The sequence below is a fragment of the Gastrolobium bilobum genome, unplaced genomic scaffold, assembly GCF_033153095.1.
Source record: "Gastrolobium bilobum isolate Gb01-03AN ecotype WA unplaced genomic scaffold, APGP_CSIRO_Gbil_v1 utg3588, whole genome shotgun sequence".
NCBI lineage: Eukaryota > Viridiplantae > Streptophyta > Magnoliopsida > Fabales > Fabaceae > Gastrolobium > Gastrolobium bilobum.
Window position 1 is genome coordinate 503,444 of NW_026899729.1, and position 72,089 is coordinate 575,532.

Here is a 72,089-nt window from a genome sequence, read left to right on the forward strand (position 1 = left end):
GGTTATAGCAATTGTTATATAATACCTTAACTAATGCCTTTTGTTTTGTGGAATGCTTTCATCTGTGTTTTGTAGAAGAGAGAGTAAAAACTCTAGTGCACGTATGATGAGACCTTGGGATGCACCACCCCAAAAGCTAGCTCAAAGGGTGGGAGTGCCCCAAGGCCTTATAAAGACCACATTAGTTGCCCATTCAACCAATGTGGGACTCCAAGTTCCATACCTTGCAAATGGAACCCAACATTCCACCACGCTTCCCCAGTGTGTGCCCCCACGCACACTCCACGTGATGGTTGCTCTTATACCATTTGATGAAACCTTGAGATGCACCACCCCAAAAGCTGGCTCAAAGAGTGGGAATGCCTAAGGCCTTATAAATCCCACATTAGTTGTCCTTACAACCAATATGGGACTCTAAGTCCCATACCTTGCAAATGGAACCTAACAATGTATATTCATATTTTTCTCTATATACTTGTGTTCTCCTAGTAATTTCATTATATATGGTATACTGATGTAGGAAAGATGTGTAGTACATGAGATTGGTTCATCAACTGATTATCGCAAAATGACTTCGGTATGACATATGTACTTTTATATCTGTAGAAGTTTCTAATAAATCTTTCCAGTTTTAATCTCAAATTATTGATTTTTCTATTTTTATTTTCTACCAATTTGGACCGCAGGGTCAGCAAGGATTCTATTTGGTTGGCAGAGATTTATCTGGCCTTCTTAAGCAAAAGTTTCAACAGTTGATTGGAGAAGGCACAGCTACTCCTCAAGAAGTGGAAGTAGTAATGGGAAGGACACTGCATGTATGTGTCAAATTTTATCTCGCAGAGACACATGCAGAGCACAATCACTAGTATTATCAATCTTAGCTATTTTCATTCTCTTCATCAGGTTCCACTGGGAGCCAATGGATGTGCCTTTTTTCCATTTGAGGAACTTTGTGACAAACCTCTTGGGGCTGCGGACTATTTTGGATTATTCAGTAAGATATATATGTTTGAGTGAATTTTCTCGTGTATCTTTTATTTCTATCCAAAAGACAGGATTCGTTTTTGTTGTTTGTTGGGAATTGCAGATGAGGATGATAAAAGTGACTTTAAGTTTTGAGCATGATAAAAGTCAGATAATGATTTTCTTTTTTGTGGAAACTTTGTTTATTTTCTCCGGTTGTCGTAGTTTGGTTTCCTCTTTAAATATTTGTTGTCCTTCATACTTTTGGAGAACTGCCAATATAAAAAGATCCAAAAATCAGTGTTACACAGAATATCTTGTTTTTTGTTTTCACAGAGAACTTTCATACTTTAGCATTGGAAGGCATCCCAGTTTTTGGGCTTCATAATAAATCAGCTGCACATAGATTTGTCACTTTGGTTGATGTAAGTCCCTTTCCATGTTTTAAATGGGTTGCTCGTGTTTAAATTTTCTCTGCTGTAAGTTTAACTAATAAAATTTATCAAGTTTTTTGTATTTCAATAGTAGCAAAAAGGAAGTTGACTTTGACTAGAAAAGCTGAAGATTGAAATAAATATTCAACTTTCAAGAATTCTTGTGATTGAAAGTCTCATACCTGAAGTTGAAATTTTAAAGATTTTCTAAGAACGTGAAGCTTATAGGCCACTCTGATGAATCGTTGGGATGGATAAAATCATATGTATTTTTGTCACCCTCTATATTTTTTTTTCCTGTAGTGAGAAAGAAGAATAAGAATGATGCTTTGTTTCATTGTGATTACAGGTGATATATGAGAACAGGGCCAGACTATTGTGTACAGCTGATGGGAGCCCTCATGATCTCTTTGGAAAAATAGTAACAATATCTGAGGCTAAACAAATGGCACCCAGGACCTCTTCGAGATCGAGGAAAAATGATGATTCTGACCTTTGCGTAGACAATGAACTGGGGTTTACTAAAGACCGCACCATTAGTAGGTATGATATATCTCCATGAAACACTTATTATATAATTATTTTTGGTAACAATATGATTTGGTATAACCATCTCAAGTGATACGAGTTGGAAACTCTCATCTTAATATGGTTTGTGTTGTCAACTTATCAAGATCCTGCAACAAACTTAAAGGTTGAGGTACTACCAGTGCATTTGAAATTGACCCCTTGGTTGTTTTTTATCTCATGAAATAGAAAAGAAAACTTGGATGTTGTTTGATATACAATGCTGGGAGCAGATGACCGCTACTGTTTATTCTTAAAAAGATATCCTTTTTTAACGGAGTTAAAAAGTTTACCTTTGCTCTTTTTTATTGAATCTGTTCTGTTAAAATGAGATCACTATAAAGCAATGTAAGTGTTAAAAGAACCATCTCACCTAAAAGCTCAAGCCCTTAGTTAAGGGCCATTTTAATAGTTTTATACTAGACTTCTCTAACATACCTCCTCGTGCAAGAGTCCTTTGGACTTGAAGCGTGAATATTGCACCGGCCTATTTTTTTTTTGTTCTATCTCGTACTAACTTAATTTCACTAGAAAGTTAGGAGTGGTGAGAATTGAACTTGTGACTCTGTAGTCACGGAGGCTTTTATATAAGTTAAAGAATTATCTCACCTAAAAGCTCAAGCCCTTAAGTGAGGGCCATTTTAATGGTTTTATACTAGACTAATCTAACAGTAAGCAAGGAAATATAATTTAGAATACACCACTGAGAACCACCACTATTACTGTATAAATGTGCATATTTGTTGCAATTACTGATTTGTGTATAAGGATTGTTCTCTTACGCTCACTAGTCGGGTTTAATGGAGAATTTTTTTTTTTTTTTAACTGATTGTGTGACATAAATTTCATGCAGACTGACAGAGATTAACAGCAGGGAATACTTAGAGCATCATGCTGCCATGTTAGCAGAAAAGAAAGAAAGGGATCAAAATGTCCTTGAAGCTTGAATAGAGGATCCGAAACCTCCAACAGTGGTTCCTCTACTATTGTTGTAGTATATACGGAGTGAAAATGGGGTAAAATGAGTATTGATTGTTACACAACCAATAATTTCCAAAAAAAAGAAAAAGCCCATCTGCAAACCGTTAGATTTGGTACCTGCATAGGGAGAGGTGTGTTTGTTACTATCAATGAGTTACCAGCATTACCCATAAAATTGTATAATTGAGTGATGTAGTATAAATAATTCGAACAAGTTAAATGGAATGTTGGTCTTTCTAACTATATTGTTGATTGGTGTTTTGCCAGAAAAGATATGAACTAAGAATCTTAATCCTGATAACTACAGAGGCTTAGTAAATATATTCCTCCGGCCAAAATAGTGTCTTGAACTGTACAAGATGGAACCTTTCATACACATACACGGATGGATAGCTTCGTTTTCTTTGACTGCTTAGATCATTCAAGTGCAGGAGGAGGTGACTAGACAAGCTGATAGGATTGGGTCCAATTGAGAACAGAAGGAGAGTTTGGGAACAAGAAAGGGAAGGAGGAACAGGAAGAATACTAGATGAGAGAAAATTCGTGAGATTCTTATGTGAGTTCAACAACCCTTTCATTATACAATACAATAAAATTCAATCAATAGACTTCCTATAACAAAATTACTAACAACAATACTATGATACTACTTCTAACACTTACAGTACATATTCGTTTTCATTCAAGTACATATTCGTTTTCATTCAATATATGTGTCCATCTCTCTACCCTCTTGGGTCTTCCTTCTATCAAAGGTGCAGCCTCTCCTTGTTCTCCTTGGCCTAACTCCAATCCGACCCTTGCTTTTTTCATCTCTGTTGATTCTGTTTGGACTTTAATCTTCGCAAACTTGTGCTCAACTCAAACAGATCAACCCATAATTGGCTTAGGAAAATGGTGTCTCGATGCGAGGCTATGAACTTTGGTAAGCCATGTAATCTGTAGATCATTTGGGTGAAGAGTCCCACCTCCTTGTTATCGAGAACCTCTTAGGTAAAGAACCAAAATTGGTTTGTTTCGACTATCTGTGTACCACCACTAATATAGTGGAAAAGCCATGAGATATTGGCAATCCAACTATAAAATACATGGAGAGGCTTTCCTAAATACGTTCAAGTATATGCAGGGACTGTAATAACCTGGAGGGTAAGACTGGCAGATGTTCTATCTATTGTCTTTTGAATTCCACCACACTAGCTACGGTGGCATGGTTCTCTTGCAGCACCTGTTTAATCAAGGGTGAAGAAACAATTATAGCAAACTTCTGCTTAAATGCGAGATAGGACCCTTGGACATCTAAATAAGGAATTTTTCTTTGGTACCGCGGGAATCGATACTTCCCTTCTTTAAAAAAGGAAAAAAGGATGTAGTATTAGAAGGATGTATGATACTACAGGAGTACCAAAGATTTGTTCCTAAATATGAAATCCGCTACTCGATCTTTTTACCCAATTTATACACTATAGAATGTTGGAATCCCAATAATTTGGCAAGGTAGTATTGTTGTTATGGGGTCTGAACCACTTATCTAGCATTGCTTTTAGGCTTTTATGATACTTTCGAATTAAGAATTTCTTTCCCAACAAGTGTTGCCTCCATTTTTCAACAGCTTCAGTAATAGAGCACACAATTCCCTTAATAAGCAGAATCCTTCTACATCCATAATGTCATATTCTTGCTGAAATGGGAAATGGGATGCTCATTTTGGAGTAGAACAACACCAATGGAAGGAATCATTCTTGAGAAATTAGGCAGTGCTACAAAATCTTGTGAGAAGTTAGGTAGTCTTAAACAAGGGCCGAAGACTTGGTTGTTTTAAGATGCTCAAATGCTTGTTGAGCTACATTATTCTAATGGAAGGAATCATTCTTGAGAAAATCTGTAAGTGGATTTGGGGCATAATGACACACAAACCTCCTATAGTAGCTAGCTCGTGAGACCTAAAAATCCACGCAGTTTTTTGAAATTTTTAGGCATAGGTCACTCGAACACTACTTTCACCTTGTTACTATCCATATTGACTCTTGAGACTGAAGCTACGTGCCCCAAATACTCAACTTTATTTTGAACAAATGAACAATTACTCCTTTTGACATAGGAGGGTTTGCAGATTCAGCTCCAAATGTTCCAAGTGAAGCTCCATTGAGGGGTTGTATATGAGGATATCATCAAAGAAAATTGCAATGAATTTTCTAACGTATGGTTGTAGGATCAAGTTCATAGTGGATTAAAAGGTGGAGGGTGCATTAATTAATCCAAAGGATATTATTAGGAATTCGTAATGGTGTTAGTGTTCTATATGTAGTTTTATGTATATTCAAGGGATGGACTTCAATTTGGTGGTAGCCAGTCCTTAAATTTAGAAAAGAATTGAGAACCTCCTAATTCACCAGTAGTTCAACTACAATGGGAATTAAAAATTTATCCCGTATGGTAATTGCTATTAAAGGCTCTATAGCCAATACAAAACTAATAAAACAGGGAACAAAAAATGATTTACATAGTTTCATAATAGTAGAAATAGTTTATCATTTGTTTTTCATTTGAAACAAGCATGGTGATTCTTTGTCATATTGGTCATAATCTTAAAACTATTCATAATTAAATGACTCAAACTTAAAAATTATAAGCTCGTGCGTGAAGATGCATATTTAAAAAAACTATTTATGTGATTTCATGCTTAAATAAAATCTTAGAACAATTTAACGTGTTTGTTAAGAAAGTCCTAATGTGTGTTTTTATCCAAGTGTTAGGTTGGAAATTTTAATGAAGTAATTAACTTGTAAATATTTTCTTTGGGTGGAACGAAGATTTGCGTCAAACATTGGCGCGCAATGGCAGATGAACAAGCATCCGACTGACGGGGAACTTAATTGAAATATGATTATATTCTATCAAATATTTACAAAAATGTGTTAAGAGTAAAAGAGCATCATTTTAAGCAAAATCACGCATCAAAAAGAATCATTTATAACATAAGTAAATATATTGATCTACCCGATTAAGTAATCTAAGCGAAGAAGGTGAAGGTGGATAATCCCAAGCTAAAAGAAAAAACAACAGAGCAAAAGAATGAGAGGCATTCAACCATAAGAGTATTAGAACCAAGAAAAAGTTAAATCAATGAACTATCTAAATGATTTGAAGCAGAAGAATGAGAGGCATTGAACTAAGGTTTGAGCCTTGAGCAATCAAACAAAACAAAGAATTGCAATTGAGAAATAATCAAAATATGCAAGCTTACCTCTTCTTCAGAATATTATATTGCTATCTTCGACCTATAAACAAAGTTAAAGTTCTTTTATATCTTTTCCAGATTTTTTTTTTTCTTCCATAGAAAAAAATGCCAAAGCATAAAAAGAGGAATTAAGGTTCATACCACGTTCGCAATCTCTCAAGAACAAGAAGTATAGAAGTGGAAGCAAAAGCAACAATTTCAATAACGAAAGGGATCATTAAGCATATGCTGATCGGTTTCGGTAGATGTTCACTGTTACTTGTATCAATGATGGAACTGTTACTTTATAGCTGAAAAACCGTATTAAAAAATAATATATATTTTTAATATATAAAAATAAATTTACTTAATAAAAATTACTCTCACTCCATCATCACTAATAAGGATTTATAAAAAGTGATCTGGTTCAATTTTGTAGTTAAAATTATTTTTTTAAAGACCTAAATGATTTTCATTCTCTAGAATAAAAAATATGAATCAGGCCAAATTTAAATTTATTTATTTATTTACTTCAAAATAGAAAATAAGGTAAATTTTTTAAAAATTATTAAATTTACATAATGTAATCACCTTAGGACGAGTTGATCAAGACTACAATAAAATCAAGTTCCTACTCTTCACAGCGAATCCAGTTTTATTTCGTAGGCCATTCTTTAAAAGAATTTAATTGTTCTTAAATTAAATAAAATTAGGATGATTCTTTATTTCTATTTTCGATTGTCGCACCCAATGTTGTCAAAATCAAATTTTTACATATAAACGGAAAGAAATAGTAAAAACGTAAATCGTATAAATGATACGAAATATAAAATTTCTACTACTTAAGGTCAAGATACAACACAATCTAATATCACATATACATGTGTTTTTTCCATACCGTAAACTAATTAATCGTGTCTTAGATTCAATCGGATTCGATAATTCTTCTTTGAAATCTATAAAAAAGAAACAAACAAAGATTTCCCTTATATCGATTAGATTATATACAATCCAGCCCCCTCTAGGGTTATATATATTCTCATCATGAGAAGGGGTCGTTCGAGCGTATCTAAATAGATACTATGTTTACATATATATCCGCGCGCCATTCCATTCCATTTAGGATTAAAATCCAAACATCTCAGAAATAGATAGAGAGGTAGGAATTTATCGAACGAGCCACACTCCTTCGTATACGTCAGGAGTCCATTGATGAGAAGGGGCTGGGGAAAGCTTGAACCCAATTCACTACTCAAAAATCAACAAACAACTTCGTATTTAAAATATATAAGTCACCTAACTATATAAGACACAAGTCTAAAAACACAAAAAAATTTAATAACTCATAACCAAGTTCCACAATATCAAAAAAAATAAAATTTAACAACTCTTAAATAAAAATACAACGGCCTTGCATGAGGGTTGTTTTTTCAAATAACTAAAAGAAGATATGATTTGGGGGAAATGAAAATAGGATTTTTTATTTTATTTAAAAAAATAAAAATAAAATTAAGTAATGGGTTAAAAATTGACTTAGTTTGATTTTTTGATTTAAGTAAAAAAACATAAAAACTTGTGTTTATATTATTATTACGCTTTTATATGTAATTTTTATTAGTTTTTACTAAGGAAAATTTTTACTTATATTTTAATGTAAAAACATAAAATTTTATCTTTTTACACTAATTTTTGGCAACCATGGTTGCACGTGTCTGCAATTTCGGGTCATAACACGAAGCATAAGCGTATTTGACGATACCATGTTAGCAATGCCAATGTGGAATGGGGAAATACAGAAAATAGAACAAAATTGAATGCACGACATTGCCGGCTTGCCGCAACAAGTGTCTTCCAGCTGCACCTCTCTGTGCTAACTGGAATCGCCACATCATTATTCCGCTAAAAGTTAGACACAGAATGCTGCTAATAGTTTGAATGATTTCAAGGACTGTTCATCCAGTTCTAAACAAACTTGATGGAACCTGAAAAGAGAAAAGGATAAACGACCAAGGAGTTATAGAAAGGAAATGCAGAAGGAAACAGGAAATATGTACGATTAGTCTATTACTGTTCATCTATTACATGCACATCCATCAGCATCCTGCGAACTGTCAAACCGCAAAGGTATCAATCAAACTAAAATACGCTAAAACTTGAATTCACTCCCTCATTAGAGTTGACCAGTAAATCCTTACATGATGTTTTCAGCAACTATTCCCCTACTTTATAATGGCAGCCAGTGTCTATAATAATTTCTTTGAACAACCAACAAGTTGACAGAACTTAGTCCCCAACAAAGTGTAATATAAGTAAAAATACGTTGGGTGTAAGTTAAATTAAATTTTTTTGAAACAAATAGGTAATTCTACATTCATTCATAAATACTAAATCACAGGGAATGCATTGTGTTTTTGAATAGTCAAAGTTAAGAGACAATTAAGTTTATACCTCAACAAATTTATTATTCTTCAGAAGGAAACTAAGTTTTACAATAACAAACTCAAAAACCGGTAGCGTGGGATAACAAGAAGTGGATTTATTTTTTTAAGAGAAAATAGCATGCTGTTTAGTGACGTATATAACGTTTATGAAGAAGAAATGGATTACCTTCACATGATGAGGCATGATTTTGACATCAAATGGAACATGAAGCCATGCTTCAGGTGAATGGAGAAGAAAATTCTCTGGCTTACTAGTATAAACATCTGCATACTGATGAATGTTATAAGCAAAAGCAGATTCTTGACCTGTGCTAGTCAGGAATGTTGCTCCAAAAGATCTATTAAACATCATCTTCATCATGCTTCGTGCTTTTTGCCTCTCCTCATTAAGTTCTTCCAGAAGTGAATTCCAAGCTGCAGTTTTCAGACTATTTGCTGCAGTCGCATGCAACTTACCTAGTAGTTCCTGTATTATATGAAACTTTGCCTGCATCGTTCAACAAGATACAATGCATAAAATGTGACAGCTTTACGATTAAGATGAAGAAAGTAATTATACTGTTTAAAAATGAGAATTATGGACCATTCTATAATAACTATAAAACTGTTTGTTTAAACCTTTTAAAAAAAATCACTCCTCATTAAATCTCAACTAATGAGAGTGGGGTGAGGATACACAACCTTATCGTTGCATATTTGCGAATAAATTATTTTCCGAATTCGAACACATAACCTTTCAGTCATAAAAGAACAGTTGTATCATTGTTCCAGGCTTGCCCTCTCATTTGAACTTTTTACTGAACAATATTAGACATATGATGCAAATCCAAAGAATTACTCGTATGGTTGTACTAATAATTCCCATAACGTCCATAGGTTTGTAATTTAGCAAGACAAAACAATCTGGACTTTAAGTGGAAGGCAGGGTTATGTTATCATTTTGTTACAAGCAAGCTTACATAATAGAAAAAACTATATCCAGCACCACTTTGATTTTACTTCTTTTTCTTTTTAATTTCTAGTTCAAGCATTTCAACATGTGAGCTCATGTGCATTTGCAGTTTATCTGTCACCTTTTCAATTAATATCATGCATGTAGATCATTTAGTAAGGTATGAAATGGATTCATAATAATGAAGTTGGCTCAATTTTATAACAAATCGTTAACATATTATTACTATTCACGAATTAATTTAGGAGGAATATGAGAAAAACAAAAATTTGCTCGCTAAGAAAAGGCAACAACTAGATGCGTATTTGACTCTTAGGAAATAATATTTGTACTCTATTAATTGATAAATCTCTATATGCAAGATAAATAACACCAATTTCCATAAACTATTGTTCCCAAAATTATCATGAATCATTTTCTCGTCAGGCTCATAACACAATCATAAAGTAATTTTTAGTTGGCGAGTTTTCAATACAACCACTTAGGGAAAGTAACAGGAAACCATCTACCGTATATATGCTAAGAAAGTATGAAATTGCAAAGTAATAATGTCAACAATATTCGAAGGGTACCTGCTCAGAACGGTAGGTATCTTCATTTTGTATTTGTATTTCGCTCTACATTGTTAAAGAAACACTTCATATAAATATGTCTATGTTTCTGATGTTAACTATGCCAAAAGTTCTACATGCACCAGTACCTCAAGAAGAAAGATATAAATTCAAAAAAGCATTCTGCAAGCATAATTTAAAAAAAATAAAATTGCCAAACATAATTATATACATCTTTTAGCAACTGCATAACTAACAGGAACTATGAAGATTCATATTTATCTTTTAGCAACTGCATAACCAACAGGCAATTTGAAGATTCAACTACTACGGTTCTAAATTTGCCACCATCATCACACAGAGAGAGAGCTATAAGTTACTTTTCTTAAGGATAGCTTTGGTATCAATAACAGAAAAAAATTCTTTTCAATTGTAATTAGAACCAACTATCACATTCAGCATACCACTCCACAGTACCACATGACAGCAAAAGAAACCAGGAAAGGAAAGCAGCTTGGTCAGTTAATACATAATCGAATCACACACACTGATTGATTAGTAGGATATTATGCCAAAGTAAACGATGGTTGTTTATTAAAAAATGTTAGATATAAAGCCGATCACGAGACTTCACCTAATAGCTTAAACTTTTAAGAGAATAACCACAATGACAAAATAAAGTGAAGAAACTAAATTCATGAGAGATGGAAGGTACAATAACTTAATTAGAAGGAAATTCTAATTATTTAAATTAAATCACTTTTCAGTAAAAAGTGTGGATACTGCGTGTTTCGCAATGAAAATGCGATAGGCAAAATTATCCGGTAACTCAATAATTATTTAGCGATTATTATTCCATTAATTTTATGAGGTTAAAATGACAAGAAAAATGCATAGGTTAAATAGTCCATGTGTTGGATTAAGGTGAGTTAAGTATTATAGGAAAAAAAGGTCTTTACTTACTTAGGTGTTTTAACCTTAGTTAAAATAACTTAAAAACACAACCTTTCACCTCATTATTTCTTTTCTTCACTATGCACAACCCTAGGGGAGCAGCCATGTTCTCCTCCTTCCCTTGTTAGCGTGCTCCTCATCAAGACATTAAAGGAACCATCTTTCTTCCTCTCTTCCTTTAAGCTTCACCATAGAACTAAAGCCCAAACATCCACCAACCCTTCTACCTTCATCAAACACCGTGGAAACAATCTTGAAGCTAGGGTTTTTGAGAGAAAAACACCATCTTGAAGCATTTTCGTTTCTTTTTGTGAGCTTAAAATTGGGATCTTTCTATTGTTGAAGGCTTGGATCATCTTGTTCTTCTTGTGAGGCTTTAAAGGTGAAAAAGCTTAACCGTTTCTTTGTTTTTCATGATGGATTGTGTGATTTAAGTTAAAGATTGAGTCTTGAAGTTGTTTATGTGTTTAGAACGTGTTGATATGCTGATTAAATGACTAAACAAGTTTGAGAGATCATTGGAGGTCAATTATACCTTAAAAACCCAGTTTTCTGCATTCTGTTGAAGAAGTAATCGATTACTTTTCGAGTAGTAATCGATTACTTTCCTGGAAAAAAGTAGTAATCGATTACTCCTTGAGACAGCAGCAAACTAGTTTAGTAAAATTGCGATATCTCGAGATACAGAACTCCAAATTGAGTGTGGTTTGGACCTATGTGAAGCTAACACATGGGGCTACAACCCTGTAAAATTTCAGATCCATTGGATAAGTGGATTGATCGTAGTTTGAGTTTGAAGCCACTACCTTGCTCCTAAAAATCCAGTTTGCAACAGTCACTTTGCGAAAGACATAACCGAAGTTATACAACTCCAATTGAGACATATAATATGTCGTTAGAAAGCTTGAGATATTTAGTTTAACATAGTAAAATCTTAGAATTTTTGGTAAAGAGTTACAATATCAGTTTTAAAAATGGTAAACAAGGTTTGATGTCATATTCGCAAATAGAGTTAGTTTCTTTGGACTGTTCTTCAAGGAAATGATTTATAGAATCTATTGTGCTTTTGATGGAACCTAGAAAATTAATATTGAAATTGCTGAAATGATGGAGGCATATCTCCTTTTACATAAACTAATACAAGGATAAAATGCAAAAAGTAAACTCAGAAAACCCCAACTCCACCTTAAGGCCAATACACCTAGACTCAAGAGTTCTCTAGAGGTCCCCAAATTTCCCCTCTAAACCAATACTGAATTCATGCATACCTCACTACACACACATACTCCTTTTATCCTATACTTTAGGAATATTCTAGAATAGTTTCCATAACAAACTAAATAATTTACTAACTTTCACGCCCACTGCCTATCAATACTCCCCCTCCAAAACTCACCTTGTCCTCAAGGTGAAGGAAGAGGAGTGATAATGTGAGAAAACATCCACCAGGGTCCCACTGCTTGAAACATATTGACCAAGTAATTCTTGAAACCAAAAAACTATCACTTTCTTCCATTCCTGCAGTGCTAAAATAGTGGGTTGCTCACTCCTTGAAAACTGCATCTCTGCCACAGACACACTATCATTTGGGATAAACAAATCCTTCAAGTGGCTATTGACCTTAGGATAACCGTGGACACTAGCACCAACATCATCCACTAGCTTGACTATTATTTTAGTATTTGTGTATGTTGCAATTGTTGTTCCTTCAAACATCCAAGTGCACAGAGTTGAATCTTTCCATCCCTTCAAACTCTGGTTCGCGTTGCTCATTGTCCCCTGCTGTTCTCCTAGGTCCCTCATCGCCAGCCCTTGATTTGGCGAGTTTGGAGCGTCACACAAGAAGCATAAGTTGTGTCGTCGTCGCTCCGCCGTCTCCTTCGACGACAGTTGTTGGAAACGCGCGTCGCACCTATTGCCGCCATTGACATTTCCCACGGAAGCTACCTGCGTCGACTCTTGCCCTTCTATATCTTCAGCTGCCACTTGCACAGGTGTAAGGTTTGTTTCATTGGGCCGAATGTAAGGCCCAACAGCCCTATTATTCACACCTTGAGAATTATTAGAATCTGAGTCTTTGTTGTTCGGGCTTGTGGCTGTTGGCCCATTAGTGATTTCCATAATATGTATATTGGGCCTATTATTTTCAAACTTCACCCTACGACCCAAGTAAGTCATCATCTTCTCTGCTAGCTTTTCTTTTTCCTTGATCCCTTGCACAGACGTAACTTCCACCATTTGAGCTAAAGCCATCTTCTGATCTATAGAGACATAATCCAGATTAATCTAGCCATGGAGATGCAGCTTCTCCTATTCTCCATCTTCTTTCTCTTCTCCTCTATCATCAACTATTTCTTTTATTTTTTCTGCTTCTTCTTCGCTCATTTCTTCTTCGTCATTTTCTGCTGCATCTTTTTTTCTTTCCTTTTCTGCAACTTCATCTCCATCCACTTCTTGTTCTACATCTTCTGCATTTTTATTATTTTTCCCTTCCTTTTTCTCTGATCCTGCTACATCTTATTTGTCTCTTTCTTCTTCCTGAACTTGTTTGACTCTTGTTTCTTCTTTTGCTTCTTCTGCTGCTACTGCGTCCTTTTCTTTTTCTTCTTCTGCACCGTTGTCATCTTCTTCTGTTTTCTGATCTGCGCCTTCTTCGTCGTTCGCTTCTTCAGCCGGTGCTGCTTCTCGGATACTTTTAAAGCTCTCAGACTTCATCTTCTCTTATTCAAGCTTCTGTCTGTCCATGTTCTTCATTGCCTCCTCGAAGACCTTCAAGATTTTTTTCAAATTTTCCCTACACTCTAAATCACTAATTCCTCCTTTTTTTATAGATCTGGATCAAAAAGCACTCCTGGGATTGTAGTGCTTTGATACCAAATTGATGGAACCCAGAAAATTAATACTGTAGTTGCTGAAATAATGGAGGCATATCTCCTTTTACATACACTAATACAAGGATAAAATGAAAAAAATAAACCCAGAAAAACTCAACTCCCCCTTAAGGCCAACACACTTAGGCTCAAGAGTTCCCTAGAGGTCCTCCAATTTTCCCTCTAAACCAATACTGAATTCATGTATACCTTACTACACACACACTCTCCTTTTATCCAATATTTTAAGAATATTCTAAATAGTTTCCATAACGAACTAACTAATTCACTAACTTTCAGGCCCATGGCCTATCAGCTTTTAAGTGATATTTTAAGGTTATAGAATCTTAGGGAGTTGACTTAGTTCCTCCCACCTTGAGTTGGTGTCCCTACGTAAAGAATGACTACGTAAAAGACAATATTGAAATGAATGTCGTAAACTAGTATATTTGCTAATTGCCTTTACATCTTTGAAATAGGTTGTGATTTTGTGAGAGCCTATGGTTGTGGTCCTTTGGATACTAAGAGTACATTGGAGTATGTTGCTAATAAAGGTAAGCTTTCGGTTCTCAGGGTTAATTCCCTGTTTGTTCCACCAAACTCCATGGGGGGTTAGTTTGTGTATGGTATGTTTTTAGAAAATGGTTTATACGCACTAATATATATATGATATTGGAAAATGGTTTGTGGCATAATGTGTTGATATATATGTGGTGGTGATAGTGTATACCTACATGAGATGGTGATGCCTGAGTGTAGGGTATGAGAGGAATCCTTATACATTTGGTATATTGCAGACGTGCGTAATGCATACATTGTTCTCTGGCTAGTAGAATTTGATATTGCTCATATTATATACTCTATATATCCAGCATTATGCATTTGATTATTCTGTTGAGACTTATTATACCTTTAAGTGAACTCAGAGTGGAGGAATCCTTCGAGAACCCCTAGTTTACTGAGATTGTCATCTCGAGATTGTCATCTCACCCGGTTTGGGGAACATTTTTCAAGTGTTGAGATTCATGAGATGGGTGCATCTCGAGGCAAGAGGCCGATCTAGAGATATTGGCATGATACATTGCTTGCATTTGATATTTGTATCTTCATCCGAGACATAATTATGATTCATCATATTGTGTATGTTTATATTTGATGTGAACATAGAGGTTGTCTATACTTTTGTAAATAAACTCGTTTACTTTATTTAGATTATGTGTAAGCTTATGAGTTTGATTATTTGCTAAGACAATGGCATGAATATGATAGTTATTGCAATGAGGTTCTAAGCAATATCATATATACATGTATGACTTATATAAATCATTTGAGATGTGATGATGTGAGTATTAAGGAATGTATGAATATGCATAAGTGAAGTACCTAGAATTCACATGTTTAACTTAAGGGCTAGGTAATGCAAGAAATGGGAAATAGTTGTATGAAATGTATAATATAAGTAATGAAGAGCTAAGTATGGTCAAATATGACAAGTATGGATGTAAATTGATAATATAGATATCAAGACTTGTATGTTTTAAAAGAGGACATTAAGTTTAAGGACATCCTCTCGTAAGATAAAGTTCAGGAAATGTGTAAATAATTAGGTATGTAAATTGTAAATAAGATAATTGGAAGAACAAGTAATATAAAATGAAATTAACTTGACACGCAAGTAATTATTATAACTTGATGTAGAATGGAAAAAGTTTAGTCACGTTCTTATACGAGATTAATTAGAATTAATATGATTAACTTGCGCATTTATTTGAATAGTTAGTTGCGCTTAATACTATTATGATGTTAACAAACCAGGTCGACACGGGATGTTACAGTTCAGTTCACCAATATTATTTTTGTACGAACCAGTTTTGGTTCCAAACTAGTTTAGAATCATTTTTTAGGCAAAAAATGAAATAAAAAAATGATAGTATTTAAGAAAAAAGAACCAGTTCAGTTCTTTTGATTCTCGAACCGGTTCGAACAAAGTGAAATTTTGGTTCTTGAACCGGTTCCAAAAAAATGTGATTCCTTGGTGTGGTTCAGTTCGGTTTACAATTCGGTTTGATTCTTTTGGATTTTTTGCACATCATTGTCTTCAATATAAATGGGAGTACATATCCCACACTGCAGGCAAGCATCAACGAGCGATCATAAATTTTGTTAAAGGAACCAACCTCACTGACTACAAGGTTGATCCTACAGCGGGTGATATTGTTAGTCACGAGCCAACTCTTAAAAAGGAGAATAAGGTTTGGAGGGTATATTCCAGAGGAATAAACAGTAGGTTAGTGAGTTACCTAACACAATTGGTTACGGCAATAGTTAGATGGGAGTTTAAATAGCGAGAGTTGTACCTAATATAGGAGGCGGAAATAATAGTTTGTTCACTGCGGTTTCTCAGTTGTAAGGGTGTTGCCTGGTAATGGTAAGGGAGATATTATGCTTGTTCAATCTATCTCTATCTCTCCCTAACAGAATTCTCCTTCTCCATCTCTTTGGTTTCTTTCTTTCCCTACCATTCTTCCTGCAATTCTAGTCTATTTTCGTAAGGGTTCCTATCAAGGCCTGACCGTACGAAATGTCTAACCATGTGTATATTTTGCAGACAGGAAACAAGACATAGTACACCATTCTCTTGCCGGTTTTCCGGGGAATTATATGAAATCCATAAAACGAGGAATGCCTACTCTTATCTAATTATATTAATGTTCCGCTGCACGTTGACAAGTTGGATGGCTCCAATTATGATTCTTGGGCTTCTGATCTCCGACTTTGGCTTGATGGACAGGACTACACTGACCATCTCATTACTAAGGCTGAGTCCATCTCGGTAGATGTACGCCCTCATTGGAAAAAGGTTGATGCTCAGTTATGTAGCATCATCAAGTCTACCATCCACTCGTCCTTGAAGCAGATTTTTCGTGCTCACGTCACTTGTGAGTCTGTTTGGCGTCAGGCCAAGTCACTTTATACCAATGACACTCAGCGACTCTATAGGGTTTGTCAAAATTTGGTCACTACTATTGCTGCTCAACAACTTGATGTCTCTATGTCTGCTTATTTGGGAAAAGTTCAGGGCCTCCTTCATGATTTCAATGAACTGTTGCCGCCTGCTGCAGATCCTGCTCAAGAACTTGAGCAACGCAGCACGTTCTTCATGCTCATGGCACTTTATGGTTTGCCCCCGGCATATTCTGTCAACCGGGATCAGATCTTGGGCTCTACTACTGTTCCATCGCTGGACTCTGTTTGGTCTACGTTGCTTCGCATTCCACCTAAGACTTCTATGGAGCCTGCAATATCTGCTCCCTCTTCAATTGACCCATCTGCCCTTGTCTCCAAGGGTTTTGCACGTGGACGCAAACCCTCTACGAGACGCTTTCTCTGCACTCATTGCAAAAAGCCGGGCCATACTATTGATCGTTGCTGGGATCTTCACGGTCGCCCTCCTCGCTCCGCTCATTTTGCTCAGACTACTGTTCTTGCCTCGGACTCTGCCTTGATTGCTGGATCACAGCCACCTCCTGGTACCACTGCCTCTAGTGCACACACGGGTAATTCCTTTGCTGGTGTTTCTCACTCGCCCTCTCTTGGTCCATGGATTCTCGATTCTGGTGCATTTGACCATATTTCTGGTAATAAGTCTTTATTTACCTCTCTCTGTACATCTGGTCCCCTGCCCAGTATCACTATGGCTAATGGGTCACTGGTTCAGTCCCAAGGGATTGACACTGTTCTCCTTTTTCCTTCTATTCCCATTGAGAATGTGTTTAATGTTCCTTATTCTCCTTTCAACCTTATTTCCATTAGTCGCTTGACTCAATCCCTTGACTGTATTATTTCTTTCACTAAAGAGTCTGTCATTTTGCAGGATCGGAGCTCGAGGAGGACACTTGGCGTCGGATTTGAGTCCAATGGCCTTTATCAGCTTTCAACTTTTGTTCCAGTGTGCTCTGTTGTGGATTCTCCGCTTACTATCCACGCTCAGTTGGGTCATCCAAATCTTGCTAAGCTCCAGAAGATGGTCCCACGTTTCTCAAATTTATCTAGTTTGTCTTGTGAGTCGTGTCAGTTAGGGAAGCACACTCGTAGTTCGTTTCCCGATCGTGTCAGTAGTCGGTCTTCGTCTCCTTTTGCTTTAGTTCATTCAGATATTTGGGGTCCTAGTCGTACCATTTCCACTATGGGGTACAGATATTTTGTAACTTTCATTGATGATTATTCTCGATGTACTTGGTTATTTTTAATGAAAAATCGGTCTGAATTGTTTTCTATTTTTAACAAGTTCTTTAATGAAATCCTTACTCAATTTGGTGTTTCGATTCGCATTTTTCGAAGTGATAATGCTCGTGAATATTTGTCTCATCAGTTTCAAACCTTCTTTGCATCTCACGGCATCCTTCATCAGACATCATGTTCACACACCCCTCAACAGAATGGGGTTGCTGAACGCAAGAACCGTCACCTAATTGAGACTACTCGGACACTCTTGTTACATGGTCATATCTCATTCCAGTATTGGGGCGATGTTGTCCTCACAGCTTGTTATCTCATTAATCGGATGCCTTCCTCCGTACTTCATAATCAGGTACCACATTCTGTGTTGTTTCCCCATCAACCTTTGTACCCACTCACTCCTCACATCTTTGGTTCTACTTGTTTTGTCCACAATCTCAGTCCTGGTCTTGACAAGTTATCTGCTAAGTCACATAAATGTATTTTCCTGGGTTACCCTCGCTCACAAAAGGGTTATCGTTGTTATTCTCCTAGTCTTCGTCGTTACTTTGTCTCGGCGGATGTTACATTCTTTGAGTCTATTCCATTCTTTGACTCCTCCTCCCATCCCAATGATTCTGTTGCTATTCAGCTACATTTACCACCTGTTTCAGTTCACTATATACCTTCACCATCTCCTTCTTTAGATGTCCCCGTCCCTGTTCCCACCCCTGTTCCCCCCCTCCAGGTCTATCATCGTCGGCAACGTCCCCCTGTTCCCCAAGACCCTGCCCCCCCCCCCCCCCCCGAGTCTTCCCCTATTGTTACTGAGGCTCCTGTGGACTCACTTTCGTCATCATCTCCTCCGGCAGCTCCGATCCTTCCATCTGACATTGATGTGCCCATTGCACTCTGGAAAGGTACTCGTGATTCTCGTCCCCCTCCCAGGTATTTAATAAATTTGAGTTATCATCGTCTTCCACCATCCCATTTTGCTTGCCTCTCTTCTCTTTCTTCTGTATCTGTTCCTAAGACTACAGGTGAGGCGTTATCACATTCTGGTTGGCGACAGGCCATGATTGATGAGATGAGTGCACTTCAGAGTAGTGGTACCTGGGATCTGGTTCCCCTCCCCTCTAGGAAGTCTGTTGTGGGCTGTCGATGGATATACACGGTTAAAGTTGGTCCGGATGGTCAAGTGGACCGTCTTAAGGCCCGCTTGGTGGCTAAAGGTTATACTCAGATATTTGGCCTTGACTATGGTGACACATTTTCTCCCGTGGCGAAAATGACTTCTGTTCGCCTCTTTATTACTATGGCAGCCATTCATCACTGGCCTATGTATCAGCTGGACATAAAGAATGCTTTCCTCCATGGTGATCTGCGGGAAGAGGTTTATATGGAGCAACCTCCTGGGTTTGTTGCTCAGGGGGAGTCTAACCTAGTTTGTCGTCTCCGAAGATCCTTGTATGGTCTAAAGCAATCTCCCCGGGCTTGGTTTGGAAGGTTTAGCAGTGTTGTACAGCAGTTTGGCATGACTCGAAGTGAGGCTGATCACTCAGTCTTTTACAGACACTCTGATTCAGGTTCTATTTATTTGGTAGTATATGTTGATGATATCGTCATTACAGGTAATGATACTCATGGCATAACTCAGATAAAACAACATTTGTGCCATCATTTTCAAACAAAGGACCTTGGAAGACTCCAATATTTCTTAGGGATAGAAGTGGCCCAATCCAAAGATGGCATTGTACTATCACAGAGAAAATATACTATGGATATTCTTGAGGAAACAACATTGTTAAATGCTAAGCCCGTTGATACTCCTATGGATCCAAATGTCAAGCTTTTACCAAATCAGGGGGAGCTATTTTCTGATCCAGAAAGATATAGAAGATTGGTTGGGAAACTGAACTATCTCACAGTTACTCGACCAGACATTTCCTTTGCAGTCAGTGTAGTAAGTCAGTTCTTGAATTCTCCCTGTGAAGATCACTGGAATGCAGTAATCCGTATCCTCAAGTACATCAAGACTGCTCCTGGCAAAGGTCTTCTCTATGAAAACAAAGGTCATACCAGAGTTGTAGGATACTCAGATGCTGATTGGGCAGGTTCTCCTATTGATAGAAGATCCACTTCTGGGTATTGTGTATTCGTTGGAGATAACTTGATTTCCTGGAGAAGTAAGAAGCAAAGTGTAGTTGCTAGATCAAGTGCTGAAGCAGAATATCGCTCCATGGCCCTAGCTACCTGTGAACTCATCTGGTTAAAACAGCTACTGAAGGAACTCAAGTTTGGAGACACTGGCCCAACATCTCTCATTTGTGATAATCAAGCTGCTTTGCATATTGCTTCAAATCCAGTGTTTCATGAAAGGACTAAGCACATTGAGATAGATTGTCATTTCCTTAGGGAAAAGGTTCTCTCAGGAGATATAGTCACTCGTTTTGTCAACTCAAATGATCAATTAGCTGATGTATTTACTAAGTCTTTGAGAGGACCTAGGATAGACCAGATATGTAACAAGCTTGGTGCATACGATCTATATGCTCCAGCTTGAGGGGGAGTGTTGCTGTACATAGTATAGAAGTCCCACATTGAGTGTGTCTCTTTGTATTCTTCAATTGGTTTGCTATATAATAGCACCAATGTTGTGTAGTTTAATATAACAAGGATTACAATGAATACCTCTTGTCTCTTGGTAATTAACATTATCTATAAGAAGTCATGGCAGATAAAGACAAGCAAGTTGAGAATTCTACATGAAAAGGAATTAGATAGCAGCATACCTCTAGTTCATGGATGATTGCGGCTGTGCGCCAACCTGCCTTTGAGGGTCCTCTCAAGTCGCTAAATAGGTGATCTCCAAAATATATCACCTGATTAAAAGTGTGAATTTTAGCATTCTAGGGGCTCCATGTGAAAGAACCTTTATGTCAAATTATGTATTTGCTTTACAATTAAAACTTAATGTAAAATTTAAGTAAATAGAAATATTACGCAGCTTGGCTTATCAAACATCAAATAAAATACCTCTGGGCCTTTCCACTTGGTTATTTGGAGAAAGGATTTGAGGCATCCATGATAATAAATTTTATCAGGAAGAAATTCATCAACCTTGGTAAAAGTTAATGTGTCTTTCTGTGTGTCATAACAACTGCGTGAAAGAGCCAATGGTATTCAGAACCTTTCCAAAGAATTCAAGATACAAGAATATAAACTCAAATGTCAAGGAGATGAGAAAAGAAAGTAATGATGGAGAAAAAACGCTTGGCAAAAGAAAATGATCCATTAGCTTCCTGTCAGGGTGAGAAGAATTTGCAAACAGCCACACTATGCTCAATTGCTTGTAGGACAAAAATTTATTTTTTACTAGATCGTATTCTTCATTTCCCCTTTGATTACTGTAATTCTAAAGAGAGTAACATCCAAATGATCCCAGTCCTTAAGTGAGTTTAATTTTTTTCATAGTGATAAAATAATAAAAGGAGTATAACACAATGTGATCCCAATTATACTTATTAAAATAAATCAGAATAAGAAGAATTAAGTTAGAAAATAGAAAACGAGCACTTTATCATCTAGGATAAAATTAGAAATATAGGATACAAACCGGAATGGATGCTCAGATGTATAAAACTGTGGTTTCTTGGCCTTAGCAATCACAACATTAAACAGTTCCGTCCAGGAGTCTCTACAATCCATAGAATCCTAATCAACATTCAAGAATAAACTCAAGGAAATTACGGCCAGATATGAAAAGTGCAATACAATAATGAACAACAAAAATTACATTTAAACCAAGAAAATAAAAGACACCTGACTGCTAATGTCAGTATTAACCATCCAAGTGATATGTGTACTTCACATAAGTCCAGTATACAGCTGTCCCTCCCTTTTAAAATTTTATTTTTAGGCTTAGTTTAATAGAAATTTCATCTTCACATCAATAAGAAAAAGTGGAAAAGATGCTAATAGAAGATAATTTTACTCCAAATACAAAATGATTACAATTGAAACACTTGAAATTAAGTCATATAGAGAAACCAGGCTATGGTCAATGGCTAGAAGTAACGGCATCATGGACAAGTAGAGAGCTGATGTATGTGGCCTTCACAACTACTTATAAACATGAACGTAGTAATTTGTTAAAAGACAGAACAGCAGATATGAAGAGGATGCGGGATCCTTCTGAAACAAACAGAAGCACATGCACTTATATATTTTTCAAAACATGCGTGCACTATTCTAAGGTCTGTGAATATTTTTGTTTTACAGTAAAGAACAAAACCATAACTTCCCTATTCTCCAAAATTTTCCAAAAATGTTAGATATTCATCTTTACAAGTTGCTAAAATGATATAGTCCATGTAATCGGCAAGAAAAGTGAAAGTTATGTAAAATTGAATCTCCATTCTAGACTCTTATATCATCTGAATTACACTCGTCATATTAGACATAACTGATTGCATTTATTTTTCCACCAACATTGTCTGGAACTTTTTAAAGAATTTAGAGTTGGAACTCTGAAGCTGTTGAATCAATTGATATGCAATGTAGACAATTATTGGGTAATACCACTTTCCAAATTAAGAAAAAACTAATAAACTCCAACTGGCACAGTGAATGCTAAAGAACATTCCATGATACATACAAAATATATGATATGATTTCCTGTTAATCAAATACCTCCAACATAAAACGCATCCCTCCATCCACAAAGTAATAAGGAGAATTAGTCAACAAGAAAAGCTTCTTCCCCTTCTCCCTTAGCATCTTGAGAAAACGAAACATCTTTCCCTGAAATATTGACCCATAAATTAACAATTACAAACTGTCAACCTGAGAATAAAACAATTCAATCTGATAATAAACCACATGAATAAACAATGTCTACTTTGATAATAAAATAATAATAATAATAAAAAATGTAAGTTCATTAATGATAGACAAAAAAAAATTTAAAAAAAACTTAAGATGCAATCCTGAAATAGATTTTCATTCATATTCTAGACCACTTATTGCAGCATCTGTTGAACACATTCATGGAAAACAGTTAATGGAAATTTGTAAACTGGTTTGAACTTACATTTTTCACTAAGTATCTATGTGGATCAGAGAGAACTCCTCTATGAACCATGCCACTTCGGTGGACGTGCTCAATTGCACGAACAACATCTTCATAAATGTAGGAAGCATCAAATTCTAGCTTAGCATCAACGAAATATTGCACTATATCTGCAAGGAGGCATGCCTACGGAGTAATGATATAAACAATTAGTTCTCAACCTAAGATTTCATGGTGGAAAGAGACTTCATAAGTCAATAGACTGCCCAGGATGAGCCAAATGAAATTGGCAAGGGAGTTATAACTTTCAACAGAACTTCAAAATTTTAAAGTGATCAACTCTATATTATAAGAGTTTGGCCTTAAAACTAAGTTTTATAATTTCAAAAATTGGGAACATCAACATACTCCTCCCCTGTGGCCTAGCTTAACCCTTAACAATCTGAGAGACCTGCTTAGCTATGCAAAGCAGATCTTGTACACAGATTTTAACCTGAAGGAAACCAACATTTTTGTCAGCTTTTTATCAGTAACAGAAATTTAAAAGGAACAGAAACTTTGAGTGTAACTGTCAACAACAAAGCAAATGGCCAATTGAAGAAGCAAGAGTAACTGAAGTATTATATTCTTGGGCAAGTCCCGTCAGAAGGAATAAAATTTATCAAATTACTTCCAGCTAATTTTTATTTCTATTCTCTTTATCATAGTTATCAAATGCGGATTGCGGCATATCGCAGCCAACCCCGAAAAATGCTATAGCGTTATACCAGGTTGCGGTTGCAGAAATAGCGGAATAGATATATGACAGAAATAATGACAAAAAGAAACACTTTTTAAAGGCATAGGTAGCAGAAGTGACAGAAAGAAATGCGGATAGACTAAAAAACCTTAAATTTTTTCTGTTACACATTTAAATTTAGGATAAAATTGACATTTTTCCTTATGACAGCAATATGGCCGCAAATGCAATCGCAATGTCCGCTATTGCGTTCCGGTGTGGCGCGGCGCAGTTTCTTGAGGCGAGGCACCGCAACGCCCATACGGCGCAGCTCGCGGCGCTATTGCGGCACAATTAACTACTATGCTCTTTACATGTTATATAAACAATGCTCTTCATTAACTATGATGATGCAATCATGACTCCTGGTGCTATTCCTTATCTCTAACAAGATAATAATAAACAGGAGATCTAATCATCCTCCACATCCTATGTCCATTTCTTCTGATATACTGGGCTCAAAACACAAAAAAATACGGCAGCAGGGCCATTCTGGATGAACAATGGAGGTGGTATGTGGATGGCAGTAAAATATTTGTCTATATAAATTTATGATATACATACTCCGGAGAATGATAATCTACTTTGACATATGAAGAAAAGTACAAGACTCATTGCATACAAGTTCACTGAGGCAAAGCTCCAAAACTCCACAGTACCAAAGGTTCTCTAGCCATTCACCAGATAATTATTATTGAATGACAGGATAACAAGGAACTAACCTCACTAAAGCAGAAGAAATCCATCAAACCAACAAGTGATCGAGCTTGATCACGACCAATATGTCGCGTGCCATATATATCACGTATTTCCTTTCGGCTTAGCTGTAAAATTATTTGGAAAAAAAGAACTTTACATAAAAGCTATTTTTCTTGTAACAATTCATTTCTGTTACAACAGACAAACCATGCTATGTAAAGATTGTTAAACAGAACTAGTAACCTCGTTTCTTCAATACAAGCATTTAATATGTCCATTATGCAATCTATAAAACTATTACACAGTTCCAATTGTGCATGGATTTTCAGAACAATGGACACAATTCAAAAAAGCTTAAAACCAAATCAAAATAACAATAGAAGCTAACATGATGCATATATATGCCAAATGAAACAAAAGAATCAGTGCCAAATACCCTGCGTCTACCAAAGTAGCATCCATCCGGCTCAATCGAACCAAAGAAATCCAGCTTCATGAGGCACCCTTTTGACTTATCATAGTATAGCCCTCTAATGGGGAAAGTTGGGTCATATTTAAAATCCATGCAAATCTCAGGATACCTAAGCTGAAGGAAGCAACGAGAAGAGTAAGGAAAGGAACCACAGTTAGCAAAAACAAACAGCACGAGTGAGTTGGTCCAAGCTAACCTCATTAACCATGAACTCCTTGGCAAGGTCATATATCAAAGTCTGCAAATGCGACGAGTAATGAGCCAATGTGTAATCATAGTCGAAACCATAAACTTCCAATTTGTCCAATCTCAAGCTTTTATTCACGTATATGCCTAATCCAACACATGAAAGGAAGAAAATAGATCAATATTCACAAGAAAAAAAAACGCATGCATTCATTCTAGTTCAAAAACAAATGTTGAAGCAACCAAACAAGTGACGCACCTTTAGGATTCATTTTGGGCATTTTTCTGAGCGCATCGGGAATATTGAGAAAACTCTGTTTTGCAGCTACGAATTCGCGACGGAGCGCGGCTATCTCATCATCATCAGGTCTCAATACACACTGTTTCGACGATTCAACAATGCTATAGCTTCGAGAGCTTCCAGAAAACCCTAAACCATATAAGGCGCAGCTCAGTGGTTTCGCACACAATCAAAAAACTCAAGTTTTTCTAGCGCAATTTTATATAAGAAAATGAAACAAACAAGTCGAAAGCATTATTAATTATTATAAAGGATTTTTAAAATTTTGATGATGAGAAAAAGACCTTGTAGAAGTGCAGAAGATGAAAGCGGCGCACCCTGCGATAAAGGAAATAGAAGAATGAGTATTCAGCAACATAACATCGGAGAACAATAATGAATAATAGAGAGAGAGAGAGAGAGAGGAGTACGTGTATGGAGAAACCGAAGGGAAGAAGAGTATGAATACGACGAGAGGCCATTGGATTTGGATTCAGCCTTTCATTCCAAGTTGGAGTTAAAAGGCTTTTGAAAATTGAGAAGACGAGTTGTTGTGAAGCGAGTGTTGTGTTTGCGTTGGGTCAGTCAAGTGTGAAAATTATGTATGGCCTGAAACTGTGGGGATAGTATCCTTCATTTTACGCGCCCATTGGTTGCTCTATTCCAAAACGAATTTCAGTTTTCGTATCACAGAAAAGAAAACTATAGGGTGGAAAGAGAAAGATCCTAACGATACTTTCTTCTTGCATCATATGCCCCGCCCGTCTCATTTATGCAACTTTTCCCATACTTTTTGTACCGATTTATGGATAATCCTTTTCTCTTTTTCTTTTTCCAACTTTTTTGTTTTTAGAGTAAATATTATTTTTGGTCTCCAGCAACTTTTATGATGTCTGTTTTAGTTCCTAGCAAATAAAAAGGTCCACCGTGGTTCCTAAGAAATTTAAAATGGACCCATTTTAGTCTTTTTAGAGACTAATATGACTCTTTTTTGAATTTGTAAGGGACCACGATTTCAACTAAATGAGTTTATTTTAAATTTCTTAGGGACCATAATGGGCCTTTTTATTTGCCAAGAACTAAATCGGGCATCGTAAAATTTGCTGAGGACCAAAAAGGATATTTACTCTTTTTTTATTATTTTCAACTAAATTTTGTTATGACCTGTTAATGGACACAGGACATATATGACACAATAGATACGTTAATTCTAAAAGATATTAAATTTTAATATATTAAGACATATTTTAATATTAAATATATTTTTAATTTATGTAGTGTATATTATATTTAATATTCAATAGTTTATCCTAAAAATAGAGTTAAACCTGTTATCAAAAAAAAAAATAGAGTTAAACTTATAATACCCTTAAATTTTACAAAAAAATATAAAATATCACAAATATTTAGGTTAAACTAATAAAATTGTAATTATAATCCAACAAATTTAGTAATTGTAACTAAAAACGCAACGTAATATAACTTTGAACCCCCTTTTTAAATGTTTGCAATGCGTGTTAGAGTGCCGAAGTATCAAGAAATGTCAAAAAAATTCGAACACGTCAAATTCTTTGAAGTGAGAATACATCATATAACCTACTAGTGTGTTCGAAAACTTCTCTACCTTCATTTAATAGTATTCTTATAAAGTTATTTTGGCAAGTCACTTATTAGCTTTTGTGAAATACTAGATCTATTTCGAAATAATTATGATCTAAAGTTTTTTTACAAGAATTTACAAAGTCATTAAATGATTTTTATTTTATAAAATTATAATTATACTCAACTAAATTATCTTTTCTCTTCATTAATTTTGTCTCTTATTTTATTTAATATAAATTTTAAGAGATAAGAAATATGTTGAAAAAACAACTAACGTCTAAATTTTAAAATGAAAAATAATTTAAAGTAACAAATATTTTAAAATGAAAAAGTATAGCATGAGGTGTTTGAAATTGGGAAGAAAGGTATTGAAAAGATTAAAAAAAGGGAGTAGCAAAAGGAAGAAAATGATTAAAAAAAGAGAGTAGTAATAGTTTTCCTTTTTATTTGAATATTTAAAATTAAAAAATGGAGAGTTTTAAAAGAAATAGATAATCGATTAAGGGATCATTCTATAAACAAGTCACATTCTTAAAAGAAAATTACTAGTATAATCTAGATCGTCTAATAATTATTATTAATATATTTTTTATTGAATTATTTATATAGTATAAATTATACTATGCTAGTAATTTGGCACGCACCTTGAACTTCTAGAATTGTAAAATAGCATTAATTATGATATCTTATAATTTTTAATGAATAAATCATTATATTGTAATTATACCTTAACAATGACACGTTGATGACAGCTATAATTATTTTCGTGGGTATAATTTAAAATTACTTAGTTTCTCCTCTAAATTCTTTAAATAAAAAGAAATACAAAAATATGCATGTTTGGAAGTTTGATTTGTCTATATAAAATAAATTCATATTTATAGATATTAAAAATAAATAGTTAATTTAAGTTTTTAAAAGCTTTGTTTTGAAACTTTTTTATAACACTTTTTAAAAAATTAAAATGAATTAATTCAAATACCGATTAAGTGTTATTTTTTTTTTAAGAAATACAGCTATTCTTCTATATTTTATATTAAATCAAACAAAAACTGTTTCATTTAAGTATTAGGTTTCCTCTTCATTTCTTTTCTTCCAACCGTACGTGTTGCCACTAGCAGCAGCGAGTTCGCAAGCATTGGATTTGCCTTAGAATTAATGTTATTCAATTGGAAGGAATTTGCAAAATACAAATAATTACATTTCTTTTTCTACTCTATGGACTCTAGTTATTTTTTTGAGATAATTCTGAGAGTTAATCGCAGCTAAGTTGCCCCTCCCAAATGCTCCTCTTTTGGAGCATTTAACGAGTTTACTCAAGTTGGTCACGCCACCATTCGGACTAGCACTTACTGATATATTACAGTCAATGATATCTAATTATCTACGAACCTCATTGCGACCATGCCAATGGACCAGGACTATGTGTCCATGCCGATGAACCAGGACTATGTGATATGCAGGAACCCAGATAGGCATGTGCGTCATCGACGATTCCCATGTTGTCATACTGGATCTCAGGGTTCGTGCCCGATATATGATCACAGTGACGAAACATAATGAGCTATTTTGGGATTATAATGACAAAATAACCCATTAAGTCTCATCATTGTGATCATGTATCGGGCACAAACCCTGAGATCCAGTATGACAACATAGGAATCGTCGATGACGCATATACCTATCTGGGTTCCTACATATCGCATAGTCCTGGTTTATCGGAATTAACACAGTCCTGGTCCATTGTAACATCTCGAGCGCTGACAAGGGCGGTGAGTGATCGCCGGTGCGAAAGGGCATGGACAAAGAGCGGCTCCTGACAGGCTTCCGGCGGGGGGTTACATGAACGGATGAATCGAATCGACACCCGAAAGAGAGAGATTCCAAAGACTGTGCAGGTATGAGGCTGCACAGTTTGGGATAGCTTATAAGAATTAATTGGTACTACCTATACTAACAAGATGATCTGCTTTTCGGTAGCCCGGAACAGAAGAACTCCATAGTTAAGCGTGCTTGACTTGGAGCAATTCTGGAATGGGTGACCTCCTGGGAAGTTTTCCCGAGATATGTGCGAGTGAGGAAAAAACACACTAAAAAGTCTCGTGTTAGTATGTGGGGATAGCCGTTGATTCTTGAAGCGGCCAGGCGTTACATCCATCGGCATCATCGCAATAGGGTTCGTAGATATTGCTGACTGTAATATATCAGTGAGTGCTAGTTCGAATGACGGTGTGACAAACTGAGTAAACTCGTTAAATGCTCCAAAAAAGGAGGTCGGTGGTGCTTGTTCCATCAAGGATCCACGCCATGGAATCACGTGGTCAGGTGAAGAAACAAAATCGGGCCGATAAACATCTGCAATAGAGAATAATGATGGCGAATGATGATGTGTTGTTGAATGATTCTGGACTTGTGACTAATGATAAGAAGGTGGCCAATGGTGGGAAGGTGGCTCCTGCTGGGATGTATATGTCTCTAATGGATAAAACTAAGATTGTGATGGTCCTGCAGCATCAGCATTATGTGTTGTTGAATGATTCTGGACTTGTGACTAATGATAAGAAGGTGGCCAATGGTGGGAAGGTGGCTCCTGCTGGGATGTATATGTCTCTAATGGATAAAAGTAAGATTGTGATGGTCCTGCAGCATCAGCATAAAACATACCAGCCCCCCTAGGAGCAAGAAGGGGCAACTCCTATGTATCATGCTCAACTTGTCGTCTACGACGCGCTAACCCTTATCATTCCCTCTAAGTGTGAGGTATCTGATCACCTACATCAATGGGTTGTGATAACTACATAGATGCAGATGTTGGCTCACCATGACATGATACCCGATCATACCTTGTCTATATGTTGATCATATGCTCAACAACTCTACTAATGTCATTGTGTGGCTGACGTGTCCGACACATGTAATGAACACATTGAAGCAATCCGTCTACATATACAAAAGGGTAATATGATTTAACATTTGTAATAAATCCCGTGACAAATAATAAATGTACGAAATAAAATCACTCAACTCACCAATAAACCCGAGTGACATGCCTTCTTGGTGATCGATCATCTAGTTATTCCTTTATACCACACCATGTAATCTGAGTTAGGCCCTAAGATGCCATCATGTGGATGCGGTGGAGTATTCTGAATCCAAGTATCTCTATGAGTCCAGTGCTCAATGAATTGCTCCAATTGATGAGGCCAGGGCACCTCAGTCTCTCCCCTCAAGGTGAGATGACGGACCTCCTGTGGTTGTAAATATGGTTGTAAATATGGTTGGGGTATATCTTGACCATCTAAAATTGTCTCAAAACACAGTTTGGATGGAATTCTACAATCTGAAAACAAATCATTGGTTTGATTGCTCTCTAACGATCACTAATTTCTTGAATATGATCATGCAAAACCATGCCTGCGTATGGAGTCCGTATAATCTGCACAAAACAATTATCAAAATTAAAATCGTAATTAAAATAAATAAATAAAAGATAAAAGTGGTAAGCATTTTGCAAGTACCTGACGCTCGGTCATCCTGTCAAACCTCTCTCTCAATACCAAGATAGATCATGAAAGGTTGTCTTATGTCCGATCCATCTACAAAAAATTTCATATGTACAATAAATATCACATAATAGACATATCGTCGAAATCTGGGAGAGGTGGAATAATCTCCGGAGCAATGGTCAAAAATCTAGCCCAAGCCCACATCTGCAACACTACCATTGCACTAGATATTTCAATACGATTAGGTGTTCAATACAATCAAGTGTGGTGGAAATGCACAACTCCTGACAAAGGAAGGCCAACATTGTCGATCCCTAACTATATTGTCGACATGCATCCAAGTTACTAAGAAATGGTAGATATCATAGATGCACCCAACTACCATTGTCATCTACAAGTAAGAAGCCTCTAATAATACGTAATATGTACGCTTGCATGAAGCCACACATAGTAGAATTTCTGTGGAATACAAAAGGTGAAAAGGCAGTCATGGATGCCCATCCATGCTACAATAACCAAAAGAATTGAGTTCAAGTGAAGACCCGCATCACCAGACCAAATCAGAATGACTAGGGGATGTAGTTATTATTTCTTCTTCTTTATACTATCTCTGATGCCCAAGCTTTGCCAGTTTCAGTTTGGAACTTCCCTGCAAAAGGGTAAAAATTTCCCTAGTACATTACCGACACTAACTAATCATAAAAAGCAAATAATTGACACTTTGTTAACGAGTGAAATATCCATCCATCTTCCAATACATGGTTTACTCATCTTGTCTTAATTGCTCAACTATTACCGGCTGAATAAAATATGTGGAAGATCAAATCCATAGGATCAATCTCAAAATCAAGCAAGCAACTCTGAAAGTTATATTTCAGACCGTCATATGACATTCTATCTCCTGATAGGAAGGGGGCACTACTGACGCATAATTACCAGCAATGTTATCCCACAGAAAAAAACCAGGTTAAAAAAATCATTAAAATGGAATTTCTTTTTAATAAAAAAAACCACGGTATTTTGTCTAGGTTCCGATATTCCATTATTCAATTTCAGATCATAAACTACTAAATCACACTTTGAAGTGCAGATTTGCTTTAACACTGGGTTAATTTTGCCACAGTAGTACCTGGCTCCTATCATGAGATGGTTAATTATGCCTCATTAGTATTAAAATTGCTCTATAGGTATTCAGCGTATACCTAACCAATCAAGAAAAATCTAAATGAACAGGTTGAAATACGAACAGAAGATGAGGTGGAAAATCATACCAGCAGTTGACAGGAAAAATTCATCCAAATCCTTCCCCTGCTCTGCAAAAAACCATGAGAGAACAAATTTTAGAACTTACAAAAATTCTAAACCATATGGATTATTACATGGTAAGAAATCCACAGACAAAGATGGCAATCACCAAAATAAAGACTCATGCCAATGTTTGTAGCATACAAGTATAAATCTTAAAACTCTACACGCATCATGTTATGCGTTGTTTGTTATTATTTGTAACTCCATCAGAAAGGCATAAAATACACAAAACAACTGATTTAGCAGTTTTAAGACATAGTCAAAAATATGAATAATTCAAGTCTTTTATTATCATCATTATAAGTATAATATGATTTACCACTAATGGTAGCCTATAGATAACAAACTCCTCAAAGCTCCAAGCTAATTAGATATAATTGTCAAGTTGTTGTTGAAGAAGATAAAGCTCATCGTGCCCTCCATCAACCTCGCCTTAACTATGCATTATGCAAGCTACCTAATCCAGTACCATGATGCCAAAGGTTTAACATGTCCTTAATTCAACATCCTTTGCATAAGTTCCTTACTAAAATATATATTAATATTTTAGATAAATAATGTTTGAAGATTGACAAACAATTCATATGATTTAGCAAGGGCCACATATTATAATAATAAAGTGAAAAGGTGTTAGAAAAAAATAAAATTAAAGAATCCTCTGACCATCTTCATATTCCAAAGCTTTTGTACGGAACAAAATTTATAGAACCAAGGTAACTAGTGGAGTAGTGGTGTACACGACAAGAACCAAAGGTATTTTTGTTCCAGACCGAAATGTGGCATAATCATTACTAAATGAATTAAAATCAGCTTCCTGATAGAATATTGACCATGAATTAGCTACTTCTTGTCTTTGTTCCTTCCTTCTAGTCATAAGTTTAAATCTGCAATTGGCCCAAATGCAACCTATCCCAACCCCTTTGGGGGAAAAAGGCATATCAAGTAACTGAGTTTAAATGAAAAATGAGGACAAAGAGATACAGAGCAAAGGAAAATAATGTCGTAATAGCATCGTCATATTATAAATTTAAGTCGATTCCATGATTATAAGTCCATTCCATACCGTACCAGATCACATCTTCCTCCATTTTCTTTAATATAGCCTAGCCTTATCAATCAGATACATTAATCTGTATAAACCAATATACTATTCTTAGAAAGGCTGAAAAGTAGAAGAAGAAAATATCACAAAAATCCTAAACAAAAGTCCATAAATTCGTGAACCTTAATACCTTAAAATTAAAATCGGTTATAAAGGTCCTATAAGACTAGCTCACTTAGTTCGGACATTTGCACGTTAGTTCCCAGTAAGTAATTCAACACTCCCTGATGGAACATCCCTTTCCCATTCTCCTTCCCCCTCCCTGGCCCACTGGTGGAGATCCCTTAGACAAACCAAAATCTAGTGGTGGGGCCTCCCCTAGGCCCAAGCAGGATCTAGTATCCCAAAAAATAAAAAAAGTATAAAATTAGTCAAAAGTTACACTCAAATCCCAAAGGTGAATCACTGAAAGACAGAATAGCAGAAAAGCCACAAACCTTGTCAAGGTCTTGAGTCCGACCTAACTTATTAATGTAGTGTAAGTTAAATTATAGACCTGGTGTAATCTATATTACAAAATTAAAATGTCTGACCTAGATTGTTAATCTATTTAAGCCTATCAAATATCAAGCCTTAATCTCTTTAAGAATTAAAAAAATATCAAATAATATTATTTTATTAATTAAATTCATTGAAATAAAATAAATTTTAATTAAAATAAATAATACGATATAAACTACCTATTAAACTTGTAGGCCCAATGTGATGTAGAGATAGGTCCTTTGGCTCATTTACACCCATAAACCTTGACAAATTTAGCTTGGAGAGAAGAATTTGCTTCATACATACTCCATCCACAACTCAGTTATTTCCTTCGCTTCAGTATGACAATTGAGTTAAAAACTAAGAGACGTGAGTTTTCTTTATTCTCGCATTAACATACTCATTTAAATAGTGAAAAGGAAGCACCTCTGGATCCTCCTCCAAGTAGTTTACACATATGATCTAGTGCTGCTTGTTCTCGTTCACACTTTTCTGTTTCTGAAATTCCATCCAACGGGGTTATGTCCCCAACAATTGCTATTTTACAAATTGCCAAAGTAAGCAAATCAATTAATAGGTCCAAAGAGAAAGCATGGGGGAGATTTATGATGATATTATAACACTCTCATGTTAAAGCTTCTAATAATTTGAAAACCAGAAAAAATGCATTTTCAATAAAACAAAATAGAGGTATCAAAAGCATTGTGATTTTGTGGACTTCTACTCTTTTTACTCTTTTAGGCACTTCACAAGTTCACACCTAGTGTAACATGAGAACAATAGAATGCTGGGAGAAATGTGTATGGACGTGCATATGTTAGTTTCTAGGTCGATTTGCACCATAAAAACTTGGGACTTATAATTTTTCTGCTGCTGTAAACTTATAAATCTTCTGCTACAGACACATTTCACAAGTATGGTCCGCAGATAATAGAAAGAGAAAATTAAACACAGGTGGAGCCCATTGCTTTTTGTGTTTGCGGGAAAAACATTGATTTGCTGTCACATGAGAGATATATTACCCTAAAAACTTTTTTTTTGTTTTTGGTAAGCATATTACCCTAAAAACTTATTGCTGCCAAGGTTTCCATCTGCAACACAGCATTACTCTTAAGTCATAACCTACCTATATTCTACCTTAGCTTGCCCTTGTATTCACTCGGTCACTTTCACAGTTTCAGTTGATTTAAACTTCCAAAAATTATTACTTTGATGCTGAATTCAACAAAACTTGTCTGGATCATGAAGAACACTTTAGGCATATAGAGATAGACAAATAATACAAAGCAAGCGGCAAAATCAGCATACCTTCTGAAATGTCATGAACAATAGCCATTTTTATACACCTGAATATTAACAGGCAAACAAGTTTCAGAAAACCTACCCTCCCATAATTGTATTGTTATCAGGTGCATTACAAAATAAAATAAAATAAAAATAGTCATTAATAAACATATATACAGCTTAGAAAAAAAAATGAAGGTGGATTAACTTGTTTCGGTCTAACCAGGGACATCTGATGCAATCAGAGCCATCAAACCCATTCGATACATATGACCGGCTACAGATTCTGGATTCTTAACATCTCTTCGTACCCATCATGTTCTCTTTGTTGTCTATTTCAGATCAAGCACAAACATAAAATCCAAACAAGTTAAAGGACTAAAAAGTTAAGTAGCACAAATGCAATCGAGCTTTCATTAGACTCGCAAATAGCTGATCAAGTAAAACCATACATTTTGAAACCATGAAAAGTTTGAAACAAGCAAAATTAAATTATCATCATCGCTGTTGACATTATTGGAATTTTGATATACAGGGAGAAAAAAGTATGAAGACTGAATAATAATCTATAATGATCGATCGTGATATGATGTCACAAAATATTAATTCCTATTTATATTATTAGATAGGGTATACCGGAATGGGGAAAGATATTTTAACAACTAACTAGTGTTATTATCAATGTTACTACCAATCAATTTCACTGTTAGATCGTTATGTTGATTCAACGGTTATATTTATTTCCATCTTTGTATAGTTATGATTCTCTATATTTAATATTTTATATTTATTTTCACCTTTGCATAGTTATGATTCTTCATATTTAATGTTTTTCACATTAAAAAAACATTAAATATGGGGAATCATAATCATATAAAGATGAAAATAAATATAATCGTTGAATCAATATAAATATAATTGATCTAACGGTGAAATTGATTGATAGTAACATTGGTAATAACACTAGTTGGTTGTTACAGTATTCTATCCCTATTGAAATAAGAAAATAAATCATGAAATATAAAAAAAAAAAAAAAATCCCAATAAATTCTCAATAATAATTTAAAATATTTTAAAACGTAATTTTAAGGAAAAAGTGTTTGTCATTTTAAATGACATAAAATTATGTTATTTTGATAGGGATAGACACAAAAAAATATTTTTATTTAAAATTTAAAATAAAAAAAAATCACTCATTTTCTCTCCCACGATTTCCATTCCTTGTGTCTATCTCTCAAGACATAATTTTAAGATGAGAAACAACGAACCGTAATTTTAATATTCTACAGTGTTTTTTAGATATTGTAACTTTTTGTCATACTTTAACTCCAAAATTATGGAATCACAATCACAACATCCCATAATTACATGATAATATACAGCTCAGTCCCACAGTCGCAACGTCCAACTTTTACACCGAATTCCTGTGACTCATTTCTTTGATTTCACCAGCATTTCTGAGAAACTAAGAAGTACATTACAAATCGCATTTATGTGAAAGTACCTTGAGGCGGTGACAGATAGAGAGGAAATCAATGGCAGAGGAAGCAGAAGGGGCACCGTCGAAACCCACCGAAGAAGGCGGTGGAACGGCGTTGGCGCCGATGGTGGTAACCGACGACGGCGATGTGATAAAGAGCGCCCAAATAGCATTCGGTACAGTTTGGGACATATACAATTATTGAAGCTGATAAAAGAATACCTCTTGGGTTAGAATAATATAAAGGCGCAGGTGTTTCTGATTTTAAATGAAATAAATTTGTATAATTTTTAATAAGTAAGTTTTTGTTATTTTAGTAAAATTATATCATTTTTAATGATAAATATTTTTTTCTAATATAAAATAGGGGAAGATTTAAAAACCCCGTATAATATTCATTTGAATCACTTATAGTTATATGTTTTTTTTTTTTAATCACTTAATTCCTCTTATTTTTATTTTTATACCTGTGCAGCCATGTTTAACATGGTTAAAATCCTAATTAAATATATATTTTATTTTTCATAAAAGAAAAAAATAAAGTGATTCAAAAAAGGGTTTTTTTATTTGCAGTCAATGTAGGTTAAATTATTTACATTTAGTCCAAAATGAAGTAATTTTAGGATAAAAATTAAGATATTTTTGTAATTACAATTTATTTCAGGGTTATAATTGTCTTTTCTCATTATAATTTTTTAATTTTTTAACTCAAAACAACGTCATTTTAGGAGTGAATGTAGATAATTTATCTACATTTACTTTAGAAACATTAAAGTCTTAAAAAAAAATCAAATGTTATAAAAACTTAAAGGGCTTTACTTCTCTCATGTATTAGGAGATAAGTTATCTTATGTTATGAGACAAATAAAGTGGGGTTCATCAATTTATTTTTTTAAAAAAAAGGCATATCTTCTTATGTGAGTGTAACATGAGAGATGAATTTCATGCAACATAAGAGTATTATTTTCCAAATTTAAAAGACTTAAATAAAAAAAAATGTCTAAATAAAAAAAAAGTGAAATATGTTAAAAATCACAACCTTTTTTTTTATAAAGAAATCACAACCTTTTATAGTTCAAATAAAAAAAGATAAATGTTATACTTATGGGAAAAATATTTATCTTTTTAAAGGATATAAACTTATATCATTTTAGATCTTAACCGTTGATTTACGTCCATCAACGGTTATAATCTATTAGATCAAACTTAATGGGCCAAATTTAATATTAATTAATTAATAATTTTGTTCCAATAAATTATAACCGTTGATGGACGAAAATTAACGGTAAGGATCTAAAATGATATAAGCTTATATACTTTAAAAGGATAGATGTTATTCCCCTTACTTATTACCTTTTTTAACTTACAATCCCTTACAACTCAATCTTAACCGTTGATTTCCGTCAATCTAACGATTATAATTTTTTAATTATAACCCAATAAATTATAACTGTTAGAATGAGGATCAACGGTTAAGATTGAGTTATAAAAGGTCGTAAGTGAAAAATATCATAAATATAACCTCCTTCATAAAAAAATACTAAAAACGAAAAATAGAAGAAAATTTAAGATAAAAAATAAAATAAAAAATAAATAAAACAAAAAAATCACAATGATGAGTTTTCAATCTATTTGACTTTTTTTTCTTGATTTATTTTATTCTTTTTTATTTAAATATATTTGGTCTTTTTTTATATTTTTTGGACTATTTTATTCTGATTTTATTCTCTCTCTCATTTTTAGCCTTGTGCAGCCCATTTACTAAAGATTTTTGTAAAAAAATGAAAAAAAGAGATAGATTAGAGATATAAAAATGTTCAAACCATCTAGTGATAAAAAAAATAAAAAAATAAAAATAAAACCAATATATATTAAAAATTCATAACTGTGATTTCTTTTTGTTCTATTTATTTATCTTAATTTTTCCTTCTATTTGTTTGTATTCAGTATATATTGTTTTCATTTAGGCTATTTTTATTTTTTTAAATTTTATTTTTTATGTTACTGTTATGATTTTTAATATATTTGGTCTTATTTGTTCTTTTATTTTTTTGCCCTTGTTCTATTTTTTTTATTCAAACATGTTTGATCTTTTTTTTCTTTTAGTCTTTTATTAAGTATTGTAAGTTTTCATAACATTTGATCTTTTTTATCATTTTTTTTTTCCAAGAAAGGTAAAATAAATATATTTAGTCAAATTTCTAACAGTGTTAAAGAAGGAGTAGATGAAAAAATTCACAGGGGATTAACTTATTAAAAAAAAAAAGATATAAGTGATTCAAAGCAATAGATAGGGGAGTTTTTGAACTTTTCCCTGTAAAACAATTAATGCTGATCAAATTGAATATTTAAATTATTTAAGCTCAATTTGATCAATTATCATTAAGATTTATTCAATTAATAAAAAATAAATTATATACTTATTTAATGTTTACTTAAACAAAAGTATAATATATCTTTGAAAATATTTAAAAATAATAAATATAAAGTTTTTTTATATTAGTTACAATAATATTAGTAGATGAAAGAGATTTTAAATAGTTTTAGGCTATGATGCACGGACACTGACACGGGACACGACACGACACGCCGACACGTTAATTCTAAAAAATGACATATTTCGACACGTTGGGACACGTTTTGATATTAAATAATATTTTTAATATATATATATTATAATATATTTATATATATTATAATTTATTTTTAATAGATATAACAGCCTTTAATAAGTCATATATTCAATCAAATATTTAAATTTCATAAATAAATCTACACAAAAATAATTTTTCGTACCTTATTATTTTTTCATGTCAAATTTCATAACAGAAAAAAATTGATTTATAAATAATTTTTTTTATTTTTAGTTAATAAAATAAAATAAAGATTAAAAAAAAAACGTGTCCTAGCGTGTCCGAACGTTGACCACGTGTCGAAAAGAGTTGACTGTGTGTCCAAAAAACATGTCGAAGCGTGTCCAAGAGGTTACCACGTATCTCAAAATATTTACCGCGTGTCGGAACGTGTTTATGTCGGACACGTGTCCGACAGACACAATTCACCCAAAAACACGAGTCCGTGTTTCACAGGTTTTAGGTCGTAATTTTTGGTAACAAAAACAAAAACAAAAAAATATTAATTCAATCTTAAAGTGTCTGTATTTTAACTTAATTTTCTTATTTACGCGATTTTGGCACAACTCTCCACTTGCTTATCGGTTCAATAGATTTGGTTAAATAATTAGTACTTAGTAGTTAATTAGGGAACAGTGACTATTTTGTCACGTTCCATCAAAATATTTATCAGACTGTCACGTCAACAGTAAATTTTTTCAGAATGTCACGTGGCATAATTCGGTACACTGTGTAACGAATTATGTCTGCTGATGTGTCACCTCTCAAATGGCCACATAATTCGCTACCCAGTGTAGCGAATTACATGGACAAGATGACAGTCATGCACAGTCAGCCTTAGGACATATGTCAAGCCAGGTATAATTCACTACACTATGTAGCGAATTATATATGCTTACGTGGCACAATTCTGTTAGACTCATAATTCAATTTATAGGTGAGGATAATACTCCATATATGTGAGGATAATACTCTTTTTCATCACTATTATTTTCATGACCCGTATGCTTGCCAAAGCGAACATCACCTTTCTTTTTTCAGCAAGATAGAACTGCCTAATTAATATTCAGCTGCTAAGGTACACTGTAGTTCCTACCATATTGTCACACTAAATTTCTATTCTTATACTTATTGTTAACATCGTATTCAACTGCCCTCAAAACAGAAAAAAAAAAAAAAAAAAAAAGTCGCAAAAAAGTAATGAAATTAGAACGAAACAACTTGAACCACTTTCCTCAAATAACTTGATTCTCATTTTACATCCAAACAAAAAGTTTATAGTTTCAACCAACCAATCGCACAAGTTGGTCAATCAATCAAGGCTAACCTAAACTCAGCGTTCCGGTTGGTGAATACAACGTCTTTTTAGCGTGTATCGCTAAGATATGTATGTAGTAACTCGATGCAACTGCACAAGCTTCTTAATGCTGATAATAACATCTCCAAATTTGCTTTTTGTTTTTCGTAATTTCGCTTTGTAAGAAACAAAAAAGTAACTCTGCAGTTTGTCAATTGACAAACAAACCCACGTGGCCACGTGTTAATTGGGCCCATAGAGCATGTCGGTGGATATGACGTATTATTCATTCAAACAATTCAATTAGATTACTCCAGTTGTTTTAACATGCCGATTTTGGCCAAGATACACACTCGCAGCGTTGAAAGTTGCAATGATTAATAAGCAAACAAATCACTGGGGCCAAAGCCTAAGGGGCCCCATTTAAAGCAAATTCGCATAACATGGACAAACCCTATTAGACTCCATTTTCCCCCATCACGAATATTTGTAGAAAAAAATGGTCACATTCACATCACGGAACAACAATGCCATTGGACCCACCAGAAAAGCCCAGTATGAAATGTATTCTCTAAATCAAAAAAATAAATATAGAACATTTCTCATACCACTGTCGGCAAGCTCTGCACTGCATTGCCTTGCTACTACGTAACACTTTACAGCTGGAGAAATCTATCCAATTCCCCAAAATCCAACGGCTAGTACTCTGCGTATCCCATCACAGCCGTATCTCACCCATTGCACCATTTGTCGCTATCATCCTCGCTGTCTCCACTCTTCCAATACCCTCCCCAAAATCACCATATATTTTATCCACTAAAATTCTCATTTATAAAATAAAAAAATACTAATATCATTTTACATGAATTAGTTATCTTATTTTTTGTCTTTTCAAAAATCGCACCTTCTCTTTTTTCTTTTTCTTTTTCTTTTTTCTTTTTCTTTTTCTTTTTACTTTTAAAAATGGACCCCACTTGAATTCTCTTTATAAGATGAAAAAATTATTCTCATGTAACATGATATTAATATTTCTCATAAAATAATCTAACTTTTCGCTAAATTCCTTATTCGAATGATTAATTTAAGAATATAAACCATCCACATGACAGCGCTGATTGATGAACCAACAACCAAAACGAAAATTACGGTGCAACCCAGTCTCGCTTGAATCAAAGATAGGAGAAAGTTAAATATCAAAAATAAATAATAACAGTAGACAAAATGAACTTGAACTTTCTTTCTTTACACAAAAGAAAAAATGATGAAAAAAAAAAAGTTACAAAAAACACCAATTAATACAAAAAAAGAAAAGAAATCAACTAAGGAACCGCTGATTTAGCTGGCCTCCTAAGTAAAGAATTGTTCCCCTTCTTTTCTCTTTTTTTTTTTTTTTTAAGTCCCGTTTCCTTTCTTTTCTTGTTGACCATGTTCTTTCTTTTCTTCTTTCCAAATTTAGTTTTCTTTTTTAACCTCCTTATCTGTCATTAAAAATTCTAATAGGCTAAAAAAAGAAAAAACACAAAAAAAGGGAAACGAAATTAATTTACAGGTTTGCCGTGATTGTAGCCGTAATAGGAAAGGTACCACTTCACGAACTTCTTCAACCCGGTTTGCAAATCGGTCGTGGGCTTATACCCGAGTTCTCTTCGGGCCGAACTTATGTTAGCATGAGTGAACGGAACGTCACCGTTTCCAGGCATGTCAATCATATTCCTCTTCGCCCTGACCTTCAAGTGACGCTCCAGGATACTCACAAGCGTCGGCACAGTCACCGGAGAAGTGTTCCCAAGGTTAAAGATTCGATACGGGGCGGGTCCCCGTTTCTTTCCACCCGACCCGGTACTCTTCCCTGAAGTATCCAGCGACCCGACGCAGCCCTTCACGATATCATCAATGTACGTGAAGTCCCGGGCCAGATCGACCCGGTTCTTGCCCCGGTAAACAGTGATGGGTTTTCCCTGAAGAATATTGCGGGTAAACGAGAAATAAGCCATGTCGGGTCTTCCCCAGGGTCCATAAACGGTGAAGAACCTCAATCCGGTGATGGACAAGCCGTATATGTGGTTGTAGGTGTGGGTGATTTCCTCGCCGGCTTTTTTCGTTGCGGCGTAGAGGCTAGCGGGTTGGTCGGTCCGATCAGACTCTGAGAAGGGAACCTTCTCGTTGAGGCCGTAGACGGAGCTGGAAGAAGCCCAAACAACGGCGGGTTGAGGGTTCGCCGATTTGGACGCCTCGAGGAGCGTGACGAGCCCCGCAATGTTGCTGTGAACATAAGAGTGAGGGTTTTCCATGGCGTACCTGACACCAGCTTGAGCCGCGAGGTGCATCACGTGAGAGAAAGCGACGACGTCGAATAGCTTGGCCAATAGCTTAGCGTCGTTGATGTCCCCTTCGACGATGAAGATGCCATGTGTGGTGAGGAGAGCATTACGCGCTTTCTTCAGGGAAGGGTCGTAGTAGTCGTTGAAATTGTCGAGGCCAACGACGCCGTCTCCTCTTCTCTTGAGAGCGAGGGACACGTGTGACCCGACGAAACCGGCAGCGCCGGTCACCAGAACCGACATGCCTCCCTGTCGGTGGATCTGAGCTGAGGTGCGAACCTGCTTCTCCCACTGGATCCCACCCCAGGAAGCCGAGAGATACCGGCTACCGGAATCGACGAAGCTTTGGAAGCTGAGGTAGGAAGCGGTGAGTGCAATAAGGAAGAGGGCCCACAAGAACATGGTGCTTGTGGAAGCGAAGCACCGGTAAACCTGACGATTCATGTTGTGAGTTCGCTCGATCTTGAACTTTCCTGGTGTTGATGGAAAGAGTTCATCCTCCAATGACGGCATTTGCTTTCCTCTTTTATTGGAATATCGATCGTAGTATTGTAATTGGAATTTTTATTTTTATTTTTTATTTTTCTCTTTTGATGGATGTGGAATGGAATAGTTGGATTGATTGGTGATGGAGAAAGGAATAAACAGATGCAGAGAAAATAAAAGGGTGATTAATTTTCTGCACCTGCTATTAGACTAATTGGGAGGGTGGTTATATATAGGGTTCACACACGTAGAAGCGACAACTATACGCGTGAACGCGTTAACGGACAGAGGGCAAGATGAGAGAGAGAAGAGCAGAAAGAATACACAAACAGGGATTTAGGGTGGTCTCTGTGGACTTTTTTTAGAGAGAGAAACTGTGTGTGATGACTGATTAGTCCGAACATGGCAGATAAATATGGATATTCCCAATTTTTTTAATGAGAATGAGATTTTGTATTTATTTCTTTCTTTATTAGTCATATCTTTACAAATGTCACCACCGTATATTATGATATAGAGATTCAATTCAGTCTGGCCCGTCATCAGTATTATTGTGCAAAATTAAAAGTTTGATCTATTTCCTGAGTTATTCGTGTTAGGATTTAAGAAATCTTGAGATATGTGAGCGGCATTTTAGATAATGGCAGGAAAGAGCAATCCTGTGTGCTCAGTATTCTCATTTCAAAAAGGGCTGACTAAAATAAATTTTAGTATTATCATAGATATTTTATTATGATTAATAATAGAAATAATATCCTTGACCTAAATAGGGAATAGTTTATACTTTATATTTGTGTTTCTACCCACGACAGGAAGAACACTGTGGAAAACAAATGATTAAATGATAAGGAGGTTGGGAAAAAAATAAAGATAACAAGAATGAATGCTGGACCGCTCATGGAATCGAGCATTTTATTATACTTCCGAAATAAACCTTATTCAAACAATAGTTCTTATCCATGTACTTATGCATTTGTTTTATCTCTCTGAATAGAAATGTCTAGTTAAAAATTAGTGTATTAATTTTGAATTTAAGCTCTCTCAATTATCTATAAAAGATCTCTTTAAGACAATAATAGATTATAATGCACAGAGGTGATAACATATATAAAAGAGAAAGTAAATTTCGTAATTATAAGTTTTATGGGATAGGATATTGTGACAACTAAATAATGTTACTACTAATGTTACTACCACGTCTTAACTTTTGATTTCCGCCAATCAACGGTTATCATTTTTCAAATCAAACTCATTAATTAATTATTAATTTGCAATAAATGATAACCGTTGATTGGTGGAAATCAACGGTTAAGACGTGGTAGTAACATTATTTGGTTGTCACAATATCTTATTGTGACAACCAAATAATGTTATTACCACGTCTTAACCGTTGATTTTCGTCAATCAACAGTTATCATTTTTCAAATCAAACTCATTAATTATATCTATTTTTTATTGAGTTTAAGTAATCGAATTATAAACTTTTAGTAGCTTTTCTAGGAGCCCAATACTAAGTTCGTTGCCTATCGCGCTAAGATTAGGGCGTGCATGACAACCATTCTGTTCCCTAGCATTGTTTCTGAAAAGAAACAATTCTTTTCTATTTCTGTGCCTTCGAACAGTTTCTGAGAAAAATAAATATGTTTGATAACATGTTCTATTTTTATTCCGAGAATGAGAATTGTGTTTGATAACATAACAAACAATATAATAAAATATATTCCTGTAAAGCATAAATTTTTTCAGATTACCCTTTCTTTTCCATATGGTATGGTGCGGCGGTAGCGGTGGTGGTAATGATATGGTGGTGGTGGAGACAACAGTAGTTGCGACGACGGTGGTGGTAGTCGGTGGCGATGGCGGTGGCAGCGGTAGCCTGTGGCATGGTGGTCATGGTGACGGCAGTGGCTGGAGCAATATTGGCGGTGGTGGTAGTGGTGATGACGACAGTGGTTGTGGTAATGATGGTGGTGACAGCGGTGGTGGTAATGACATGGTGGTGGTGGCGGTGGCAGTGGCTGTGATAACAGTGGTGGTAGTTGGTGGCGATGGTGACAGCAGTGACTACGACGATCGTGGTGATTGTGACGGCAGTGGCTGTGATGACGGTGGTGGTAGTTGGTGGCGATGGTGACGGCAGTGACTACGACGATCGTGGTGATTGTGACGGCAGTGGCTAGGACAATAGTAGCGGTGGCGTGGTGGTGGTGGTGGTGGTGACGACATTGGCTGTGGTGATGGTGGTAGCGACGACGGTGGTAATGACACGGCGATGGTGGTGGTGGCTGCGACGACGGTGGTGGTAGTTGGTAGCGGTGGTGGCGATGGTGGTGGTGATGGCATGGTGGTAATGGTGACGACAGTTGCTGCAGCAATAATGGCGGTGACGGTGGTTGTGGTGGTGGCGTGGTAGTGGTGGCATGGCGATGGATGGAGGTGGTGGTGATGGTGGCGGTGGAATCATGATGGTGGTGACAACGACACTGGAGGTACGATGATAACAGCGACAATGGTAGTGGTGGTCGTGTCGAGATGATGGTGGTGGTGGGGAGTAATTGAGAGAGACAAGTGTTTCTCATTTTGTTATAGGAAACAAAAAAGCAAAAAGAAAAAATTGATTCTTGTTTCTGTTCCCAGCACAAAATTTAAACCGGTTCATCTCGGGAACAAAAAAATAACCTGATTTGACCAAACGAGTTTTCTATCCATTTTTGTTCCGGGAACAGAAATTAAAAAAGAATTAATTCCATGAAGGTTGTCATATACACCCTTAGTATCAATAAATGAATATTTTATTTTATTTTTTTAATTTTCTATTTCTATCGTCTTTCTTGATCTTCTAGATGATGGACGTCTAAAATATCTCATTCAGTATTAAAATTTGATCATACAGCATTAAAATTTGAATATTTACACCTCCCAATTGGAAAAAAATTTTATTCAAATCTTAATTTTATTCATGTACTTATGCCCTTCTCCTTCAGTTACGCTACATTTTATTTGAATAAGTTGAATAACAAGTCTGTCTAGCTAGCAATTTAATTTATTTATTTATTTTAACTGTACGCAATCCAAGACCTCAACCTTAATCTAAGCATGTGGTGACATTGGTGACCTTACTAGTACTATTATCCTTGTGAGTTGTGAGCATTGAACAAATTAATTAACTAAATATGCATCAGAAGAATTTTATTTATTATTTTTTTCACTTTGGCTCGTGTGCCGGAGCTAATATCTGTATAAATAATAAAGCAAAAACAGAGCAGTATCAAACCATTAGCCAGCAAGAGTCGGCTTATTTCTTCAACTTTCTTGATGAAAGATGTAAAATTGTGGTATGAATTATAAGTCTCTTGTTTGTAGGCTGTCTTAGTTTTGTCCTAAATTTTTGTAAGCATTAGTTATTTAAAATTAAAATAAGAGAAATATATTTTTTAGATTTGAAGTATGGATATTATATAAACCTATTTTCTGAATATATCTTGTACTGATTTAATTTCACCTGAAAGTCGGGATAAGGAGAATCGAATTTATAACCATTTAGTTACGTCGCCTCTAATATCATATAAAAAAATTATTTCAACTGTTTATAAAAAAAATATATATATTTCAACCCACAAAACTTAAATTTATAAGTGATGGTCATTCAATAATTTTATATTATATATCTCTCACATCCGTCAACTTGTTGGCATGAATTTGGACATAATTTTTGTTATGTTTTCATATATCAAACAAGAATCATATTATATATTTTAGGTGGGGTTCGTGCATAATTTTAATTTGTAGATGAAATTAGAATCAAAATTTTGTATATTAAGAAAGATATTCAATAATTTAATATTATTAATTAAATAGAATCAATTTTAATATTCTACCGATAAGAATTGATTATTAAAATTATTAGCTTCCCCTTTTATATTTAGGAGCTATATCAAATTATTTAATATTAGTGATTAACTAGATTCAATTTTAATATTCTATCAATTAAAATGGGTTATCTTAATTATTAAATTTCTTTTTTATATTTAACCTGTGTTGTATATGTTATAATCTCACCGGTTGGAAAAATAAATTTACGGAATACCATTTCTATGCAAACATGTGGGCTTTTTCACCCTTTTACCCCTTATTAATTAATTAATAACCATTTTGCCCCTGATTCGAAACTATTTATCAATCTGCCCCTCTTTAATCGACTACTTTGTATTTTTAATCGACTAAATGGCCAAAACAGACAAAAAATGGCTGCTGGGAGATTTAGTCGACTAAATCTCCCTATTTAGTCGACTAAATCTTCATATTTTACAAAAAAAAAAAAATAAGTCAGTATGATTTTAATCGATTAAGTAGAGAGATTTAGTCGATTAGATCTCCCAACAACTGTTTAGTCGATTAAAAATGCAAGGTAGTCGATTAAAAAGGGACAGATTGGTAGATAGTTTCGAATCAGGGGCAAAATGGTTATTAATTAATTAATAAGGGGCAAAAGAGTGAAAAAGTCCAAACATGTGTATTTGCTTACGATTTTGTATAATTTTGTTGAAATTAAGTGCGCAGTAAAATAGCTTATGCTGTTAGGATAATATTTAAAAAAACAATTCTAAAATTATAATTTCAAAATATAATTGAAAATGTGTATTGGTTTAGATTATAAAAAATGTGGAGTGTTTGCCATTTTAAATGACACAACTTTATGTTATTTTTAATGAAATTACGTCATTTGGATGTACTTTTAATATTTTTTTACATTTCTTTCTTTTTTATAGAATTAGGAAAAAAAAGAAAGTGGAGGAGAGAGAATACAAAAATATATCAAAATGATGTAATTTCATTAAAAATGACAAATACTTTTCTCATAAAAAATTTAAGAAACTTACTGTCAAATTAATGAATACTAAATCGTGATTTCAGAAGGAAATAAATTATAAAATATAGATTTAGTGTGTGTCCTTTTAGTGACTTACACAAAATCTAACCGGTCATACTTTGTGTAAATCTGAAAAGTTATTTTTTTTACTTTACATGTCAGCAATGTGACTGAGAAGAAAAAAAAACTTTTCAGATTTACACAAAATCTGATTGGTCAAACTTTGAGTAAATCACCTAAAAGAACACAAACTTTTATTCTTTTTAAACATACTTATTTTTCCCATAAAATATTGCTTCAGAATTTTAGGCTCAAAATCACATAAATATCTATTGTGCAACCGTCGCACAATACACTTCATGCGACTAACCAATCAACATGAAGCAAAAAACTGTGTTGTCCGTATGAAAAAAGAAAAAAATATTTTTTAATTACATTTTCTTAATTGCAGATGTACATACTACTGCCGAGTATAAGATGATCTCCAAAATCACGCTGGAATGACCAGACGTCATATTACATCATGTATGTTAAACACGTCTTAATATAATTTGTATTAAGATGAAAAAATGACATATGGTTTCTCAAGTGCGCGTTATAATAAGATGCGACGTATTCTACTTGAAATTTGGAAGGAGAATGTGTAGAGTCATGCTGGAAAAATATATTTTATAATATTTGGAAGGAGTTTTTTTTTAATTTGCTTTTAGAGAGTATTTGGTATATGAGACTTTTTTTTTCCTAAAAATATTTTGGGAAAGTGAATTTTTCAAGAATATTATAAAAAATTTGTTTGATATGCAAAAATATTCACAAAAATATTGGCTCAAGCTTTTCAGTTTCTATGTTTGATTGATTATCAATAATTTTTGTGTACTGATTTTACAAAATTGACTTTTGATGAATCTTTGGAAAAAAGTTGATATTCTACAAAATAGTCAAAACGCAACATTAGAGATCAAATCCAAATTTTCCAAATGAATTTGACTGTTCTCATAACGCTCCTCACTCATTGTATATATGGTCATATGCTAATTCTCATATTACGGAAGGTCTTTATAAAATACAACACAATATTATCTTGTTTTTTCGAAAGTGTTCTCAGAAAGAGAGTCAGGGATAGAGACAAATACCTTCTATCATTTAACTCACAACATTCATTAGAAATACTGAAGAGAAATTCCGTGTCTACAGAGGAAGAGAATTCAACGGAGCGAAGCGAACGTGAAGTAGATATCATGGCTATCGATTTAATGTCGAAACCAGACAATCGTGGCGTTGGGATCACCGGAGCGAAGCGGCATAAAGTAGAGTGGAACCTAGTAAAAGTGTCCTGAAAGAGAAGAGAAGAACCCATGATTTTGTGAAGCAGAATATTACGGCTAGGGTTTTAACAAAAAGATGGTATTTTAGCCATGAAAATATTAAAGCATGATTATTTATGTCTTATAAATTATGTAAAATTTTCCCACCAGGTGAAATCCAAGAATAACACTCACCTGGTTGTATTATTTCATGAGATTCTTATTCACAATTTTAATTTCCAGGAATCTCATTTTTCTAGGAAAATTTTAAGAATCCTTGTACCAAACATGGATAATTAGGATTCCCAATATGAGTTTTATGGAAATCTAAAATTCATCTCTTTACAAATGGCCCCTAAGTTAAAGGTATAGAAAATAATCGATTTTGTCCTAAAAAAATTGGGGGAGGGTTATACTTACCACCAGGTAAGTTTATCACCTTTACAACCAATCTCATCATCGTTAGATTAGAATTAAATCTAACGGCTCATAATTATCTCTTATAATCCTAATTTTTCTCTCACATTCCCTCTCTCTCTCTCTTTAGGTTTCCACCCCCTCTCTAGGCTTGGGAACTGTATACCTCTCTTCATCGTTACATCACTTTGATTTTTTGTTTCAAATACATTCTCTAATACTGATTAATAATTATCTCTCTAATATCAATCACTGTCTTGGTGAGATATATGTACGCTTGGTGAGATAATTCTCCCTCTAATGAATTTGTTATATATTCGCGAATTACCAAGATGATCAAAGTGCTTTTTAACAGATTTCATGAATTCGTTTATGATACTGGTGGGAGGGTATTATGAGTTCATTTTTTTATTATGAATTGTTATTTCCATGAATCCTATCATCTTGCCATGAATCAGTGCAACAAATGGGAACTCACCTTCAATTTCGATAAAGTGCTATAACGATGAAGATAGGAATTTGGAGAGAGAGGTGTGCAGTTCCCAAACCGAGAGAGAAAGGGAATACGAGAGATAAAATTAGAATATAAGGGGTAATTATGAGTAGTTAGATTTAATTCTAATTTAATGGTGATAAGATTGGTTGTAAAGGTGGTAAACTTACCTGGTGGTAAGTATAACCCTCCACAAAAATTTGATAGTAAATATACGAGTCACTTAATAATTAAAAGTACACTCATAGTTCTTCAGCCACCACGATAAAAGTCAACTACGTTAATCCCTTATCGATATGTCAATATTTTTTTGGAGATATTACAATTGCTTCATCGCTTCCCGACTAGTCCGATTAAGGGTGAGTCTCGAGATTAAGACTTTAAACTCCTTCCAAATAAATACTGGGGAGAATCGAATACATATCCTCATCTCCACCTGCTCAGTTTCCTGACGCCAATTGAGCTACGATGATTTGGTTCGATGTGTCAGTGTTGAACTTAACAAAAATACACATATGACACAAAGGTACAAGCATATAGCCTGTTACATATAAGAGGAGAAGTTGAGCTCCAACTTGGGCTAAGAATTTTGTGATGAATATCCAAAAGTGATTATAAGGGTAGCAACTATCAGTAGTTATATAGTGTATAGCATTATAACAGTAGACTATACAATAGACTTATATCGTGAATATTGACGTGGCAATTGCAGACTATGACGTGGCATTGATTTAGGCGGGAAGCCATTGGTAGTTTGGTGTCGTTGTAATAAAACCACAACTGTAACTGATGTGGAATTCATTCAATAAAGAAATAACAGAATTGTTCCTTGTTCTCTTTTCTTGTTCTTTTTTTTTCTGGAAATACAAGGAATAGAAACTCTTTTCTTATTCTTGCTCCTAAGTTAGGGTTTATCCCAATCATAGCCCTTCATGTATGTTCATAGCTTATTATGTGGATGTGTACATGTAATATATCAGAATCAAATGGATAAAAAAAAGTTAAAAATTCATCATTTTAAAGAATGTAACTTATTTCATTTTAATAATTTATAACTATGTACTAAGTCTAGTACACAGTTATAAGAGAAAAGATCTGTTTACAATTTTTTTTACAAATTACACTAAGTATGACCGATCATACACTCTTGATTAGTGTACTTTTTAAGAGTTTGTAAACAAAAAATTATAAATATAATCTTTCCCTAGTTATAATATTAAAATTGTATTTTTTACACTTTTCACATCAACAAACAATATTTGAAGAGAGAAAAAATACAATTACTCTTAGTACTTAGTTACAATTTGCTAAAATGACATAAATTACATCCTTTAAAACAAATCATTTCTCCTTAAAAAAAATAAAGATTCCCGTATAACTTATAAATAAAAATTCGAAGGGAAAAGTGTGTATAATTTTAAAGATGTAAAATTGTGTCATTTTAAGAAAAAGAAAGAGATAGATAAAGAAAGAGAGAAAGTTGACAAAAAAGAAAAAAATATAAATCTCTCCTCTTTATGAGAGTAAAATGACACAAATTATGTCATTTAAAACGATAAACATTTTTCCTAAATTTGATCCTAAAGTACCCCGCGCCCAATGCTATTGTTTATAGAAAGTTAAAAATTCGAAGACGCCTCTAGCTCCCTAAGCAAATGATAACATTAGTCAAATAACACTCTGTCCGATCAATGGAATCATTTCATGCCATCTGTTTTAGGACACCATCTCAATAAATAATAATAATATTAACAAACAAAGTTAGCAAACGATTTGTTGCTGGTCAAACAATTATGTTAAATACGGTCAGATGTCGGGTTAATTGGTTTATAATCCGTTAGAAATTATAATTGCGTAACGCTCTGTTAGTCAATTATGCCAAATAACATGAAACTTAATTTCAGAAAAAAATAATAATGAGATAAAATATTAGGAAAAAATATTTGTCACTCTAAATAATATAGTTTTGTGTTACACTAGATGAAATGATGTCATTTTTGTACATAATTAATAATTTTTTATATTATCCCTCCTCTAGTTTCTCTCTCCTCTATTTTCTTTCTCTTTCTAATTTTATGAAGAAAGAAAAATATAAAAATTATTAAATATACATCAAAATAACATTATTTTATTTAAAATAATATAAAATTATGTCATTTAAAATGAAAATATTTTACTAGGAAAATAAACAACTAAAATTAGAATAAGAGGGTACATCCCGCGTAGTCTGCGTGGCTGTTTTGTTCTGCCACTTTTCTTCAGCCTTATGTTTTATTTTATTTTTGGTAAAGTTTCAGCCTTGTCTTTTTACCCTCTTTCAATCTCTAAACGGTAATTTCAGCACTTATAGTGTATTTGGAAAAGTTAAAAAAAAATAAAATTTGATTTGATTGGTGGATCGAATCTTAGAATGTGAAAAAATAGGAAATGACTCAGGTTTAAATTTTTTATACATTTCACTGCTTTTATTTTGTAAATTTTATTAAATTTTGTATAATTTGATATGAATTAATTTGATTTTCAATATAATATATACAGTTTTATCATTTCAGTATATCACCCTTATTAAATATCTTATTTAATAAAATAAAAAATAAAATAAAATTTATTTTTCATGAGTTTTCAATCATAAGATTTAATTTTTTAAATGAATTTAAATATTATTTTTTATCATGGATAAATATAAAATTTAATTACTTCTTTTATATTTATTTATTTTGTTTCTTATGATGTTCTCGTTCATTTAAATAAGACTGATCCTTTTTATAGCGTAAAGTTGTTCCTTATGCAAAACCCGCTTACTAATGGTGTCATCTCTCGGAGTTTAATTACTGCATATTTTTAATAACTATGAATATAAGGTTAGTTATATTTTTTATCTTAAAAAAGTGAACATTCTAAACTGATTTTGCCGTACTATACTAAAAAAATTATGGATAAAGCTACCATAACGTAACATGATTTAAACAATTTTTCCTACTCAAACAAAAATGCATGTGGGTCCCATACATGTAATAAAAACAAAAAATAAAAAATGTTGGTGCAGAAACCAATGGGTCAGCAGGTAAATTTTTTTATATCATGTTACATAGTATTAGTTTTTCCCAAAAATTATATAGGTAACAATAAAATCATATCAATTTATTTGTTTGTCATCAACCACAGTAAAAAATCTAATTTCATGGTTACTCTTCTGGATAGTCCACATGCATAGGTTCACTACTGGGTCCAATCTTAAAAACTCAATATTAATACTTAGGACTCTCCTTCTTTCCAAGGCACGTGGTTGTCCCTGCACACTTGCAGGCTCTGAGACACGCACACGCAATTTTGGAAAAAAAAATGCGTGTCTGACACGTGTCCGACACAGACATGTTAGGACACGCGTCCGACACGCAGTAGACTTTTTGGGACACGTTGATTAGTGGGACACGCAAATTTGACCGTATCGGACACGTGGTCAACATATGTGGACACGTTTTACATTTTTTTGTAAAAAATAAAATAAAATTAAAATTAAAAAAATAACAAATATTTAATAAAATTTAAAAATTCTGGAACTAAAACCCTATCCTTTATTCCTTTCTCACAAGAGGAACGTATCGTTTCTGTTCGCCATTTTCGCCTTTTCCACTGATAACTTGGTTCGCCCAAAAGGTCGTTCATGTCTTTTCCTTTGAAGATTACCTTCGCTATTGTTTTAATTGTTGGTTTTGCTGAGTTTTGATTTGTGATGATGCTGCAGGTGGAGGTTGATTTCTTCTTGAGTCTCTTTGAAAGAACAATAAACTCTGAAATTGAAGCTTTTAAGAGGTACCCCGAGAAACTGAGACTGGTACCCTGAAATCTTCTCTTTCTATTTTGAATATTATGGTTCCTCTTGTGAGTAGGTAATATTATAATGGGGTATATTCTGTTTTGGAACTGATATTTTTTATTAAACGACATAATTATTGCTTGGGTTTTTTTTTTTTGAACGACATAACTCTCTTTGTTGTTACTTAATTTGTGGTAACAGTGGGGGTGGACTGAATTAATGCTTGGGTATTTTTTTTTATTAACTTTTATCCTAAACAGCTTTCAGCTAGTAACTCTTGTGGTGCATCTGGGAAGCATTTAGGCAGAGGACTTTATTCTTTATTCTTTGTAAGTTATGCATAAGGCTACCCAAGCAATTTTTGCCCTGTTCGTCGATATTTATAGTATCTATTCAACATATGCAGCTTTAAGTTAGGAATTTCACTTAACGTAGGTTTGAGGTTACATGTATTGTCTACAATCTACATAATGTTTTTTTTAATATTTATGTTATGAAATTTGAATATTTGATTAGTATGAGTTATTATGAGTTGCTATATGTATTAAATATAAATTATATTATATATATTAAAATTTTTATTTAATATCAAAACGTGTCTCAATGTGTTCAAATATGACATTTTTTAGAATTAACGTGCCAGCGTGTCGTGTCGTGTCGTGTCCCGTGTCCGTGTCCGTGCATCATAACTTGCAGGGTTCAGCATGTCTAGCCTAAAAAAGCTAGGCTGGCTAGTTTGACCAAGTTCCAACTCTAAATACCCCCTCTCACATTGAGGAGGGGGCTTCTTCTCCTCCATTCAGTTTGAACGGCTGTGACCATGGAGAACCATCCTAGCCACTCTCACATCCCTCTTTTTATGCACACCATAGGAAGCTTCACTAGTATTTTGATCTCTACTATTGTCACTATGAGCATCCTATATATCAACATATTTCACCTTCCATGAGACATATTTTATGTACACCATCAGTACACTTACCAAAAACAAAAAATAATTCCGTCAACAAAGACATGATCACGTTAACAAAATAAAGAAATGCGTTCCTCTCAATTGAACATAATGTTATTTCAAACAAATCATCGGCCTTAATATAAAGAGTAAATTCATAATAACAAACCTTTTTTTTTTAACATGTTTTTTATTATTTGGTAAACTTCATACAAGTTTAACTAAATAATATAAAAGCACTTTCAACTTAGTGAAACTTGTATGAATGATTTAACAACAGAGAATATACTAAAAAAATATTTTTATATATATATATATATATATATATATATATGAGTGTTATATTTACAGATTTTTTATTTACAAATTATATTACTTTTTGTTTATAAATTTTTATTAAACAATATACTACTAATAATACATATTCAAATATTACATACTATCTGTAGTATATAATATGGGTATAGTACTATCCATCTTATAAACTACATTATATATTACGAATAGTACATACTTAAATATTATGTACTATTCATAATCCACAATGTAATTTGTAAATAAAAAATTTATAAATTTAAGTTTATCCAGTATATTTATATAAAATATGCTTTTCTTTAACTTTTGACTATTTCCTCCATCCGCCATATGCCAATTGCCAGCATATCCAAAAGGCGGTGAGGTTGATGGTTTTGTGTTAGCTGGCGGATCATGGGAACATGTTCTCTTGGTGATTAGGTGATGTGTACCTTGGAACCTTCCGTGGTGGTTCTTCTACCGTTAAAGAAATTCAAAATATAACAAAAATCGAGATCTCTCGAATTAAATATGTCCATTAATCTTTTTGGGCAAGCTAAATTCAAAATTAAAATTTTAGGGGAGCATTTTAATTTTTTTTGCTTAAATCATTCCACAAAAACAAAATGATTCAGTACCTCGGATGTTAGTGCTTGCTAATTCATCAAGGTATATATATATATATATATATATATGATTGTAAATGAGACGACTATATGTAATGGGAATTTTAATTTAAGTTCGAGTTCGACTCAAATCTGGAAGATTCTGAGTTTTAACATGATTTTTTTTCCATCCAAACGTCGAATACAATCAAAGGACAACGAAAATGGAAATAAAAAATGATTGTGCTTAAAATGTAAAACAAATATTATTTTTAAGGCGAATTTTATCCCCTTTTTTGTTACAAAAAATATGATGAATTGATTTCATTCTGAACATATATGACTATTGACAAAAAACTAATTATTATGATTATGATTAGCTGTCAAATCAGATAAACAAACATTCCTTTTTAGTGACATTAACTGTCAGATCAAGCTTAAATATAAGATAAAGTAAAATATAAGTTGTTATAATTTAAAAACAGTCCTCCTTGGTTTATGGTAGACAATGTCCTTGCCTCCTCGGATTCGATGTTTTACGTTGCTACAAACTTATTTCAGTTTTGTAAACAACACCTTACAGGCTTACACCGTGTGGTCTTAATATCAGCAGAAGTTCTTACTATATTTATACTCTTAATCTGGTTTTCATAAATAAGGCTATATAGAATTAAATTTGTTTTACTTTATCGTTATTGAGAAACAAGACTTTAACATTTGAAAATTTAGTGAGCAATATATGTGTCTGTGCGTGAGGTGAGAAATAATATTTCAGAAGATGACAACGCGGCCAGTATTATTTTGATGTGGAGTTGGAGTCTGAAAGCCTTTTTATTATACACACAATAAGGCCTTAGTAATATTTTATTATTTAGATTTACAATTTGATAATATAAAACAGAATAAATATGTAGTAATAAGGTGAAAATTTCAATTATTAAATTTTGAAACACTAATGAATTAGTTTACACCTTTCAAAAAATTACTTTATACCATAATTTGCACACCGTTTTTAAATCCGTACTAGCATACATATCTAACATTGGTAAACCCAGCATATAAGTTGTTCAAATTATACGTGCTGATAGGTTATAAATTCATTTAATACCTCGTTTAATGTTATTAAACTTGATCCGATCATCAACTCGATTTAATGGATCATTGTTTACTGATTAAATTGGTTGACTCAAATTTTTATAAAAATATTCAAATTCATATATATATATATATATATGTGTGTGTGTTGGTGTATGCGCGTGTGTGTTGCAATTTAGGGATCTGGATTGTCAATAATAGTGTACAAACACCACATTTTACTCTCTCTTTTTGTTTTAAAAAAATGGCATAACTCAACTGGTTTAAAGAAAAAGGTTTTATTAATCTCCTTTTACATAAGATAATTATTTTATGTTGTAGAGAGAAAATGGGTGGATCCCACTATTATAAGAAGAAGAAGAAAAAAAGGTGGAGTGCGGAAATCGAAGTGAGAGAAAATAAGATAAGATGTTTCATGTGAAATGAGAGTAATATTTCCCTTAAAGAAAACCAGTTGGGTCATTGTTTTTTGCTAAAATTTGGCGGAGTCGTATTTATTCTCACTCGGTCTATTACATGACTTGTCCATTGACTTACTAGAACAATTGTATCACCGGTTCAATGACTTTCGGTTCAATTTGGCTGGTTTGAGCCAAGTTTAATAGTAAATAGAAGGAAAAAGATAATAATAATTTAAGCCCCGGCAAACATACGATACACGAGGCAACTAAATTTCTGTTATTTGGGAATATATGTCAGTTAAGACTCAAACAAACACACAAGATACAATCAGGTATTTACTGGAAAGGATTCTTTGATTTTTCATATAAGTGGTGTCTGATTGGGAGCTTTTTAGCAGATATCTATCTTTCTCAAGTATGGCTTTTAGAAATACCATGTTTGTTTCAACGTTTTTCACCAAAAACCCATCTATCTAGTTTGTCTGTATTTATGAGAAACATAGATATCCGCACTGTTTAGAAACCCAATTTGAAGGTAGGATTTTTCGAAAAACCGGTTATCTGGCTTTTAATGCACTGTTGATTTCATAAAGTTACCTAATTTTCCCAGTAAAGTTTTTTCCCACCAAACAACTTTTTTTTACATTTTTCTACTTATCTCACTTTATCTATCTTTCCAATCATTTCTCTATCTATCTCATTTCCCTACTATTCTAAAAAAATTTCCTGAACCAAACGCCCCATAGTGTTTTTCCTGGGTCTAAGAATCTCCTTCAGACCATCAAGGAAAACAATTAATTTTTTTCTCTCTAAAATATGAAATGTACATTATCAGAAAACACAAGATATTAAAAAAAATTACTAAAGAATACATGGTTTTCAATCAGTACATGTGGGTACCACGACACTAGATGCTGTTACGGTGGAATCTCCATCAAAACGAATCATAGAGCTATTATTAGTGTAGAACTGGGTAACAAAATAAGGATGTCGTTGAATAGTTTTTTTTTTTAATAACCCTAGCAAAATCGGGTATCTTTTGATTCCATAGGAGGAAGAGCTAAGGGGATTCAGGACCCGATACACAGCAATGTGTTTGACTCCACACCTATTGCATCAAATAGAAAATTAAGGTATTATGTTTCTTTTATTTATTATTTTTTAGCTGTGTGTGGTTATATTTCTTGCATAGCAAGGATGAAGTGTTCGATAAATTCCGCGAGTTCTAGGCTTTGGTGAAAAATCAGTTTGACTGGAAAATAAAGGTGCTGAGAACTGATAATGGAGGAGAGTTCTGTTTAGCAAAGTTCGATCAGTTCTGTGCGAGCAATGAGATCAGAGAGATTGAACCTGTCTCTCATAGAGAAAACACAGAGTATACTGAGTGGTGTAGGCTTGGATGCTGAGCTTTGGGCGGAGGCAGTGGCTACTGCTTGTTATTTGAAGTACAGATCTCCTACATCGGCCTTGAAGGAGAAGACTCTGTATGAAGCACTATTTGAAAAGAGGCCAGATGTATATCATGTCAGAGTGTTTGATTGTGTGGCATATGTGCACGTACCCAAGGAGAAAATAAACAAGTTTGATAGTAAATCAAAGAGGTGTATAGTTATTGGGTACATGGATGACGTCAAAGGGTACAAGTTATGAAATTATGATACTCGAAGTGTAACATACAGCAGAAACGTTGTGTTCAATGAATCTAAGCTGAATGAGATTTTTTCGAAAGCTCCTATAAAGCCACAGACTGTGGAGTTAGATGAGGGTTTGAAAGAGGATACAGTAAACTAACAGGTTGGAGTGAAAAGTTCAAATTCTGAAGCTGATAAACATAACGTGGTTGAAGATGAAGATTCTGAAACTGAGGCTGAAGTTGAAGCACCAGTGCTGAGGAGGTCCACAAGAAAAAAAAGACCATATGAGAAGTATACACCTGAATATTATATCTTATGTGCTAGTGATGATAGTTGTGCCTTGAGTATTACAGGTGATGATCCGAGCACTATAAAACAAGCTAGGAGCTCAAAGGATGCCAAACGGTGGGAGGAAGCTATGAAAGATAAGACGAAGTCTCTGAAAAAAAAATTAAACTTCGAGTTTGGAGAAACTACCTGTAGACTGAAAGACGAATGGTTGCAAATGGGTGTTCAAGAAAAAGGTTGGTGCCAATGGGAAAATTGAGCAATGCAAGGCTCATTTGGTTGCGAAGTGATATTCACAAACAGAAGGAGTTGATTATGGTGAGGGGTTTTCACCCGTTGCAAATTTGAATTTCGTAAGACTTTTTTTATCTGTGGCAGTTGCATATGAGCTTGAGGTGGAGCAGCTAGATGTGAAGTCTGCGTTCCTTCATGATGATTTAGAGGAGGATATTTCCATGAAGCAACCAGAGAAATTTGCTGTAAGAGGTAAAGAAGACCTAGTATGCAAGCTGAATAAATCCTTGTATGGCCTGAAGCAGTCTCCTAGGATGTGGTACCTAAAGTTTGACACCTATGTAGTGAAGTTTGGCTTTGACCGTTGTGGTGTTGATCATTACGTTTATGTGAAAAAGGTTATTCTAACTTTGTATGTTGATGACATGGTACTTGTTGGAAACAATTTGAATACGATCAGAACTGTCAAAGGACTGCTGGCAAAGTAATTTGAAATGAAAGATCTAGGTGCTGCAAATGTGATATTAGGTATCCAAATTAAAAGGGAACGTGCTAAAGGAAGATTTATGGTTGAGTCAACGAAAGTATGTAGAAGATGTTCTAGATAAATTCAAGATGACTGATTGCAAACCTGTGTTGACTCACATGTCTACTTGTTCTAAGTTATCGGTTGACCAATGTCCTAAGACTGAAGAAGAAGAAGAGATGACATCAGTTCCTTATGCTAGTGCAGTTGGAAGTCTGATGGATGCCATGATTTGTACTTGTCCTGATATTGCTCAAACAGTGGACTATTGAGTAGGTATATGTCCAAGCCAAGAAAGGAGCTTTGGATGAGAGTGAAGCATGTGTTCCATTATCTCCGTGGTACGTCTGACATTGGGTGATGCTATGAAGGCGTGATAAGATCAAGGGAATAACATTATTAGAGCTGAGATGCTTTGTGGATGTTGATTGGAGAGGTGACATTGATGGTAGAAGGTCTACAAGTTGATATGTCGTTTCCTCTTTTGGTGGAGCTATCAGTTGAACGAATAAGAGGCAGAGCACAGTTGCTTTATCTACTACAAAGGTTGAGTATATGGCCTTGACACATGATGTCAATGAAGTTATTTGGTTGCGGTGGCTGTGCAAAGTGTTTGACTTTGCACAAGGAGAGAGGACTGTTGGGTGTGACAGTAAGAGCGCAATTTTCTTGGCTAAGAACCTAGGTTTCCATGCGAGGACCAAGCATATCGGTATACAATACCATTTCATCAGAGAGAAGATTGAAGACAATATTGTATTGCTGGAGAAGGTTGACACAAAGGTTAACAGTGTTAATTTTCTGACCAAGACAGTGACTTCAGAAAAGTTTGAATGATGTACAACTGCATTGAGATTGAAGAAACAAGCGAAGTATTTACCAAGTGGGAGATATTTAAAAAGTAAACTTTTTTCTCACTTTAACACATAGTTTTTTTTTTTTATATAATTCCCTTTATATCCCAAAAACTCCTCGCTTCTAGTAAAGTTTGCATGGAGTACTATAGGTTTTCTCATCAATCTAATCCCTTATTCTCATAATTAGCAGATAAAAAAATGATTTTAAGGATTTTATGATTAAAACTATTTTAAAAATTAAATTAATTTCAGATATATATTTGAAAAAATAAAATAGGGTTTACCAATGAAAAATAAGGTAGTATGAATATGATCCCTTATGAAATATAATTATTTTTAAGTATAATTGAATGACGAAAATTTTAAAATTTATAATGCTTAAAAATAATAGTAAAGATCTCAACCTAACAGCTACAATAATGTTAAGTTGATTTTAGAATGATAAAAGTATGAAACGAAATATCAACTTAATCTCTTCAAAGAGGAAGAAGAATCTTTGAGCTCCTTTTAGATGAGTTTTTTTTTTTAATTTTTTTCATTACAAACTAGTGTTTCAATGTCTACACTTTAAAAAAGAGAGAGTAAAAAAGAAAGCTAAAATTCTAAATTTTTTAACTTAAAATCCTAGCTTTTAAAAAATTATAAGTCTAAAATCAAATATATTTTAATTTTCAAAATCTAAATTTACCCATCTCCAACCAATCTCATCTCCCTCGTCATCACCATCATTATTGCTGTCGCTATTGCTGCCACAACCACTTTTTCCACTATCGTCGTCGTCGCCGTTGCCTTGCCGCCACCATCCCGTCGTTGCTACCATAAAATTGTCATCGCTGTCACCATATATAACACTGTCGTCGCTTTCACCATCACCTCACCTCCACCACCACCCCGCCACTGGTCCACTGCAGCTGCCGCCACCACCATCGCTTTCTTCCTAACCAAATTTGCTCTCTATTTATTTTTATATATTTTTTTTAGTAATTTTATATTAAAAAATATTTTTTAATTTTTAATATTTTAATAATATATTTTGTTAAAATATTTTTTTATATACGGCATAAAATACAAATTAATTTTAGTTTTGAAAAAAGTCCTTCTTAATATCAAGGCATAAAAAAATTTATATTTTTAAAATGGCTCTTAAACCTTCCAACCAAGAAGAGGGTAATGATGATTTCAGAAGGAATGGTGAAATTGTTTCATTCTATCATTCAACCCACCATCTAAAAAGGAATCGGGCCATATTTTTTGTTTTTAATTTTGCTCTATGTGCATCTCTTTTTTTTAATTAAATGTGCCGAAGCATAAATGCATAGCGCACCTTTCCGAAAACACCCCTTCATTTTTGTTTTTTTATAGGTTCGCAATAACACCAACAAACTTATATCCAAAAAACTCAACTTAAAATTTTGATCAGACCCTATAGTCTATACCAGTAATAGATAGATGAACTTTTCTTTTTTATGAAAACTGAAAATTATTTTAAAGAGAGCCTTCAAAGTTGGGTTAATATTTCAGTGATATTATCCTATGCTTCGTTAATCTGCTGGTCCTGGATAATCACTTCAATTCCCCGATCCCTCCCCAACACCGTTACACCGCCCTTACTAGTAATAATATAAGGGGAGTGACTGACAGCTAGTTAGTTGGTAATGAATTACGGAACAACTAGTGGAGTCTTGAAATGCACTCAAACAACTAGTGGCAAACTGGCAATGGACCCAGATCGATACGCGTGAAATCTTTTGCGTTAGACTATATATATTCTAGGAGGAACGTGTGTCCATTAAGATTTTTCAGACATATCACTGGATCAGTCACAATTATATGATCGTCTAAGTGATGGTTATTTATTATGTTCAATCGCAATATATATGGTGTATTATTTGGCCCACTTTTTTGTTTGTGTATCAGGAATTATATCAAATCTCGTAAGGTATAGAAATATAATAAAAAGTAATTTAAAAATATATAATATAATTAATGTTCTGTTTTAAAGATAGAGATGTGTAGCCCAATAGATTAGTGAGTTACTTTTGGATCTAGGTGCTCTCTCTAAGGTACCTATGAGTTAGATATCATTGAGTTTAGGAGATCACTGTGCACAAAGAAATAAAATACAACTTTTGCCAAAGGAGTGGTGTGTGGCTGTGTGCACAGTGATAGTAGAATAATCATACATGTAGGAGTTTACCTGTATAGTAGTTAAAATCGAGATTTTACTTAAAATCGGAAGGAGGATAAAAAATCGTAAAACGTAAAATCTTAATGTAAAAAATATCGTAAAAAATCGTAAAAACGTAAAAGCGTTTGAAATTTTGATGAAATCGTTTTAATTAAAAAAGATCTGAAAATCGTAAAAGCGCATATTTAAATCGGGATTTTAACTACCATATGTGAGTATTGAATTCTGGACCTCCTGTGCCTCTTCTAGCAGCTTAATGTTGTCGTATTAAGATTAATATCTTTGATATATATTCTCATTTGATTATATGAGATTTGTATTTGGATTGCTTCTTATTGGGCCTTATATTAAGTGGGTTAATTTCACGTACGAGTCCATAACAATTAATATCATATAAATTCAAATTCCAAAAAGTATCTAATCAACAAAATACATAAGTAACTAAAGTCAGTTATTCTCCTATGTACTCTCATCAATTATCAAGATTAATGTTATCACTAGTTCACTACTATCAATATTAGCATCTATTTCAATGAGATAACTAATCTTCATCCTCTTCATTAGTATACTCATTTGACTCATCTCTCATTTCTTGTTCAACAATCTGATGTCTTTTTTCCTTATCATTCTTGTTGGTAATATCATTTTGTTTATCAAGCCTCTTGAAATTAATTTATTATAGTATGATGGTGCCTTTACTTATACGAGCATTCTTGCCGGCTTTAAGATTTCAAGATTCTAAAAAAGAAAAATATACATAAAAAAACATATAATTACATATGTAAATAAATTAGATAAGGTATTTGACTAAAAACGAGCAAAGATACATTTCTTTCTCTTTTTTAGATTGATTTTTAAATTTAAATCACAAATCAAATTTTTGTTTTTATTTACTTATTCACAATAATTTTTTTAGATTTTTTTAAATTTAAATCACAAATCAAATCTTTATTTTTTTAATATTAAAAATTATAAAATTTGATTTCCGTATCGTATGATACATAATATGATATTATATTGTCTTATTATACAATCCCTTTTCGACACTCCCATTCGATATATATCACTGTGTTAGTGAATCATATCGTATTATACATACGATACGTATCTAGTATCCAATGATATTAATAAGTGATATTTACGATTACGTTAGGCCGAGCATTATTGGGCTTAGAAGGTGTCACTACTCACTAGGCTGGGTTATATTCGGCTCGTATGGTACAACTACAAAATAAATTCAAAATATTGAATTTTTAATTATATACAACTTATTATTATTAATAGACACAATATTACCTTTCAAACAACTCAAATAAAACTGATTCTTATATATTGTATAATTAATATATATAATTGTAGCATGTTGCTGAAACTTGACATAATTTGGCATATAGCTTTAATGATTCTTCTTTACCAAGTCCAATAAAATTAATACTTATTAATTAATATTATAGAGAACTGTTGCTGGATAAACCAGTAATAAAGCAACAGTCATGTTGTCAAGTTTTAAGCACCCAACACTACAAGGATTTTGCATATTAAAACATAGTAGGGAGAAGGAGAACCATGAATCGACGTACGTACGATTCCATGTAATAAACAAAAGGGAAAAACCATGCATGATGAACACATGCATAAGGAGACATCAACTTATTTATTTGCGAACTACAATATTATGTCTTATGAACTAATGATGATGACACACATTCTTTTCTCCACACGTACGATCTGTATTACATAATTAACTTATATGCATGATTTTACTCATGCGATCCTGACCCAGCATGAGACCCTGCATATGAACCTGCTTCAGAACCCGCTCTTGAAGAGCCTGACCCAGCCCCAGACCCAGCACGAGATCCTGCATAGGAACCGGCTTCAGAACCTGCTCCAGAAGAGCCTGACCCAGCCCCAGACCCAGCATGAGATCCTGCATAGGAACCAGCTTCAGAACCAGCTCCAGAAGAGCCTGACCCTGACCCTGACCTAGATGAAGAACCAGAACCAGAACTTGAACTTGAACCAGACCCAGACCCAGACCCAGAGCCTGCACCTGCACCCGAGCCTGCACCACCACCACCACCACCACCAAGTCCAATTCCTACCCCAGCACCCACCCCAACTCCCACCCCACCCAGGTCCAATCCCAGGTCCTTTCTTGCCACTCTACTTTCACACTCTATAGCATTAATTGCAACAAGCAAAGCAACAAGAGCTAAAGCCCTCAAACCAGCCATTGAAAAGGTTACAACCAACGGAACACAAGGGTCTGAAACTTAGTAGTTATTGTATAAGCTATAATGGTTAGAAATTTTTGTAAGGAGTTATGTTCAGATATGCATGCTATTTATAGTTGATAATAGCTAGTGCGGTTGTGCAAGCCTGTGTAAAAGCTGGAGGCGTGCGTATTGGGACTCTATGGGAAGTGGGGGTGTCGTGGCTTTGTCCTAGACACAAAACCCTTTCTTTTTTAAAATGTTGAGAAGAATAGTTGCTCCATTTCAAAATGTTGGCTCTTATAGATAATTTATTTAATAAAAGATTGTAATTAGTAGAAATCAATCATTTTTTTAAAAAAGTTATTCAATCGTGACAGTTGAATCAACTCTTATTCAGAAGGCGAAACCTTATCATATATAATTTTGTGGATCACAATACTAATTTTTCTAAGTGGAAACTTATGGCTGCAATTGGATATACATCAATTGTTATTTATTTGGTTGAGGCCACCAATATCATATCCCACTCACTCAATTACAATGTATAGTGGGTACGTTCATGATTGGCACGTAATCCAAACTAAGAGAAACTAAAGGATATGTTTTCCTAATTGCAAGCCACTGATCAATTACAATGTACATGTTAAGGTGTGAACTGTGAAGGATATGAGATCATTCTAGAGAAGTTACCTAGCTTTTTTTTTTTTGGTAAACAAGAAGTTACCTAGCTTTACCTTAACTGTCTTTGGCAAATGCTTGTGTGTGTGGGTGCTATGTGTTTAATTAGTACATTCCATAATATATGCAGCAACAACATTTTTTTTTTTTTCAGAATAGAAAGTGGAAAAAATAGAATTTCCTTCCACGTACATGGGTTTGATCATTCTCATCGCGAACTCATGGACAAGAAGAACCGATCATAAGCGAGTTTCTGGTGTAGTGTCTTTCTTATAGGAAACCTTTTCTTATTGACAAACAAATCAGACCAGTATATATATATACTAGCTAGTTGCTGCTATATATAGTGAGTACAAACTTAAAGCATCATATATATAGGCTATGTATATAATTAGTAAATTCAGTAATATATGCACCTTTTGTCTTCGAGTTAGTAAGTGAAAAAGTAGATTCTCCTTCTAGGCACATATCTTTTCATTCTCACCGCAAACTCATGGATAAGAAGAACCAAAGAAGCAAGTTTTGGTGTTGTGTCTGTGTTATAGCAAACCCTTTTTTTTTTTTTTTTCTTGTACTGTAATTTGTATTATCATTCCGTGTACTATATATGTAAATGTATCATCATCTGACCAAATAATGAATCAGAATATTCACTTGGATGATGCTAAAGGGACTACCATGTAGTTTTTTTGGATTAAAGGGCAAATTGTGCCCCAACCTGGTAGGGCAAGGGTTATAATTGATTCTCTTTGGGGATCCTTAATTAACCAGCATGACGACTCTTTTAACGTTTATCTTTCTTTTGGCCTTTCCTGTTAGAGTTAAGGCAAGCAAAATAGGGGAGACCCCATCAACGAGTTAAGCAATAAATCACACTTGTAAATTTTGATATCACATTTTGACCGAAAATCTTAAGACAATTAGTCCCTGTATATCTCTTTTCATTTATATGGTATAGACTTTATAAGCCACAAATGAAATCCCACCATTCTCCTCCTCAAATATAAATATGAAATCAAATATGGGAGCACTTTTTTGGTGCACTATACATCTGTTAAAAAATAGTAAAAATTTGGGATTTAATGAAAAATACTTAAAAAGATATAGACTGATTGAGAAGAAAACTTTCTCTTTTTTGTAAAAAGATGTATCCATTTGGGCACGTCCGATGTACAGTAGAAATTTTCCAAATATGGGTTATAAGGTACAAACTCAAACACCAGCTAAGGATGACTAAAGGAGGAGAGAGATTCGTTAATATGTTAATTAAGCCCCAAATCATAATAGTGGATTTTCACATTTTGACTCAAAACTTATACAGGTCTATAGGGGCTTTTTTACCCTTATAACCTTTAATTAATAATTAATTATCAATTTGACCTTCATTTGAAACTAATTCGAAAATTTAACCCCTTCAGAAAACATAACACCAATCTGCCCCTGACCGTTGACCATGAAGCCTACCCGGGTACACTCCTCCCTACCCTGGTATTTTTTGAAATTTTTTATCTACCCGGGTAGAGAGGGGTGTACCCGGGTAGAGTTCTTGAATCTGGAAAAATGGTTGAATTAGTTACCCGGGTAAGAAGGGTTGTACCCGGGTAAACATCCAGAGTAGCGTTTTTATATAAATGAAAAAAACTGTGACAGGCATAGTTCATGGACGATAGCAACGAAGATCCAAGGCTTCCTCGTCATGGCAGCCCTAATGAATTTGTTTCCATCAACCAATTAGCAGATCATTACTCTATCTCTATCTATCTATCTATAGTTTTACTTAGTTGTGACGTTGCAGAAAAATGGTGAGTTTTGCAGAATTGGGACTCTTATACTGGAAGCTGAATCCAAATGATGTTGAGGAAGATTAGAGAAACTAGGGGATACAATTACATGGTAATGTTGTATTAATTTTAATTTTTTGCGTTTTCATTAACCTGATAGAAATATAAATCTGAGGAGAATATGAATTGGAAAAAGAAACTTTTTAGCATCTCGGTTATATAAAAACGCTACTCTGGATGTTTACCCGGGTACAACCCTTCTTACCCGGGTAACTAATTCAACCATTTTTCCAGATTCAAGAACTCTACCCGGGTACACCTCTCTCTACCCGGGTAGATAAAAAATTTCAAAAAATACCAGGGTAGGGAGGGGTGTACCCGGGTAGGCTTCATGGTCAATGGTCAAACAGGGGCAGATTGGTGTTATGTTTTCTGAAGGGGTTAAATTTTCGAATTAGTTTCAAATGAAGGTCAAATTGGTAATTAATTATTAATTAAAGGTTATAAGGGTAAAAAAGCCGGTCTATAGGTCTTTTCAATTATATAGCTTTTATTTAGTTCATTCTTCACTAATATCTAATTTTATCACTTGTACTTAAATTTTCAATATTTAATCTTTTTGATAAAAAAAAAGTGAGGAAATAAAATTACAAGAATATAAGCAAATAATATTCTTAAAAAGAGAGAATATGAGCAAAAACATATAAATGATTATAGTCTTGACTAACAGGAGGAGATCACAATAATAGAGAATTTTCTAACATGGCCCGGAATGAAATTAAAAAGCCATGAACCCTCTCACAAACAACTCCCATTTTATCTCTGCTTTTTTATCAAAGTTTTCATTTTGCCCCCCTATATAACACAAGATCCACCTGCTCCTGTACCACGGAATACCTGCTCAAGAGGAAACCGGACTATTGGTTTGAGTAGACAGTGGACAGATATAGGAAGTCAATCTCCATTCATCCACAGTTTTGAGAATACGTCGTCCAAAATATGGTGGTTCAGGGTGTATTTAACTTTCAAGTCAAGAGTAACATAATATTATATGTTTATGAGGAAGGAAAATAGAAGTATAACGTTGTAGGAAAGTGTTTAAGTAATGTTATAGAGATAGAGATGGTGAGACGTACACTTGTTTATTTTTTTGGTTTTTGAAAACAAATGTGAGTTCTACCGTCTCTATCTCTATAACATTACCTAAACATTTTTCTACAACATTATACTTTTTTTTTTCTATCAGAAATTAGTTAAATGAAAGTACAAAACTTTGTCGGGGGTAAAATGAAAGTAAGCTAAAAAAGACAAAGGATTCTTGGTGGGAATCGATTTGGGAAGATGTCTCTTAAGGCTCTTAACATTTTTATCTGAATTTAACCAACAACCACAACAGTACTATAATTCTTTTGACTCAAGAAATAACTGTAAATTGGTTCACACTGAAACATAACTGATTCTTCTTCACTAAAACACAAAGGATGGAGTTCACCATCTTACATGTTTATTGTTTTGGTAAAGACCATTTTACTACTTATTTATTACACAAAACAGTCTACGATTTTCTTTTATTTGAGTAAACCATAGTATATATTCCTGCACGTCCTTAATTACCACCACCTTGACCGTAACCCTCACCATGACCATAGCCCTGCCCGGAGCCTGAGCCACCACCTCCACCTCCACCATAGCCGCCACCACGGCCACCGCCGCTTCCTTGACTTCTGCCTGATCCTGGTCTAGCCCGAGAGCCAGCATATGAACATGCTTCAGAGCCTGCTCCGGACCCAGAACTTGAAGATGAAGATGATGAACTTGAAGAAGAGCTAGAACTAGAACCAGAACCAGACCCAGAACCAGCTCCAGCTCCAGAGCCACTACCACCTCCTATGCCAAGGCCTACTCCTGCTCCAAGTCCAAGCCCCAACCCACCAAGGTCCAGACCCAAGTCCTTCCTTGCCACTCTACTTTCAGATACAATAGCTGACATAAAAAGAAGAAGTGCAAATAGACAACATGACCAAGATGCAGCCATTATGTGTATTGTGGTTTCAAGTGACAAAGTAAAGGTAAAGGAGCTATACAGTTTAGAAGAACAAACAGTGGAGGGTAGTGCAATATATGTCGCTACAATGCCCTGGTTACTTACTTTGAAGAAGCGTTCAAGGGTTTTCGAGTACTTGTAGCTGCTGGATATATTATTTATTATTTTTTATCTTTCAGGGTGGAAAGTGGGGATGTTGGCGTGGCGTTATTGGATTTTGATAGACAAAATGTTGTGGTTGACATAGCTGAAACATCTTGTACGTACATCACATGGTTCAGGACAAGTGCCAACACAACACCCACCCAAGATGGCCACTTACACCATAGTGGAGGATGAAAGGCTGTTTTATTGTTGACTATGGTGTTTTTGCTCATTCAAGTTTAATTTAAATAAATTACTGATTCTTGTGCAGCCAGCTCATGGTTATATGTGGGTGATAGACACGTAGGTCTGCTTTTTGTTTGCGGTGGTGCCGCTCTCCAAATTTTTTTTTATATTGTAGTGTGGTATCAATTTTTTGTTGTATGATGATAACCGATTTACGTTGAGGATTTACTAACGTTAATGCCTCTCAAGCTTATTATTTATTAGGAGAGGATTTAAGAATGGTTTTCTTCTCAGAGTGACATACACAATGGAGATTAGTCAATGTCCAATCTCTTCTTGTGGGTTCAGTAGTTAATGGCCGTATGTTGTTTAATTTGTTTAATTAGTTAATGGCAATAATCTTAATATGTTGCCAATAAGAGTAATCATATATAGTCTTATCGTTAGTATCTCTACCAACGGCAACTGTGGGGTACTGATACATGTTGTGGAAGATAGTGGGTAATCACCCAGAGGTTTGAATCCGTGCAACGAAAATATTATAATTAAATCTATAATTAAACTGCAATAAAAAATAAGGAGCGAACTCACATTATATATAAAAGAGATGTGAATATGTAGATAAATCTAAGCCTAACATATATTGTTTTCTTAAGACAATTTGTTCCCTTTGATGCCGAAGGTTTGATAATCCCAAGATAGAACGGATTGTGTCTCAAGAATAATGACACTATCAATCATGAGCCCTAACGAACACAACTGAATGTCCGAGGAAATCACACTCTCTAATACTATGGTATGGATGCACAATGCATAGAAAAAAATTTAACTAAAATTCTGACTCTATATATTTATAGAAAACGTAATGTCGTGATTCAAAATACATTTTTCATCGACTAAACAACGCATCTGTTCGACACGAAAAGACACATATGTTAGATACGAAAAGATATATTTGTTTGACATGAAAAGACACATCCATTCAATACGAAAAGAAACATCATTTCGACATAAAAAGACACATCCGTTTGACGACAAAAAGACACACCTTTTCAGATCAAACTTCTTTTTCATATGATTTAAACCCAAAAATACAACAACACATATGGTTAAGGCCATGGTCTAGGGTTTCGTCTTCTCATAAGTGTGATTATTTTGGGTTGCAAAACTCTTTGGGGGTGTTTTCATTATGTTGCAAATGGCATAGAATTCTGAAGTTATGAAGATGATATTTTTTTTTTTTTTGAGGTAATTAAAGGTTCGAACTTATCAGTTATAACCCAGAAGATGATTGTTGAACGTGAGTCTCAAGCCTTAGCTTCTTCTTTTTTGTTGAATAAGCCTTAACTTGTTCAAGCACCCCAACGGTTAACAGAATTGGAACTTGTCCTTCTGATTTGGGCTGATTGTATAGGGGTTTCTACTATCTATGTCCCGCAATATCTCCCTTGATGCTTAGTTTCTTCCTTGGGCTTAGGCCCGTTTCTATACCAACAAGAAAAATCATTGTTTGAATCAGGAACCAATTTATAGGAAGTCAGCAGTATAATTTCCTTATCTGAGAACATGACATGGACCATGGAGGTTGAAGCAAAACAATTTATTAGTGTTTGATCAATTATCTCGCAAACAGGATGACTATTGGCTATAGGAGAGTGGATTCTCTCAAGTATTAATTAAAATGAGGATGTTATATGAGAAAATTCTAACTATACAAGAATAAATTAATAATGATAAAGGAAGAAAGAAATAAAATATAAGGATAAAAAGTTATAAAATCTTCACCATTAATTTAATTATTAATATTTAAGAATTTCTCATATGACATAATTATTTTAAATAACACGTGAACTGATCGATTTCCAAATATAACATGATGCCCTCTTTCGAATTCGGTTCCATTGTAACAAATAGTATACTATTAGT

General features: G+C 34.2%; 6 protein-coding genes and 1 pseudogene across 7 annotated transcripts in view; 2 read left to right on the plus strand and 5 right to left on the minus strand.

Annotated features, from left to right (window-relative positions):
- The window catches only part of LOC133292981 (uncharacterized), a 6,141-nt gene extending 2,921 nt beyond the window's left edge, over window positions 1-3,220 (plus strand). For both annotated transcript variants that reach the window (XM_061491484.1, XM_061491485.1), the window contains 6 exons: window positions 521-577; window positions 687-815; window positions 904-994; window positions 1,300-1,388; window positions 1,747-1,940; window positions 2,818-3,220. In XM_061491484.1, the coding sequence (XP_061347468.1) occupies window positions 521-577; window positions 687-815; window positions 904-994; window positions 1,300-1,388; window positions 1,747-1,940; window positions 2,818-2,911 (654 nt within the window). In that variant the 3' untranslated portion in view covers window positions 2,912-3,220. The remainder of the gene's footprint in view (window positions 1-520; window positions 578-686; window positions 816-903; window positions 995-1,299; window positions 1,389-1,746; window positions 1,941-2,817) is intronic.
- A 4,644-nt stretch (window positions 3,221-7,864) lies between these two features.
- LOC133293013 (uncharacterized) lies at window positions 7,865-26,222 on the minus strand. Its single transcript, XM_061491525.1, has 14 exons — window positions 26,066-26,222; window positions 25,940-25,973; window positions 25,614-25,784; window positions 25,365-25,501; window positions 25,133-25,282; window positions 24,720-24,821; window positions 23,241-23,405; window positions 22,841-22,951; window positions 21,765-21,862; window positions 21,185-21,308; window positions 20,941-21,030; window positions 10,128-10,172; window positions 8,770-9,090; window positions 7,865-8,144 (listed from the first exon to the last, which is right to left on the minus strand). The coding sequence occupies exons 1-14, from the start codon at window positions 26,114-26,116 to the stop codon at window positions 8,115-8,117; spliced, it is 1,629 nt and encodes a 542-aa protein (XP_061347509.1). The 5' UTR covers window positions 26,117-26,222; the 3' UTR covers window positions 7,865-8,114.
- A 6,896-nt stretch (window positions 26,223-33,118) lies between these two features.
- On the minus strand, window positions 33,119-36,591 carry LOC133293042 (uncharacterized; annotated as a pseudogene).
- A 4,964-nt stretch (window positions 36,592-41,555) lies between these two features.
- LOC133292984 (UDP-glucuronate 4-epimerase 1) lies at window positions 41,556-43,487 on the minus strand. The gene has a single exon (XM_061491489.1). The coding sequence runs from the start codon at window positions 43,161-43,163 to the stop codon at window positions 41,868-41,870; it is 1,296 nt and encodes a 431-aa protein (XP_061347473.1). The 5' UTR covers window positions 43,164-43,487; the 3' UTR covers window positions 41,556-41,867.
- A 1,414-nt stretch (window positions 43,488-44,901) lies between these two features.
- On the plus strand, window positions 44,902-45,270 carry LOC133293043 (uncharacterized). The gene has a single exon (XM_061491557.1). It carries the CDS (start codon window positions 44,902-44,904, stop codon window positions 45,268-45,270), a length of 369 nt encoding a protein of 122 aa, XP_061347541.1.
- A 19,294-nt stretch (window positions 45,271-64,564) lies between these two features.
- LOC133293002 (glycine-rich protein 5-like) lies at window positions 64,565-65,411 on the minus strand. Its single transcript, XM_061491514.1, has one exon. It carries the CDS (start codon window positions 65,346-65,348, stop codon window positions 64,872-64,874), a length of 477 nt encoding a protein of 158 aa, XP_061347498.1. The 5' UTR covers window positions 65,349-65,411; the 3' UTR covers window positions 64,565-64,871.
- A 3,718-nt stretch (window positions 65,412-69,129) lies between these two features.
- On the minus strand, window positions 69,130-70,014 carry LOC133293003 (putative glycine-rich cell wall structural protein 1). Its single transcript, XM_061491515.1, has one exon. It carries the CDS (start codon window positions 69,822-69,824, stop codon window positions 69,396-69,398), a length of 429 nt encoding a protein of 142 aa, XP_061347499.1. The 5' UTR covers window positions 69,825-70,014; the 3' UTR covers window positions 69,130-69,395.
- Window positions 70,015-72,089: the final 2,075 nt, after the last annotated feature.

Bases quoted from the DNA above. Each gene is read 5' to 3' on its own strand.
- LOC133293003 (XM_061491515.1), bottom strand. From the start codon at position 69,824: ATGGCTGCATCTTGGTCATGTTGTCTATTTGCACTTCTTCTTTTTATG.
- LOC133293043 (XM_061491557.1), top strand. From the start codon at position 44,902: ATGGTATGGTGCGGCGGTAGCGGTGGTGGTAATGATATGGTGGTGGTG.
- LOC133293002 (XM_061491514.1), bottom strand. From the start codon at position 65,348: ATGGCTGGTTTGAGGGCTTTAGCTCTTGTTGCTTTGCTTGTTGCAATT.
- LOC133292984 (XM_061491489.1), bottom strand. From the start codon at position 43,163: ATGCCGTCATTGGAGGATGAACTCTTTCCATCAACACCAGGAAAGTTC.
- LOC133293013 (XM_061491525.1), bottom strand. From the start codon at position 26,116: ATGGCCTCTCGTCGTATTCATACTCTTCTTCCCTTCGGTTTCTCCATA. The intron at 9,091-10,127 runs GTACCCTTCGAA...TGAACGATGCAG, and splicing joins ATACCTACCGTTCTGAGCAG to GCAAAGTTTCATATAATACA. The intron at 8,145-8,769 runs GTAATCCATTTC...TTCTCTTTTCAG, and splicing joins TCATGCCTCATCATGTGAAG to GTTCCATCAAGTTTGTTTAG.